Source organism: Tachyglossus aculeatus, chromosome 4 (assembly GCF_015852505.1).
Source record: "Tachyglossus aculeatus isolate mTacAcu1 chromosome 4, mTacAcu1.pri, whole genome shotgun sequence".
In the NCBI taxonomy this organism is placed as follows: Eukaryota; Metazoa; Chordata; class Mammalia; order Monotremata; family Tachyglossidae; genus Tachyglossus; species Tachyglossus aculeatus.
The window spans coordinates 73,942,005-74,014,093 of NC_052069.1; positions in this window are offsets into that span (position 1 = coordinate 73,942,005).

Sequence of the window (72,089 nt, forward strand, 5' to 3'; positions counted from 1 at the left end):
AGAGAACTGGTTTTCCATTTCCCTCTGTTGTAATTTTGTGGGACATTTTGGTTTTAGGGACTTAATGAATTCAGCCTTACACTTTTCTTAACTTATGTTTGCCAGTGTAGTACTGAGTTTCAGAATATTTTCATAAGATTATAGAATCAAGGGTGCTGGATGCATCATCTGGTCCAATCCCCTGCCTCCAGGCAGATGAATAACCCAACCTTCAAGGATGGCAATCCTAGTCTCCAGGATTTCCAATTCCAGTTGGTTTTAAACAATTTAAGGGCCTCATATTTCCCTGCTTGCTCATCTGTGCAGTCTGTGTTTTGTCTGGGGGTTGAAGGGAGGAATCTGTAAGGGAAGCAGGTGCCAGAAAGCATAACAATTCAGTTTGCTGAGCCCAGCTATAAATAAAGGGCTGACAGCAGCCTACTTTGTCCAGCACAGGTTGTCTCATCTCTGGGAGTAGGTGGGGAGGAGCTGTGGCAGACAAACAAGGCCCAGTCTAGGGCAGCACCAGAAGCTGGAACCGAGGTTTAATTGTGTATCCCTACATGATTTGTCCTTCCCCTGCTTCTTATCAGCCTCTCTCTCTCCTTTACAGAGTGGGAAATTTGAAGTGGCCCCTGCACATGCTCATTCATTCAATCGTATTTATTGAGCACTTAGTGTGTGCAAAGCACTGTACTAAGTGCTTCGGAAGTACAGGTTGGCAACATATGGAGATGGTCCCTACCCAACAACGGGCTCACAGTCTAGAATGGGGAGACAGACAACAAAACAAAACATGCAGACAGGTGTCAAGTCATCAGAATGAATAGAAGTGAGGCTAGTTGCACATCATTAACAAAATAAATAGAATAGCAAATATGTACAAGTAAAAATAGAGTAATAAATCTGTACAAACATATATACAGGTGTTGTGGGGAGAGGAAGGAGGTAGGGTTGGGGGGGGGGATGGGGAGAGGGAAAGGAAAGAGGGGGCTCAGTCTGGGAAGGCCTCCAGGAGGAGGTGAGCTCTCAGTAGGGCTTTGAAGGGAGGAAGAGAGCTAGCTCGGCAGATGTGTGGAGGGAGGGCATTCCAGGCCAGGGGGAGGACGTGGGCTGGGGGTCGATGGCAGGACAGGCGAGAACGAGGCACAGTGAGGAGAGTAGTGGCAGAGGAACGGAGGGTGTGGGCTGGGCTGTAGAAGGAAAGAAGGGAGGTGAGGTACGAGGGGGCAAGGTGATGGAGAGCCTTGAAGGCAAGAGTGAGGAGTTTTTGCCTGATGCATAGGTTGACTGGTAGCCACTGAAGATTTTTGAGGAGGAGAGTATCATGCCCAGAACATTTCTGCACAAAGATGATCCGGGCAGCAGCGTGAAGTATAGACTGCAGTGGGGAGAGAAAGGAGGATGGGAGATCAGAGAGGAGGCTGATGCAGTAATCCAGTCGGGATGGGATAAGAGATTGAATGAGCAGGGTAGCGGTTTGGATGGAGAGGAAAGGGCAGATCTTGGTGATACTGAGGAGGTGAGACCGGCAGGTTTTGGTAACGGATTGGATTTGAGGAGTAAACTAGAGAGCAGAGTCGAGGATGACACGAAGTTTGTGGGCTTGCTATACAGGAAGGATGGTAGTGCCGTCTACAGTGATGGGAAAGTCAGGGAGAGGGCAGGGTTTGGGAGGGAAGATAAGGAGTTCAGTCTTGGACATATTCAGTTTTAGATGGTGGACAGACATCCAGATGGAGATGTCCTGAAGGCAGGAGGAGACCCAAGCCTGAAGGGAGGAAGAGCAGGGGCAGAGATGTAGATTGGGGTGTCATCAGCGTAGAGATGATAGTTGAATCCGTGGGAGCAAATGAATTCACCGAGTGAGTGTTGATAGAGAACAGAAGGGGACCAAGAACTGACCCTTGAGGAACTCCTACAATAAGGGGATGGGAGGGGATAGAGGAGCCCACAAAGGAGACTGAGAATGAATGACCAGAGAGATAAGAGGAGAACCAGGAGAGGATGGAGTCTGTGAAGCCAAGGTTGGATAGCGTGTTGAGGAGAAGGGGGTGGTACACAGTGTTGAAGGCAGCTGAGAGGTCGAGGAGGATTAGGATAGAGTAGGAGCCATTGGATTTGGCATGCAGGAGGTCATTGGTGACCTTTGACAGGGCAGTTTCCATCAGAGGGATGTCATCATCTGAGATGTTGGGAAGAAGAGTCCAGTACTAGCGGTACCATAGCTAGTTTTGTGCATACACACCAACAACTGGGAAAGGTCTATTTTGCTACATCTGAAGAGGTGACCTTATTAGTAGGGTCAAAGGACAATGATTGCTTCCGTATCCCATAGGGATGGCAACACTTGAAACCTACCGTCCCTGGGCATTGGCTTTATGAGAACCTATGTTAATCCAGTCCTGTTTGCTCCAAAGATATTTTGAGAAAATGAATAATTTTATGTGATAACCTCTGATCTATGGGCTTGTAATTACTGAAGTCTGATATAAGAAGTTGGCCCCTCCACAATCAGTCTCCAAGAGACTATAAGCTCTTTATAGGCAGGGAATGTATCTATTCATTATTACACTGTACTCTCTCAAGCATTTAGTACCGTGCTCTGCACACAGTAAGCACTCACTAAATTTGATTGACTGACTCCTTGGGGAAGAATTATGTAAATAGACAAAAACTATAAAAGGCCGGATTTTCAGGCAACGTGTGCTCAGGGACTGGGTCCATAGTGCTGGGACTTCCCAGATGGGACTTTGAAATTGATTATTTTTCCTTTTTAACTTGTGTCCCTTGTCCACTGACGTCTCAGTAACTAAGATCATCTGTGTTCTTGCAAGCGACACAGAGTGGAGTCTGGTCACACCTCTATATTGTTGACTGCCAAATCTATTTTCCTAACCCTGAAGTCTGTAGTTGTATAGTTCCTTCTGCCTCCAGGACATCACTATATGAATGTCCTGCCAGCACTTCAAGGTCAGTATGACCCAACCTGAATTTCTCACTTTTCCCTTAGGAAAATTATTAGTTCCTTAATCTAACTTTGTCATTACTGTTGATAGCATCATCCTTTCATCCATTAAATCCTCTACCTTGGCCTTATTTTTGATACCTCCCTAGCTCTCCACCCCTACATTGTGACTAAATCCTGTCAGTTATTTCTTCCCATAATTTCCAGAATCTGCCCATTCCTCTCTACCCAAACTGAACCCATGGTGGTGCAAGCACTTTTCAAACCCAACCTGACTACTGCATAAGCCTACAGTTTCTTTTCTCTCCAGAACGTGCTTCATTCTGCTGCCCTGATCATGTTTTAAAAAAACATTTTTCACATCAGTAAATAATCAGGGTGTTTATTGAGTGCTTACTGTGTGCAGGGCACTGTACTAAACACTTGGGAAAGCACAAAATAACAGAGTTAACAGACATGTTCTCTGCCCACAATGAGCTTCCACTCTAGATGGGGAGACAGACCTTAATACAAATATATAATTCATAGTATACAACTTAAAGATATGTACATAAATGCTGTGGGGTTAAGGGTGGGGCGGATATCAAATGTTCAAAAGTCACAGATCCAAGAACATAGATGATATAGAAGGGAGAGGGAGCTGGGGAGAAGTGGGCTCAATAGTCTCCATATTCCTCAAAAACCTCCATTCCTCTTTGCCTTCAATCAACTCTCCCTCAAGTGTATCTACTTTCTTCTCCCACTACATTACAGTTTTCTTCTTCATGTCTCTTCAAGCTCTTCTAGACTCAAGTTTTCTAGACTGTGAGCCCATTGTTGGGCAGGGACTATCTCTATCTGTTGCCTAATTGTACCTTCCAAGCGCTTAGTACAGTGCTCTGTACATAGCAAGTGCTCAATAAATATGATTGAACGAATGAATGAAGCTCTCATTCACTGTGCCTCTTGCTCATCCTAACTTCAAAGCTCTTTTAAATTTACATCTCTCCAGAATTCCTTTCCCAATTAATTTATAATCTCCCGACTTAATATTCCCCAATTGCCACTTCAGCCCTTCTGCAATGTATAATGAAAATAACTGTGGTATTTTTCAGTAGTTATTATGTGCCAAGCAATGTACTATATATGTTATATGGAGATTGGACAGGCCTTGTCCCATATAGGGTTCATGTTCTAAGTAGGAGGGAGAACAAATATTAAAGCCCTATTTTACAGATGAGGAAACTGAACCACAGAGAAGTTCAGTGACTTGCCCAAAGTCACACAGCACGCAAGTGGCAGATTAGAACCTAGGTCCTTCTGATCCCCAGGCTGATGTTCTTTCAACCTGGCCACACTGCTTCTTTCACTTTAAAGTATTAAGTTTCTTTAATACCTAATGCTTCTCTTACTCAAGTATACAGTATTAACACACTGCTTCCTTTACTCTTAAATGTTCAAGTATTCTTAACACAATACCTCATTTACTCTAAAGGATTTAGTACTCTTACTCAGCACTTAAGTACAGGTCTTTATACACATTAGACTGTGAGGTCCTTTATAGTGTATTCTCCCAAGCACTTATGTACAAATCTGTAATTTATTTACTTACGCATTTATATTAATGTCTGTTTCCCCTTCTAGAATATAAGCTCAATGTGGGCAGGCAATATATCTGTTTGTTATATTGTACTCTCCCAAGTGCTTAGTACAGTGCTTTACATACAGTAAGTGCTCAATAACAATGATAATGGCATTTGTTAAGTGCTTACTATGTATGAAGCACTGCTCTAAGAGCTGGAGGCATACAAGGTGATCAGGTTGTCCCACATGGGGCTCACAGTCTTAATCCTCATTTTACAGATGAGGTAACTGAGGCCCAGAGAAGTTAAGTGACTTACCCAAAGTCACACAGATGACAAGTGGTGGTGCCGGGATTAGAACCCCTGATCTCTGGCTCCCAAGCCAGTGCTCTTTCCACTGAGCCCTGCTGCTTCTCTTCTCATTCAATAAATGACTGAATATGAATACGAACACTTAGTACAGTTCTCTGCACTCAGTAATATACTCTATTATTTCCTCCTATGGGTAATTCAATTGTCTGTCTCCCATGCTAAGTTATAAACTTCTTCTGGGCAAGGAGCTTGAAACCAGATATATATTGTAATTTCCCAAGCACTTAATGTAGTGTTCTGCACACAGTAAGTATTTAAAAAACATGATTGATCCATCAGTACATAAGTGCTAGTGAAATGCCTGTTTTCCAGTATTCCAGAGCTTCATTCTTGGTAACCTTGTCCTGCCATTGGATGTGAAATCAGGTTGTTTATAGGTGGAGGTAGTGAAACTACTCCAGAAGCTGTTTGGATCTCCATGGTGAGTCCAGGCCTTACCGCCTATAGTGACTGGGTGTCACAACTGCATAAAAAACCTTCCATAGGGTACTAACTCAAATGTCTGCTTTCCACTAGATTTAGCCTTTTTATAGCCATGTTTACCTTTTTATTATTTTTTCTATTTCTTTCTCTGTCCATGCATCAGTGGAGAGTGTACACGATCCTTATTTATTGCACAGAAATAGCAATTACAATGAAAGCTATTCACCGCAAATTTAAAATGTATCATTTACTCGATGATGATAGTTTTCCAATAACGCAGTACATCTTTATTTTGTCATGTCCTAAAGACTTAATCACTTAATGTTTATTAGGGAAAAATACTGAGTTCAGATAAGCAAATGCATGTTAAATTACACTTTCAATTTAATGTGTGTGAGTAGATCGAGTTTTCATTTAATTTAGTTCAACAGATCTGGACAATTTAGGCTCAGTAGGAAAGAGCACAGGCTTTGGAGTCAGAGGTCATGGGTTCAAATCCTGGCTCCACCAATTGTCAGCTGTGTGACTTTGGGCAAGTCACTTAACTTCTCCGGGCCTCAGTTCCCTCATCTGGAAAATGGGGATTAAATCTGTGAGCCCCACGAGGGACAACCTGATCACCTTGTAACCTCCCCAGCGCTTAGAACAGTGCTTTGCACATAGTAAGCACTTAATAAATGCCAACATTATTACCCCTTTTAGACTGTGAGCCCCCCTTTTAGACTGTGAGCCCACTGTTGGGTAGGGACTGTCTCTATATGTTGCCAATTTGTACTTCCCAAGCACTTAGTACAGTGCTCTGCACATAGTAAACGCTCAATAAATACGATTGATGATGATGATGATGATAAACAGGATATTTCTACATAAGCGCCATTAAAAAGTGAACTTTCAAACGAAAATGGTCATTCCTGACACCATAAAACCTCTTGAATTACCATATATTCCATATCTGTTTTTTCTTATGACACACTGTGTGGTAAATTGTACAATTTATTGGTGAAAGGAGGAATGGTGAATTATTTAATGACTTGGGTTCTCATATTAATTTTCTGGCATCTTGTAATCAGTTTTCAGGTAAACCATAGCATGACAGATGCAAGAACATTAAATAGTACTTCAAACATGATAATTTTCATTTTCCAACAAAAATATTTTAAAATATTTCAACTCAACCATACCAACTTATAGAATCAATCAATCAATCATATTTATTGAGCACTTACTGTGTGCAGAGCACTGTACTAAGTGCTTGGGAAGTACAAGTTGGCAACATATAGAGACAGTCCCTACCCAACAGTGGGCTCACAGTCTAAAAGGGGGAGACAGAGAACAAAACCAAACATACTAACAAAATAAAATAAATATAATAGATATGTACAAGTAAAATAAATAAATAAATAGAGTAATAAATATGTACAAACATATATACATATATTCTTATAGAAAAGAATATTTCTCTGACACACTTGGAAGAGATAATGCAGAAAGTGTAAAAATATGATTAGTGAGACCATCATACTCCCATAGGTAAAGACCTGTTAGTACTTTCCCTAGAAAATCCCATTTGTAGTAGTTAATGTAAGTCTCCCAAATAGCATTTCAATTCGAACATGGGCATGTGAACTAGCCATCCAAAAACATTCTTAATTCCGCACTTTCAGCTTCATTTACATTTTAAAGCATGTGAACACACTTAACCATAGTTTTAAAATCATCATCTTTCGATTGCCATCATCTTCGGTATTTATTGGATGTCTACAATGGACAGGGCAGCATGGCTACATCATGACCTATTGAAAAGAGCATGGGTTTGGGAGTCAGAAGACCTTGGTTCTAATCCTGACTCTAACATTGGCCTGTCATGTTATCTTAGGCAAGTCACTTAACTCCTCTGTACCTCAATTTCTTCCATAAAATTAAGATTTAATTCCAGTTCTCCCTTCGCCCTACACTATAAGCCCCAGCGCTTGTGTATATTTGTACATATTTATTATTCTATTTACTTTATTAATGATGTATATATATATAATATATCAATTGTGATGTTATTGTTTTGTTTTGTTGTCTGTCTCTCCCTTCTAGACTGTGAGCCCGTTGTTGGGTAGGGATTGTCTCTATCTGTTGCCGAATTGTACTCTCCAAGCGCTTAGTACAGTGCTATGCACACAGTGCACGCTTAAATACGATTGAATGAATGAATGTGAGACAGGAGCTGTGTTCAATCTGCTTATATTCTATCAACCAGTACTTAGTACAGTACTCTGCAAATAGTAAGAGCTTAACAATGCCATTATTACTACCACTAGTACTATTATTATTATTACTATCACTAGTCCTCTTGCGGTTTCCAATGCACATGCAGTATAAACACTGTGGCCTACTGAAAGATCACGGCCCTGGGAGTCACAGAACCTGGGTTCCAATTCTGGCTCCATCACTTCTCTACTATGTGACTTTGGACAAGTCATGCAACTTCTATGCATCATCTGTAAAATGGGGGCTTAAGACTGTGAGACCCGTGTGGGACATGGATTATGTCCAAGCTGATTGTCTTGTATCTATCCCAGCGATTAATATAGTTCCTGGAACATAGTGACTCTCTTTTCCCTGCCAGTCATGCATCCTCTGGGGCACAGAGTGCAATGAGTGGCTAGACCTGAGGGGATTCAGAAAACTGCAAAACAGTCATGTGGCTTTTTTATATGCAGAATACATTTACAGCTGAAGTGGCCACATCAGAGTGCTAATGCTCTGCCTAGAGCCTGCTGAAAGGCAGTTTTCTTTGTTGACATTGTGGTCTTTGTTGCCCTTGTTCTATTTCACAGTATTCCTTCTAGACCTCTCCCAACCTTCAAAGCCTTATTGAAGGCATATCTCCTCCAAGAGGCCTTCCCTAAGTCCTCTTTTCCTATTCTTCCACTCCCTTCTGCATTGCCCTGACTTGCTCCTTTTATTCATCTTCACCCCACCCCACCCCCACAGCACTTATGAACATCTTTGTAATTTATTTAACGCCTATCTCTCCCTCTAGACTGTAAGCTCGTTGAGGGCAGGAAATGTGTCTTTTTCTTTGTATTGTACGCACGCAAGCACTAAGTACAGTGTTCCGCACAGAGTAAGCACTCAATAAATATGATTTACTGATTTGCAGAGCTCCCTAGGTGGTTCTTTGGCCAGAAACCTCCCTACCAATGTGTAGCACCAACAGGCAGAGCCAGAGATAGGTATCCTGATTCCCACAGAAGTGCTCTTACCACTGGACCAACAGCAGGGCTACCTTTTGCACCTAGACAATCGGCAGTGTATACCTTGCAAAGATACAGTGTATAACCCTGATTCATCCTCCTCTCCCAACAAAGGAACCCCTATAATAACCTGACAGCTTGTTCTCTCCCAAAATAAAAGGAAAATGTTTATTACTATTATTACATACTCATATGATTTTAGGCTCCAATGATTTAATATACCACCTCTAGGTCAATAACTTGCAAATCTACCTCCCTAACCCTAAACACTCTCCTTCTGTGCAATCTCTCATTTCTTCCTGCCACCAAAATATCTCTCTATGGATATCGCACCAGCACCTCTTAATCGTATTCATTGAGCGCTCACTGTGTACAGAGCACCGTACTAAGCGCTTGGGAAGTACAACTCAGCAACAGATAGAGACGATCGCTACCCAACAACAGGCTCACAGTCTAGAAGGGGGAGACAGACAACAAAACAAAACATGTAGACAGGTGTCAAAATTGTCAGAACAAATAGAATTATAGCTATGGGCACATCATTAACAAAATAAATACAATAGTAAATATGTACAAGTAAAATAGAGTAATGAATCTGTACAAATATATACAAGAGCTCTGGGGAGGGGAAGGAGGTAGGGCTGGGAGGATGGGGAAGAGGAGAGGAAAACGGGGGCTCAGTCTCAGAAGGCCTCTTTGAAGAGGTGAGCTCTCAGTAGGAATTTGAAGGGAGGAAGAGAGCTACCTTAGCAGATGTGTGGAGGGAGGGCATTCCAGGCCAGGGGAAGGACGTGGGCCAGTGTCGACAACAGGACAGGCGAGAACAAGGCCCAGTGAGGAGGTTAGTGGCAGAGGAGCAGAGGGTGCGGGCTGGGCTGTAGAAGGAGAGAAGGGAGGTGAGGTAGGAGGGGGCGAGGTGATGGAGAGTCTTGAAGCCGAGAGTGAGGAGTTATTTTACCTTCCAATTCCTCTCCCCCACCTAATTTTCCGTCCCAGTTGACAATAGCACTACCCTTTCTGTTTCCTTTGCCCAAATCCTGGGCACTTGATACTTCATTCCTTCTTCTTTTAATTCCCATTTTCTGTCTTTCTCCAAATCCATTTAGTTCTTCTCTCACAACATTTACAGAATCTACTTCTTCCTCTCCATCCAAACTGGTCCAGACATTTCTCTTATCACAACTTGACTGCTTCATCCTCCTCATACACATTCTTGCCTCCAGTCTCTCACTCTGCAGTCTATACTTGTCTTTACTGTCTACAACGTTTCTCTAAAACCTTATTCTGAGTCCACCTCCTCAAAAACCTCCAGTTGCTGCTAATTCCTCTCTACAGCATGGAATAATGCCTCATCATTAGCTTTAAGAGTCAATCAGTTATCTCTCCCTACTTATTCTTTCTCTTCTTCTAATACACTCCAGCTTATACACTTCTCTCCTGAGATCAACCACTTGCATTCACTCTGCCTCTTTTCTGGGAGTCCCTCTATCTTTTCATCTGGAAGACCACCGCTCTCCCCATAGTCAAGGTGCTTGAGGTCACATCAACAATCAGCTTCTTCCAGGAATTTTCCTTAGAATAATCTCTCATCTCTCCACCTCACATTGCCCCATACTGCCACTTTAATACTTCCTAAACTCCTAATCACCTGGAGATTCACAGTTCCCTGAATGTTTATTCATTTTAGTGTCTGTCTTCCGTGCTAGTACTTTATGAACTCCTTCATAACCAAGGAAGGAAAATATTGGGTCAAAGTACCACATAGATATTGCACTATTTAGAAGGAAAGCTCTGTCATAAACACATAGCTATGATTACAGTGCTCAGCACATAGTAAGTGCTCAATAAACATGAGTGGCTGATTAGAACATGTTTGTATTTAGATAAATTATAGTAACAATTTTCCATGTTGTTTTCAATAGTACTAAATTACCTGCAAAAATAAAAATCTGCTCATTTCTAGACATTTAATATATGCGAAACTGAGGATTTCTTACTGAACAATTTTCTAAAGGCCCCTAAAAATAATACATTAGTTTTGTTTTGTGCAGTAACAAACTTGCCTTAGGTTGGAGAATAACTTAATTGAGTAGATTTTACCACCTAAATTTATGACCTCAGCAGGGAAGAATAAAATTCCCAATGGATCTCAGAAGCCTTTTTTTTTGGTATTAGTTAAGCGCTTACTATGTGCCAAGCACTGAGGGGGATACAAGGCAATCAAGGTTGTCCCACGTGGGGCTCAGAGTCTTAATCCTCATTTTACAGATGAGGGAACTGAGGCACAGAGAAATTAAGTGACTTGCTCAAAGTCACACAGCTGACAAGTGGTGGAGCCAGGGAGTCTTTGACTAGTATTCTAATTTTTTTAAATGGTGTTTAAGTGCTTACTATGTGCCAGGTAATGTCATAAGCAGTGGGATACATACAAACCTAATCAGGTTGGACACAGTCCATGTCCCACCTAGGACTCTATCTTCATCCCCATTTTACAGGAGCGGTAACTGAGGTACAGAAAGGTTTAGAGATTTGCCCAAGGTACAGAGAAGTTAAGTGACTTGCCCAAGATTACACAGCGGACAAGTGGCAGAGCCAGAATTAGAATCTAGGTCCTTTGACTCCAAGACTCATGTTCTTCCAGCAGGACACAGTGAAATCACCAGATTGCAGATCTCGCCATCTTCAAATCCCTCCTGAAACACCCCTTTCTCCAGGAGGCTTTATCTTTAATGGCTTCATCTTCCCCCACGCTTTGCATTCAACAGCGCTCAGTAGCATGTATGCCCATTCATCTACCCTTATGATATGTGCACATTTTCCACTGGTACTAATACTGATTTACTCAACTCCTTAACATTCCGTGTTTTGTTGTGAGAAGTTCCAACTATTTATGAAAAACTAGTGTCTGCCTATAAATCTCTTAGGTTAATGCACCTCATGAGCAGGAACTGTATCTCTTATGTGATTGAAATGTCTCAGGATACTAGTTTTCTGACCTCAGTGATATTGGCAGTCACAGTAAGAATGGAACCTACTTTATGGAAAGCTAAACAAGTTTTTGTCAAAAGCGATCAGGACCAAGAAACTATGTAAAGGAACTGATCTTGTGCTACTGTGGTTCACCAAATCCCATATAAATCAATCAATCAGTGGTATTGTTGTGATCAGGTTTGTCTGATCTCCATTTTGTTTTCCCATCCCTTCCTCCCATCCCTTTGTACACCCTTCCTCATGGAAGAAGAATGCCCGCCAAAACTTCCCGCCACAAAACCTGCCTAACAAAGGCCTCCCCCACCCTGACCTGCCTGACAAAAGCCATCCCTGTTGTCCACTAGCGGACTTGACGTGACTGACTCCATTTTGTGTATGCTGACAGGAACCCTCCATTTTGTGCAGGCTGAGAGAACAACTCCTTTTTGTATTGTCTGCAACAGATGCCTTCAAGGCCATTAACAAGTAACACTTATCTATGTAAGGTCGTAGGTCAGATGACATCCTGACAAGACAGTGACAACAGAAGATAACAGAATTTACACACCTATTTATACAAGGCCATAGGGCAGATAACTACAACCTTTACAAGGCAGTAAAAACAGAGAATTTACAGCATCCTGGGGGGTCCTAATTGGATTCCTGAAATTCCTAAATGCTCCCTCCCATGTTGCTGTAACTCAATAAAAGACACAGTGAGAATGGGATCGGTGCTGCTTGATCTGGGTTCCTGGCCCCTTGCAGCCGCGCGCTAATAAAATCCACTTCTAAATTACTACCTGGGTCTCACTCGCTGATTCTCGGCACAACAGTATCATTGAGTGCTTACTCGGTGCAGAGCACTGCACTAAGCACTTGGGAAAGTATACTACAAAAGAATGATTCTGGGGAGCTCAGACCTCATGGTGTTAATTTTCTTAATGCAGTAGATGGCCAGAGCGTTGGGGGCGAGGGACAGGGGCAGGGGGAAGACAGGGGGCCTGAGAAAGGAGTTAAATGTCCAATAAAACTAATGAGGGTGATGGGCATGGGTGTCAATAAGGGAAGAGGAATAGTTTTGCCAGGTAGAGGAGAGGGCAGAGTTAAGGCAAGAAAGGACAAACTTGAAGTGGACAGAGTCGGCCTGATGTTTAGATCTCCACCAGAAGCATTCAGCATCTTGAGCATAAGAATTACATATATGTGAGTGCTGTGGGGCTGAGGGTGGGATAAGTATCAGCTGCTTAAAGGGTATTGATCTAAGTGTATAGGTGATGCAGAAAATAAGTCTTTGAAAGTGGAGAGAGAGTAATAGTTTGGGGTTTTGGACTGAGAGGGAGTAGCAGCCAGAAGCAGGACATGAGCAAGGGGTCAACGATGAGATAGATGAGACTGAAGGACAATGAGCAAGCTAGCACTAGAGGAATGAGGGCAGGTAGGGCTATAGTAGGAGATCAGTGAGGTAAGGTAGGAGGGGGCAAGATGATTGTGGGCTTTCTGTTTTATGCAGAGGTGGATGGATAACCACTGAAGATTACTGAGGAGTGGGGAAATGTGCACTGAACATATTTTTTAAAAAATGATCCCAGGCAGTCAAGTGAGGTGGGTGGGGGCTGTAATGGGGAGAGGCAGGCGACAAGGAGGAGGTTGGTTGATGCATTAATAAAGATGGGATATGATAAGTACTTGGGTCAGCACAGTAACAGTTTGGATGGAGAGGATCGGGTGGATTTTAGTGATATTATGAAGTTAGGTCTGACAGAATTAGGGGACAGATTGAATATGTGAGCTGAGGGAGAGGAATGGGTCAAAGAAAATGTCAAGGTTATGAGTTTGTTATTTAGGGAGGATAGTGGTATTATCTACACTGAAGGGCAAAACATAGGGAAGACAGAGTTTTGGCAGATATTCCAAAGTTCTGTTTTGGATGTGTTTAGTTTGAGGTGTTAACTGGGCTTCCAGGTAGAGATAGCCTGAAAGCAAGAGGAAATGCAAGACTGAAGGGGAGGAGAGAGATTTTGGCTGGAGAGGTAAAGATGGGAGTTGTAGCCATGAAAGTGAATAAGTTCTCCCAGGGAGTGGTTGTAGATGGAGAATTAGAAGCGACCCAGAATCAGTGGCAATTTCTTATAGTCACAAATCCTTGCTGAAATGCATGAAGTCCTCAGCATGCAGCACACTATTAATGCTTATTCCTCTCAATGATGGGACGTTCTGGAGAGGGAATTTCCATGGAGTCGCTATGTATTGGAAATGATTTGATTGCAGTTGAAGAGGATTTGCCTTCTTGAGGGAACAATTATAACATTCTAAGCCATGCCCACCATGACCTAAGCAACATAAAATGCATATTCAAGTTTTTTGCATACGAGAATGCCTTAATTATTCAATTACTCACTTTTGGTCCTGTGGGGCTTAACGTACATTACCTCAGGCCCCCATGACCAGCAACGCACCTTCAGCATCTCTGTTCCAGACAATCACTCTCCTTCTCCCAACACCAGCTCTACTATATGACATTAAGGAAACTCTATCCTTTCCTTCCTTCCATCACCCCAGTGGGAAAGAGAAAAACACTCACAATAGAAAGCTCCACAAAACCCCAGTAAGGCTGGTGGCTGCTGTAGTGAGTGCTGTGCCTGTGGGTATGACTTGGACTACAAGTCACGAGAAGCCTCAATTTATTGTGCTCTACCCACAGCACCCTTCTGATGTTGTTTTCATTTTGTATATTTGCCTGTGTTGTGTTTTATTGTTTCATCATTCCCGACGTGTCAATCTTCAGTCTCTTCTCCCATTTATACTCTTAGATTGTGCCTCCCCTAAGGGAGAGAGACCATGTCTAATTCCTACCTATGTATGCTCACTCAGTACTTAGTACACTGATCTGCGCACAGGAAATGCTTAGTAAATAGCATTATTAAGACTGTCCTTAGGAATCTGGAGATACCAACCCTCCTTGGACTGAAAGACAGTCTTTTGGCCTCCCCAAATCCAGACTTCAATTCTTAGGTTTCCCTAACCAGCCTCTTGCATAAGGATAAAGAAGAGGAACAGATTGTAATAATAATAATAATGATGATGGCATTTATTAAGCACTTACTATATGCAAAGCACTGTTCTAAGTGCTGGGGAGGTTACCAGGTGATCAGGTTGTCTCACAGGGGGCTCACAGTCTTAATCATCATTTTACAGATGAGGCAACTGAAGCACAGAGAAGTTAAGTGACTTGCCCAAAGTCACACAGCTGACAATTGGTGGAGCTGGGATTAGAACCCATGACCTCTTACTCCAAAGCCCATGCTCTTTCCACTGAGCCACGCTGATTCTCTACTATCCACCCTCTTATTCCCTTACAAATCAAGCTCTGTGGAAACCAGTAGGGAATCCCAATAGCCTCAGAATCCCAGTACCAAGCATAAAATCTCTATCTTGGGGAACTTCTGTTTTTTTTTTTTTTAATTTTCTTTAACCAGGGGCCTTTCAGATTCTGTTGGAATCTGAAATTGTAGGGTACCAAGGAATCAGAGGCCACCAAAATTGTAGGATACCAAGGAATCAGAAGCCACCAAAACTCCCCTTCTAACCCTTATCTAAGAACAATCCCTCTCCCCTAGTTGATAAATTACTTGGCAACATCAAACCAACAGCAGAGCTTGGTTTTTTTCATAGAAGAGTGTCCCAGAAAGTACTGAATTGGATTGAGAAGGAGTACTCATTTACTGAAATAATTAATTTGCTTATACAGATTTAAACATCAATGACATTAGCATCAAATTACTATACATTGCTAATAGACACATCTACTTGATTCTAATTGTCATAGATACATATTTTCAACATACCAACCTTAAAGATTACCCACGTTCATTCCATAAGGTATTGAATCAGCCTATGTCCCATAGTTTTGCCGATTTACTACACATATTATCAATAGCCTATACTTGTTCACTGAAGGAATTTCCCATCAGTCTGTGTTAGTTCCATAATTTTGCTTGGTTTTCTTGACTGAGCTGATGTCTGACCCCAGAGAGTTTAATAGAAAGCTGGAATTGATTCTTTCCTTTCTGTACTCAATAAAGTTTTTTATATCTATCATCCGGCCAGCTTCCAATTTAACTATGCTGAACTCACTAATTCCAATTTATAGATCTATTGTTACCTAATTTCCAACAAGAGCCCAATGGGTTTTACAGGGATAACCTAATTTATCCTCACAACTGCCTCGTAGAGTAGGAAGGACACTAATAACATGATCCTAATTTGTAGTCAGAGAATCAAATTCACACAGAAGCTGAGTCACTGGCACTATATCACTCAGCTAATCAGTGACAAGGCTAAATCCGGAGCATTCATCTCTTGATTCACTGTCTTGCGTTTGTTCACTTAGGTTATGATGCTCCCTACACATGATTAAAGTCTATTTCCCTTATCAGCACCCTTACAAAAAAGTGAAAATAAGTGATCAGAATATGGAAGACAATTAAAAACCTAAGCCTTTACCCAGACATTTTTCGATCCAAAGTGTTAATAATCCAGCATGGTGACTGACATAATGAAGTTACTGAAAACCATTAAATGCTCCAAATGTTCTCAATTCTTCATAATTACCAAGACACCTGTGCTAAATAACACTGTAGTAAACAACTTTTGGTAGCTTTTAATAGTTATTAGAATTTCTAATTTATTTCCTGCAGCGATTTGTTTGGTTTAAATTGTGCTGCAATCCAAGGTACAGGCATAGGGATTCCAGAGCCTGCATGGGATTTTTGTTTTGCTTTGAGATTCCAGAAAAAATAACTTCCCTTTAATGGATAAATAGTAGAATCCCACATCAATTTTGTGGAAATTATTTCTTCAAAGTGATTGGATTTGTACACTTTATTCACCCCACCCTCAGCCCCAAAACATATATATATATATATATATATATATATATATATATACACACACAAGATATATACATGTCTCCTATGAATTGGCAACTTACTGTGGCAGGAGAGTTTGCATATGCTGATGAAACTTAGAGCTATGCCAATGAGAGATAATCTCTCGTTAGGGTTACCCATAATGGAAAGATCTAAATCAAAGAGTTAATCAATTCATCTCTGCTGGAAATAGCAGTATGGGAAAGAGTCAAAGGTGGATGATAAAGTGACTGAAACGTTTATCAAAAACGATGGCACAGACTCAAGTTTTTACTGCACAGAAGGCAGCAATGGTAAAGCAGTTCTGTATTTTTACCAAGAAAACTCTTTTCTAGTCTTATGCTTTCGAGTCATCTCCAACCCGTTGCAACTTTACAGATACATCTCTCCCAGAACATTCCACCTCCATCTGCAATCGCTCTGGTAGTGTATCCATGGAGTTTTCTTGGTAAAAATATTCAAGCGGTTTACCACACCACACATTAAACTTGAATCTCTGCCCTCAACTCCTTCCCATGCCACTGCTGCCCAGCACAGGTGAGTTTTGACTTGTAGTAGATTGCCTTCCACTTGCTAGCCACTGCCCAAGCTAAAAATGAAATAAGTATGCCCCTTCTTGACTCTACTTCCTGTAGTCCAAGACTGTTAGAGTACTGGAAACTCTCTGGGTGTGATCCTGAGAAGGGTATGGACACACATACCAGAATGACTTTATGGCAGAAAATGGGGCATTCTGGAGAGGATGTGTAAATTGAGTCGACAGCATTTGAAAGAGATGTATAGATATATCTAATATCTAATATGTCCAGTATTACAAATTCTGCATACTCATCCATATGTGAATGTCACTATCAGTGACATCTTCCAGTGTGAAGGACAGCTCTATTGTATGTCTGTCTGTCTGTCTGTGCATGTGTGTGTATTGTTGACAAAGTGAACCAAGCTGTCTTGTGGATATCCAAAGTCACCTGACCATGTACAGGAAGCAAAACAACTTCATTTTTTTCTGGGGGAAAAAAATAAACATTTCTGCATTCTTAAACTTTGGTTAGAGCAGACATGTTAAACTATTTCACATGGATATGTGGATTATGTGGTCATGAATTCATAGTATGGTCTTGGGGTCAAAAACCTGGTTTATAGAAGCTGGAGAAGCAGTGTGGCTTAGTGGAAAGAGCACGGGCTTGGGAGTCAGAGGTCATGGGTTCTAATCCCGGCTCCGCCACATGTCAGCTGTGTGATTTTGGGCAAGTCTCTTAACTTCTCTGGGCCTCAGTTACCTCATCTGTAAAATGGGGATTAAGACTGTGAGCCCCACATGGGACAACCTGATGACCTTGTTTCTACCATAGTGCATAGAACAGTGCTTGGCACATAGTAAGCACTCAACAAATACCAACCTACCTCTGCCATTATCCTTGCCTACTGACTGACCTTGGCCAAGTGGCTTAATAACTCTGTTCCTCAGTTTCTCATCAAAATGAGGATAAGAATACCTGAATCTCTCTTAAAGGGATGTTGTGATGATAAGATGAATTCACTGATGTTAAAGCACTTGGAAGAGATGAAAGAACTCTAAAAATGGAAGATGCCATTATTATAACTGGGGCTGTACTTCTGCAAAATGGCAAAATAAAAATAATTTGTAAAATGAGTAACAACTTAAAACATTATAAGTACAACATAGGATATGGAATTCAGGACTAGAACCATCTTTATTAATTTTTCACAGATACGGTATTATTGGCAGCAAGGCTTAGTGGAAAGAGCATAGGCCTAGGAATCAGAGGATCTGGGTTCTAATCCCAGCTCCACCACATACTTGTTTTGTGACCCTAGGCAAGTCACTTAACTTCTTTGTACCTCCAGTCTCTCATTTCCAAAATGGGGATTCAATACCTGTTCTCCTTCCTGACTCCCTCTCAAGACTGTAAGCTTCTCATGGGCAGGAAATGTGTGTCTACCAGCTCTGTTATATGGTTGATTGACTAATTTATTACTTAGACTGTGAGCCCCATGTGGGACCTGATTATGTTGTATCTACCCCAGGTCTTGTGATTATGTTGTATCTACCCCAATAAATATCAACCAATCATATTTATTGAGCACTTACTGTGGGCAGAGCACTATATGAAGCGCTTGAGAGAATATTATATAACAGAGCTGGTAGACACACATTTCCTGCTCATGAGAAGCTTACTTCCTTGAGTACAGTGCTTGATACACTGTAGATGCTTAAGAAATATCATTATCCTTATTATTATTGTTGTTGTTATCATCATTATCTTAACTATTTCATGATGGTGGAGATAGTGGTCTGAGATATGAAACTTTTAGACTGTGAGCCCACTTTTGGGTAGGGACTATCTCTATATGTTGCCAATTTGTACTTCCCAAGGGCTTAGTACAGTGCTCTGCACACAGTAAGCGCTCAATAAATATGATTGATGATGATATGAGGAGAGCCAGAGTCAGGAAAAGGAAAGGTAGTGGTGGATAGGGACATGCTATTCACATACCTACCCCACAAACATGCATACTCTCTCTCACACACCACGCAGTGTGTCTCTCTGAATCTCTCTTTCTCACTCAGATTATATGTTTCTTAGATAAGTGGCTGCAGCAGAAAAGAGCTCTCCCTTCCCTTTGTCTGCTGGTAGCCTGGCTCTTTGCTCTGGACTGGAAAGATGACAACTTTGTTGACCATTGCTGCAGGGAGGTGCTGTTTTATGGAGTCTTTGGATGTGGTGGTCTCCTGAAACCCAGCATTCTGAGAGCAGGTCCTTAACAGCAGCAGCCTCTCCTGCTGGAGAAAGGAGCCCAAGTGCTAACACAACATTCCCAGACCATAAAATCAATCAATCAATCAATCAATCAACTGTATTTATTGAGCACTTACTCTATGCATGGCACTGTACTAAGCACTTGGAAGAGCACAACACAACAACATAACAGACGAATTCCTTGCAATAGCATTACTGATTCAGGCCCAGTATCCATCCATCCTAGTGTTCTGCCTCAGTGATATTTGGAGGAACGATGTGAGATTCAAAAACAAGCTAAATAATTTCAAACAGTTAAGTTTGTGCCCCAACTATACAGAATGTTCTGCTAGGTGAATCATCTTGAGGCCCCAGTCTGCTTTGGGCCTTAATGAATAATGGGTGAATGAAAGAACTAATTAATAATTTCATGACACTGTAAGTCACTCCACTGGAGCTTAAATTTGGAATGCCAACAGCAGTGAACAAGTGATTAATATTCACCACCTAAGGTCAGTGAAATTAATTTTTAATATTTGGGAAACTAGTTCTATTTTTTGTGAGCAGAAGAGGAAGGTAAATCTGGATAAAGAAGTTCTTTGAGAAATGGTGAACCAACAGAATAGAATTCATGCACTCAAAGGGGATGTTGGGTATTGATCTTATTATGCAGGCCAGCATGATCTTTGGGATTTGGCAGAAGAATCTGGGGACAAAGATTGAACATGAATATATTGAACATGAACTAACACTGAAGTTTATGAAGTAGTTATAATGCCCAACCTTCTGTACAATGACGAGATTTATATTTACCACCAGTGTTGGGTATGACAAGTGAGGAGGATGATGATGGTATTTGTTAAGTGCTTACTATGTACCAACCACTGTTCTAAGCACTGGGGGGGAATACAAGGTGATCAGGTTGTCCCATGTGGGGCTCACAGTCTTAATCCCCATTTACAGGTGAGATAACTGAAGCACAGAGAAGTTAAGTGACTTACCCAAAGTCACACAGCTGACAAGTGGCATACTGAAGATTAGAACCCTTGACCTCTGACTTCCAAGCTGGCTATTTCCAATAAGCCACGCTGCTTCTCTGAGGAGATTGGACAAAAACAAATACTCAGCAGCTAGAGAAGCAGCAAAAAGAGGGGACTTGGGAGTCAAGACCTGGAATCTAATCCTGACTGTCTGTAAATTGGATATTCAGTATCTGCTATCCTGCCCACTTTGACTAGGAGGGGTAATGTGAAATAGAATGATCACAGAGGAGGAGGACAGCAGAAATTTCATAAAGACAAAAAGAAACAAAACTTCAAATGATATGGGCTAAAAGGGGACTTTCCCAAGGGTTTACTTAGTTCATTGCTCTGCACATGGTATGTTCTCAATGAATACCACTGATTGATGGAGAAGCAGAAGATAGGTCAGGTTAATCTGCAACAATCAAAAATGTGGTAGGCCATCTCAGATCAAAGGCTTTGAAAAGACCTTAGTTTCAAGAGGAAGGAAAAAAAAATAGCAATGGGCACTGCGGGTAATTAATGCAGCAGTATACCAAGGGCCAATCTTTGTGTGAACATCGGGAGAAGCATCGTGGCTTAGTGGAAAGAGCACGGGCTTTGGACTCAGAGGTCGTGGGTTCAAATCCTAGCCCCGCCAATTGTCAGCTGTGTGACTTTGGGCAAGTCACTTAACTTCTCTGTGCGTAGTTTCCTCATCTGTAAAATGGGGATGAAGGCTGTGAGCCCCACGTGGGAAAACCTGATCACCTTGTAACTTCCCCAGTGCTTAGAACAGTGCTTTGCACATAGGAAGCGCTTAATAAATGCTATTATTATTATCATTTGAAAAGGAAGGTTAATTGCACTTTGTCCTGTTAGCCACACCCACAACTAGAAATTATACCTTATCTTGAAATCCAAAGAATAGTCTAAATTCATGTGCACTCTAACACTTGCTCTATTCCCCTCTCTCTTCCTCCTTTCTTCTCTCTGTCTTCACACCACTTGCCCCACTTTCAAAGCCTTATTAAGGTCTCATTTCCTGCAAAGAGTCTTTCCCCGATTAAGTGCTTTTTATCCCAACTCCCTCTCCATTCTGCATCATCTATGCACTTGGAACTGTACCCTTTGGGCATTTGGTATTCAACCCACCCTCAGCCCCACAGCACTTATGTATATAACTGTAAACTATGTATTTATATTAATGTCTGTCTCCCCTTCTAGACTGTGAGCTTCTTGTGGGCAGAGAACTTGTCTACCAACTTTGCTATGTTTTACTCTCCCAAGCCCTTAGTATAGTGCTGTACACCCAGTAAGTGCTCAATAAGTACCAATGATTGCCCTCTCTCTCTCCATTTATATATATATATATATATACACACACACACATGCTCATCCATAAACCACCAACATTAATTTTATAATGGCTTCATTCCAAACTTCTATTACATGATGTGGAGTGACTACTATAAGAAGTAGGATTGCAAATTCCCTTACAGGTAATAGGAAAATGGAGTTGTCATAGTCTTCTGCAGGGAATTTTATTGGAAAATTTCAGTAGTGACTTGATCAGTTCCTCTACACTAATTATGTAAAACAATATGAGCTCAAGTAACCTTCTTTTAAAGGTTACAGGGTTACTGAGTTATCAGAGTTCAATTTTCTACTGTCTAATGAGGTTCTACTCCTCACCACAGCTTCATCTCCATGCATAATTTTCCACTTTAATATTTTGTAAAATAGACCTTTAGAAACAGCTTTTTTGGACTCTGAGTAAATTATACGTGCCAGGGTACCTTGATTTCATGCCCTATTCTGTTTCTTCATGCTGGAAAATCTTTATTTCCTTCTCAGAACCCCTTGGCAGCACTGATTAAATCTTGCCTGAATCTGGGATGATTATAATTAAGGAGAACATTATTGGAACAGACATTAACACTGTAAGTGGTCAATACTCAACTTAATCTGCTCTGTAGGAGTCACAGAATCTATTAGTAAATACCTAAAAGGCATCGAGACTTGTGGCGTTTGTCTCCTCTTTTTTCCCTTTTTTAAAAAAAAATGATAAATTTTCTCTTTAGCAAGTGGTTCGTATTCCAAATAATGATCATATTAAATGCTTATACAAATGCTAATAGAATTGGTAACAAATTTAACAAGACACCAGTGATGCACAAAATGGTTATACCCTTCTGAAGTTGAAGAAACCATTTTGGATCAACTCAGAAACCTCCGCTGGAGACATTCATGAATTGAAAAATAGCAGGAGTTATAGGAAATATGGGTGAAGACATGGATAAAGTTTACAGGCTATACAAGGAAAAGGGTCAAGCTGCAGGGCTCCCAATCCACTGGCTGACCAAGCCACATGCCGGATAGCCCATGCCTTCGTCCTTCGGGTATCTTGGAGCCTCAATCCTGACTGCCTTGTTCCATCCCTGCAGGAGGGACAGAAAGCAGTGGCAGTATAGAGAGCGTCTGCAAAACGTAGAATACTGGGAAGAATAATTATAGGATAGGGCTTCATTACGGTTGACGCCTGAGAAGCCAGAAACCCTGCCCTTCCAGCCATAGTACCCTGCGGCTCTTATTTTCTGTTTTGCATTTTATTCCTGGTCTCATCTTTTATATTTTCTGTGTTCTTATTTTTCTATTTTTTCCTTTGCATTCTCACCTTTCCTCCTTTATTCCTAGATCTTACTTTTAATTCTTTCCCAACACTTAGTACACTGCTTTGTACTTGATAAGTCTCGTTACTTGTAATACAACCCTGCCAAATCTATCCACTGGAGAAATCCAGTAACATGACCATGTCCTCCACTGCTACTGTTATCAAATCCATGCTGCGCCTCCGCCCCTTCTTGTCTGCTGTGAGAGCCACGGGTAGACAATTGGGGCAGGCAAGAAAGGTGGGAGCAGTGGCCATCTAAAAGTTTGCTCTAAACAGGAGCTACTTTTTAGACAATCTGAAGTCACCAACTTCCTGAAACCTCTCATGCCTTTTGATGTCATTTGGATGTATCTGGATACTAGCTTTATTTTTTCAAGGCACTTTCGCATTGCTTTACATAACATCGCACTTTAGTCTCATCATATCCCTATAGAGAGAAGGAGGCAGGTAATATCATCCTCATTTTACAAAGGAGGAAATTGAAGCTAATAGGAGAGCTGGAATTGGATTTCGGACCCCAGCTCTTCCATTAGACCTCCATAGTTCACTTTGTGCTAGGAAGCCTGTCTTAAATTCTAGTTGATGAAAATGATTCATGATGATATTCTAGAAAATGTAGCCCGAACGGCCCAAGGAATCTGCTCAATTGCCCCTCCAATACTGTGCAAAAATTGGAATGTACTTTAAATATCTTAGCTGCAAGCAAATACTGGGATATCAAATTCAAAGGGTAAAAGGACAAAGGGGGTATGGAAAAAAAAAAACAGTTCAGAGCACAATGAATTTAAAAATCTTTCGGACTGACAACTCTTTCCTGATAGATTGGCTTAGCAAGTGCTCAAATCTCCAGAGCATAAAAATGGAAATTTTAACCTCTAGTAAAAATATCAATCTGTGATTTGATATTTTTAAATATTGAAAAAACCCTTTGGATTGAACCCGTAACCTAGTTTATGTATATGGTGTTGGTTTAAGGCTGAGCAAACACATAATGACATCGATCCCAAATAGGAGTAATATTTTCATATTTTCTATTTAGGACCCAGTAGCCAGAACTTGTGAAAACTTAGGTTGGGAGAAAAATGTGTGAGAGGGTCACTGACCGGACAAGATTACCTACAAGGCGCCATTCAGCACGGGCCAAGAAATCTCTAGAGTGTAAATTTATCTAGGAAGTTTAACCAGGTGAGTCCTCCAGGGTGAAGATATCAGACCTTAAATATGGTGTTTGAAGTAAGTGGGATAATGTGCTCATGATTTCCGTTGGAAAGGTACTATGTTTCTCTCTTCTCTCTCCTTGTGCACTCCTTCCCACCTTGCTGTACCACATACAAACATAAAGTCAACTTATCCTGAACATAAAGCTATGCTTCTTTATACACTGTATTGAAACTGTGTAACTTTGGAAACCTTTGAAAATGTAAACCAATTATGGCAACTTTAGTAAGCCATCAGTTCTCTTATGCTGTCCTTCAGGCCCCTGAGTTAAAAACAAAAACAAAAAAAATACTCAAGTTGTAATAGTCACCCTTGTTTTTTTAATGGCATTTGTTCAATGCTCATTATGTGCCAGGCACTGTTCAAAGTGCTGGGTCAATACAAAATAATCAGGTTGGTCACAGTCCATGCCCCACGTGAGGCTCACAGTCCTAATATCCATTTTACAGATGGGGTAACTGAGGCACGGAGAAGTTAAATGACTTTACAAGTACACAGCATATAAGTGGAAGAGCCGGGATTAGAACCCAGGTCCTTCTGACTCCCAGATTCATGCTCTATTCACTAGGCCGTGCTGATTCTGTCTTGTGTGATTACACAGGCCACTGTTCAGTTGTTTTTTTCAACACTCTGCTTTCTCCTAACAGGTCCACTTTGCCCAAAAAATTCTCTTATTGCCTTCACAGCATTCTAGCCAAAATGTGTCATGAAAACATACAGTCTGATTGACCCTCTCAAATGGGAAAACCGAGCATTCATTTTTTCCCATGAAACCCTCCAGCACAATGTAAGCCTGGTTTCTACCCCTCTGACAACAGCCTCTCTGTGCCTCTCCCCTCTGACTGATACAATCCCTCTCGTAGCACCCCCTTTGCTTCCTCTGTATCTCTCTTCAGAGTGGCAGACATGGCAGCACCATGACCCCCCTGGAGCCCGCTGTGCCTCATCTCTGTACTCTGTACTCTGTAGGGGTGGTGGTAGCAGCAACAGCAGTTCTCCGTACCTGGCCAGGTGCAAATGAGAGTGATGGGCAATAGTGCTGGGGACAGAGAAAGAGACTGATTCTGAAGTTTCAGAAACATGCCCTCTGTCTCTCTCTCAGTCTCACTGTAATGTCACCTCGTTAGAAAATTGGCAGATCTTCCAATCAATCAAATCTTGTCTGCAGGAACCAATTAGAGGACATGTCTCACCGGTGTATCATAAATCAACCCCTTCAGCTGAAGAAGGATGATCAGATATTAGAGCCCAGGGATAGCTGTAGCCAATCAAATGTAACTTAGGCAATTTGCCCATCATCAATCACTGGTATTTACTAAATGCTTGCTATATGCAAAACACTGAATTCTTGGGAGAGTACAACAGAATTAGTGGACGTTATGCACCCCTTGTAAATACCCCAGCAGTTACTATAGTGCTTAGCATCTACTAAGTGCTTAACAATTATACTATGTATTCATTCATTCAGTCGTATTTATTGAGCATATACGGTGTTCAGAGCACTGTGCTAAGCACTTGGGAGAGTACAGTGCAACAATAAACAGACACATTCCCTGTGTACCGTGAGCTTATTATTATTATTTTGGTATTGTTATTATTGTTTTTCTTGTTATTACTATCATAGTTGCCATTATCATTTTGATGTTCATTCGTTCATTCATTCAATTATATTTATTGAGCTATTACTGTGTGCAGAACACTGTACTAAGCACTTGGAAAGTACAATTCAGCAATTAAGAGAGAAAATCCCTGCCCACAATGGGCTCGCGGTCTAGAGGCGGGGAGACAGACATCAAAAAAGGACACAGGCATAAATAGCAGTACTAAAAATAAATAGAATTATAGATAATCACATCAAAACAAGTAAATAGGCATTAATATATATACATAGAATAATAAATATGTACATATATGCACAAGTGCTGTGGGGCAGGGAGAGGGGTAGAGCAAAAGGAGTAAATCGGGGTGATCGGGATGGGAGGGGGAGCTGAGGAAGTGGTTGGCTTAGTCTGGGTAGGCCTCTTGGAAGAGGTGAGCCTTCAGTAGGGCTTTGAAGCAGGTGAAGTTGTGATGGTTTGGCAGATTTGAGGAGGGAGGGTATTCTAGGCCAGAGGTAGGACGTGGGACAAGGGTCGACAGCAGGACAGGAGAGAAGAGGCACAGAGAGAAGGTTAGCACAAGAAGGGCAGAGAGTGCAGACTGGGCTGTAGAAGGAGAGAAGGGAGGTGAGGTAGGATGGGGCAAGGTGATGGAGCTTTGAAGCCAATAGTGACGAGTTTTTGCTTGTTACTGAGGTTGATAGGCAAACCCTGGAGATTTTTGAGGAGGGGGGTGACATGCCCCAAACTTTACTGTAGAAAGATAATCTGGGCAGCTGAGTGAAGTACAGACTGAAATGGGGAGAGACAGGACGTTGGGAGATCAGAAAAGATGCTGATGCATTAATCCAGTGGGATATGATGAGTGATTGTACTAACGTTGTAGCAGTTTGGATGGAGAGGAAAGGGTGGATCTTGGCGAAGCTGTGAAGATGAGACCGGCAGGTTTTGGTGCCGGATTGGATATTGGATGTTTGGCCTGAGGTTACTGAGAAGGCAGTGGGTGGAGAAGGGGATCTCACCAAGTCCTCTAATGAATGAGTGACAGTCTACTGTTAAATACTAGAGCCAACTGCCATGAGTGATGCTGATTGTTAATAAATGTTTAGGCAAATTATCTTTCCCTCAAAGCTTCCTTCTATATTTAGTTTTCATGAGCTTGAGTTTGTCACTAAACTGGCATGCCATTTGCATAACTGGGTACCTGGTCAGTCTGCTAATAAACGGTGCAAATTCTCATGAATCAGAAAAAAACCCCACCATTTTCAAATGATGAAGATAGAACATGTCTGAATTTCAGTATATGGCATAAACCTTGGAGCAACAGAATTGAAATAGTTTGCCTACCTTCCATAAACAAAAAACAATTCAGAATGTTTCATGTAAATACATTTCCCACCATTTCCAATATGTAATCAAAACTGGAAATGCAATATAATAAAATGAGTTAATCCCACATCTAGGAAAGGATTTATGGAAGTGTTTCTCTCACCAACAAGGTTTCAGCTGGCTTTGTTTCTCTCTCCATTCTGCTTTGTTGTGTAGAGATGAGGACACGCTATGAGAAGCAGAGTGGCTTAGTGGAAATAGCACAGGTTTGGGAGTCAGACAGAGGTCATGGGTTCTAATTCAAGCTGCACCACTTTGGGCAAGTCATTTAACTTCTCTGTGCCTCAGTTCCCTCGTCTGTAAAATGGGGATTAAGACTGAGCCCCATGTGGGACAACCTGATTACCTTGTATCTACCCCAATGCTTAGAACAGTTCTTGGCACATAGTAAGAGCTTAACAAATACCATATATTATTATTAAAAATGGATTAATGCATTTCAGAGGATTTTCAGACTTGGTTTCTGATTTTATGTCTAAAGAAAGTTGTTTAATGAGACATTTAACCCATGAGATTGTGAACTCCTGAATGCAGGGAACATATGCCTGGCTTCCCTTCATCACCATATAGTAGGTGTGAAAAAAGTAACACTGAAGTTAGGTAATGGAAAGATTAAGCTTAATTACTTATCACTAATTGGCAAATGCCAAAATGCTCTCTTGAAAAGAAACCTTAGGGACATTCTAGGGGTGGTTTAATGAGAAGCTACTCAGTCCAGGGATTTGGGTTATCAAGGGAAAAGAAGAAGTTGTGCATGAAAGTCTTTCTTAACTTTTACATCCAATATCTGTCAAGTTGCCAAAGATTCAGGATTCATATTAGGAACTTCCCCCCTTCTTTAAATGTTTTCAGAGGTTAAAAACAGTAAATGAAAGTGAGATCTTAAGGGATCCTAGTGAAGAAATGCATCACTAGCATAATGTATTATTGTAAGGGTTGATTATGGCAATAAAATGTGAACACTTCAGGTATACCAATTATCATTAAATCAAGATTTCCCAAGGGCATTTTTCACATAAATTTCTTAATTGCATTAGGGAGATATTAACACCAAAATTCAACTCATGTACAATGCTTTTTGGTTATTCTAACTCACAATAGTTGATTATGCTTAGCTCTTATTTGCAATTATGTTTATATTTGTGATCTGTATTACTGATATCATGATTGGAGATCTAAGCATTATGCTACAACCTTGGAAATAGCAAATTTCATTGACACACAAGAGGCTTAGATTTCAGAATAATTTCTGGAATTTTGCTTCTGGGCTAGGCAAGCTACATGTAAGTAAATATGGAGATATGACTTTAGCCCCATATCTTAAGGTAATTCACGGACTCTACAGCATAAAAAATGGAAAAGTATCCATTTCTGTGGTCATTATCACACTATTCTATAAGTGCAGAAGTCTCCATTACTCTCTCATTCACCCCTCACATCCAATCCATCACCAAACCTGCCGGTCTCACCTCCGCAACATCGCCAAGATCCGCCCTTTCCTCTCCATCCAAACTGCTACCCTGCTGGTTCAATCTCTCATCCTATCCCGACTGGATTACTGCATCAGCCTCCTCTTTGATCTCCCATCCTCCTCTCTCTCCCCACTTCAATCTATACTTCATGCTGCTGCCCGGATCATCTTTGTGCAGAAACGCTCTGGGCATGTTACTCCCCTCCTCAAAAATCTCCAGTGGCTACCAACCTACACATCAGACAAAAACTCCTCGCTCTCGGCTTCAAGGCTGTCCATCAGCTCGCCCCCTCCTATCTAACCTCCCTTCTTTCCTTCTACAGGCCAGTCCACACCCTCCTCTCTTCTGCTGCTAACCTCCTCAATGTGCCTTGTTCTCGTCTGTCCCGCCGTCGATCCCCAGCCCACATCCTCCCCCTGTCCTGGAATGCCCTCCCTCTGTATATCCACCAAGCTAGCTCTCTTCCTCCCTTCAAAGCCCTACTGAGAGCTCACCTCCTCCAGGAGGCCTTCCCAGACTGAGCCCCCTCCTTCCTCTCCCTCTCCTCCCCCTCCCCATCCCCCTGCCCCATCTTCTTCCCCTCCCCACAGCACCTGTCCATATGTTTGTACATATTTATTACTCTATTTTACTTGTACATATTTACTATTCTATTTTATTATGTTAATATGTTTTGTTTTGTTGTCTGTCCCCCACTTCTAGACTGTGAGCCCGCTGTTGGGTAGGGACCATCTCTATATGTTGCCAACTTGTACTTCCCAAGTGCTTAGTACAGTGCTCTGCACACAGTAAGCGCTCAATAAATACGATTGAATGGAACATTGAGAAGATGTAAGAAGTCTTCAAGTTACCAATATAATCACCAAGAAGAATGCTAACTGAAAACTCAGGGGGAATCACTCTGCTTTCCAGTATGGGCAATATGCTGGCTTTCTGAACAGAGTCCTGAAAAGCATAGGGGAGAGAGAATTGAGGGCATACTTTGAAGCCAGTGGTGAGGTGTTTCATTTACTAATGGACAGGCAGATGTTGGAGGTTTCTGATTAGTGAAAAGACGTAAGATGCCATCAACAAAATAGAACTTAAAACTGTCACTAAATCTCTTCAATAGACAGTACGCTGTATAACAAAGTACAGATAGATACAAAGATAGAAAACAGAATGAAAATGTCAGCATAGCTTTTGGCAGGCTGCAAAACAGTGGACAAATTGAAGCTGTTCCAATTGAAGCCTCTGACATGCCTGTGAGTTACGGACCTACTAAAGAAAACATATGAAGCTTCTAGAGCAATTTCACCAGCACCACCTGCCAACCAGGCTAAAAATCAAATGCCAAAACAAGTTTACCAACAAAGAGGCCATGGAACCCAGTCAGTTCACTGGCTTCGAAGCATTGCTCATAGTAACACAATTCCTGTGAGGTAGATGAGAAGAATGGACAATATTATGTTACCTAACCTGCTGTATGTGATCTGAAAGAGAATGCCTGTAAACCCAGGGACAGAACATGTTACATGAACACCGAATAAGGCATATTCTCAATCAAAATGAAATAGCATGGGCTGTTGTGAGACCACTGCAGTGAAGAAGGCCTGCCTGGACAGCAGCAATTGAGTGAGAGGTTGCTTTCCTTGAGGAAAAATCAGGATGCCACGAGGCAACTAAGAAGCAGAAACAGGCCCAATATGGCTCAATCCATGAATGCAGCAAATATCTGTCCTAAGTGTGTGTGTTTGTCAGGCATCAGACTTTTTCATCCATTTTGGCACAAGTGACTAGGGATCTTACCATAAGAAGCATCATCTTAAAAATCAGAGACTAAACATAACATATTCTATTATTATATTGGCTATTCCTTAATATATTACCATTAATGTATCATACAAAATATTATACATTTTGTAATCTATTACATTGTTATGAGTCTTTATCATGCTTTCATTTCCTTGTTAAATTTCTCTACCATTTAACAAAGTACAACTATTTCTTTGAATTACCATTCCTTTTTCCAAAACCTAATTATATCAGTACAACCTATTTAAACCCAGTCTTAAAACTATCAATCTTTGCATTTCAAATAAATGTACCATTCTACCTATCATTTTATACTAAAATGCATGATTCATTGTAGCTAGCTGGGGTATTCCTTTTTTTGACTGTAAAGAAGGAGAACATAATTTTGTGATGTTGATTTTCAGTATTTATCAGTGAAAACCCTTCATATGCTTTAGGCTGTTTGCCTCTTACACATAATGGCTTCCTTGACCTGTAGTATGAAGTGAAGAAAATGGAATAAAGAAGGCCAGGATATCCAATTCTCCTAGAACGTGAGGGCTGCATTATTGCAAAATACCATGTCATAGTACATAATGTTTCCATTACTGCATAAAAATTTCTTCCAACAGCGTGTTGTTCATCTAAACAGGATCACTTTGTTGAAAAAAAATTACCTAAATCTCTAACAGTGCTCTAGCCAAAATATATAGTGAAAACACTCTATGAAATAATTGAGGGCATATTCTTTGAGAGGCTGTCATAGTGTGTGTGGTGGAAACAGGACTGCAGACTCAAGCCAAAATGCAATCTACACAGATGCAGTGCTGGTCATCCTTCTCAATCACTGGAAATGCTAGACTTTCCACAAAGATCACATCTGATTCTTCAGTTGCACCATCTGCTCTTCACCTTCATACCAAATGAAAAACAGGGTCACAAGCGAACAAGTCCTATAATGAAATCTACTAACAGTTTGAAGCAGCATGGCCTAGTGAGAAGACCCTGAACCTGATGTGAGTTCCAATACCAGATCAGCCACTTGCCTACTGTTGTTACCTTGGACAAGTCACTTAACTTCCCTATGTCTCAATTTCTTTATATGTTAAGTGGAGATTCAGTCCCTCCTGTGGGACAGGGACTGTTTCTGATCTTGTTATCTTGTCCCTCCCTCAGAGCTTAGTACAGTGCTAGGCACACAGTAAGCACTTAACAAATACCACATTTTTTATTAGCATTTAATCTATCCTCATTTCAGTACAACTTTGCTGGGTTGGATAAATGCAAAGTATCACTGTTTGTAAAATAGTCACACAGCAGTTATACTATCAGTGAAATGGAGAGCCCAAGAACTAGAGAGACACAGAAGCACTTGAAAAGCTATGGTCTCAAACAATGCAGCAACACAGTTGAATGTTGGAAGACAACTGCAACAAACTATCAGTCAATCAATGGTATTGACTGAGTACTTACTGTGAGTAGAGCACTCTACTGAGCACTTGGGAAAGTACAATATGATAACACTGGTAGATGCAATCCCTACCCAACAAGAAGCTTACACCCAGAGGGAGACATAGATATAAAAATAATTTACAACTAAGGGAAATGTCACAGTATAACGATATATTATTATGGCATTTGGTAAATTCTTACTACGTCATATAGAGTGTGGTGGCAAACACTATTTTAAGCTTCAGGGTAGATGGATACAAGGTAATTAGATTGAACACAGCCCCTGTTTTGCATGGGGCTCATAGTCTAAGTAAGGATATGAATATAAGTGCTTTAGCTGAGGGTGGAGCGTTGTTAAGTGCTCTTAAGAGGTACACACTGAAGTTGTCTTGGTGATGCAGAAAAGAGGAGGAATTGGGGAAATGAAGGTTTACTCAGGAAAGGCCTCTTTCAGGATGTGTGAAGTTAGGTGGGTTTTAAAGATGGGGAGACCAATGGTCTGTTAGCTACGAAGGGAGAGGGAGTTTTAGACAAGAGGAAGGACGTGGGAAAGATGTTGGTGGGAAGACTAATGAGATTGCAGTACAGTGAGTAGGTTGGCAATAGGCAAGCCAAACACGTGGATTGGGATGTAATAGGAGATTACTAATCAAGGTGAGGTACAAGAGGAAGAGCTGATTGAGTGCCTTAAAGCCAATGATAAGGAGTTTCTATTTTATGAAGAAGTGGATGGGCAACGACTGAAGGTTTGTGAGGAACTGGGAGGTATAGTTGGAACTCTTCTTTCCAAGAGCTTAGTACAGTGCTCTGCACACAGTAAGGGCTCAATAAATACGATTGAATATAGATAGAACATTTATTCAGAAAAATGATCTAGACTGCAGACAGTTTGTCTGCGTTGGTGACAGTTTGCAATGGGTTGAATGAGAGAGATGAGTCATGGACTGTGTGAAACTTACAGACTTGTAAAACAGTGAAGTTGGTGGTGTTGTAAAAAGTGATGGGAAAGATAGGGGCAGTACAGGTATGGGATGAGAAGGTGAGGGGTTTGTCTAGTTCATTCCACTCTGTAAAAGAGTACTTAGTCTTGAGCAAGAACCTCAAGAAAATTGGGATTTGAAGACATAAATCAACACAGTATTGAGTCCTGAAAAAAGTAAACACATCTTATCAGGCTTGATTACGCTGGACCTGTATTTTCAGCTACAGTTCATCTATGGATAAACTTACTGTACAAGATATCATGTAATAATAATAATATTATTTCCCTATATGTGTGTCTATGTGCATTGTGTGTGTTTGTGTGTGTACTGGGGAGAACCATAAGCTTGCTGTGGGCAGGTAATGTGTCTGTTTATTGTGGTATTGTACTCTCCCAAGCATTTAGTATAATGCTCTGCACACAGAATGTGCTAAATACGGTTGAATGAATTCCTTGACTAAACCATCAGTTCTCTTCTTTCCCCTCTCTTCTGTGTTCCTATGCACTTAGGACTAGACCCATTAAGCACTTTGATTTTCATCCCACCCCACAGCACTCAGATCCACATCCATTTGTGATTTATTTTAATGCTTGTCTCTCCCTCCACACTGTTTGCTCTTTGTAGTCAGGGATTATGTCAACCTACTCTATTGTACTCTCTTGTCCCAAATGCTTAGTACAGTACTTTGCACACAGTAAGAGCTCAATAACTACCTTCGGTTGATTTGTTGAGAGGAGGTGTGTCCCAGCAGCCATTCAGAAGCTGTCATGTTAAAATATGGGAAGGGTGCTACATATCACAGGCCATTGTTTATGTATATATGTATATATGTTTGTACATATTTATTACTCTATTTATTTATTTATTTTACTTTTACCTATCCTATTCATTTTATTTTGTTAGTATGTTTGGTTTTGTTCTCTGTCTCCCCCTTCTAGACTGTGAGCCCACTGTTGGGTAGGGACTGTCTCTATATGTTGCCAGCTTGTACATCCCAAGCACTTAGTACAGTGCTCTGCACACAGTAAGCGCTCAATAAATACTATTGATTGATTGATTGCTTAGAGGCATTTTTGCCTATTCCACAGACATGGCAGTGTGGAAGAATTGCAGGCACTTATCATTGGGAACTTTGACCTGCTTATCTTGCTGGCACTCGGCCTTTACCAAATCAACTCTTCTGTTCAGTTGGCAAGTGGGAGAAGAAGGACTCTCACCCCCCAAAAGCCATCCTTTTTCTCCTGTTCACATTCTCATCGTGGATAGTTGACCTTGTTTATTATCACAACCCACAGATACCATTCTCCTCATCTGTTTACCCTCAACTAGAATGGGAACCTGATGTGGGACAAGCACTGTGCCTGAAGTGTTACATAGGAATATACCCCTGGACTTAGCACAATGCTTGGCAAAAAGTAAGCACATAGTAAACATGATAAGTATGTGTATTAAGCATGCATGACAACATTTCCAGAAGATGGAGGACTCGATGTTCCCTTTCACTGAAAACATGTAGAACAAGTTCTGGCTGGAAATGCCAGTTTTTGCTGAATTATTCTTTTGTAAACTATTAGGGACAGCTCGATAAAATTGGAGTAAAATGGTTGATTTCCTTTGCTGATGATAAATGGAATGTCATGGAGAAATCTCCTTTCCATTTGAGTGGAATGCTTGCCAAAGTCGTTTCAGGCTCTTGGGTGCTTTTTGAACTGGTGGGAATAGAGCTGACAGAATGGAAATCACTGAAATCATTTATGGGTGATAGTTATAGGCAATTACTTGTCATAAAAATTGTTCTGCCTTTGTGAGCTTTATAAAATGATAAAACTTCACCAAGTAGTAAGCACTGATGCAAAGATTGTCACTTGTGTGAAGGACTTTAATTCATATGCATGAGTGCTACCCATATGCATGAGTGAAACAACGAATCCATTGGAAAATATGGAACTAGAAAGCTATCATTGTTATGGTCTTTTCATGTTCCTATCATAATCTCTTTAGAGTAGATCATTTATATAAACCCAAGATAAGGTCAGTGATCCTTGAACACATAAAAATTACTTCTGGGACCCCTGCTACAAAATAGCTGTGCACCATCTACCTGGAAAATCATTTTAGACTATTTGTCTGACTTCAGGTAGTTTTATCGGCAATTTTAAAATCCATATTTAACATGGTATTTTGTGCAAACGGATTAAAACTAGAGCCAAGTTGAGAAATATTGTGGCCTGGGATCCAGTACGCTGTTGGGTAGGGAGCGTCTCTATATGTTGCCAACTTGTACTTCCCAAGTGCTTAGTACAGTGCTCTGCACACAGTAAGCACTCAATAAATAGGATTGAATGAATGAATACGATTGAATGAATGAATGAATGAATAGGATGTGGGTCTAATCCTGGCTCTGCCACTGGCCTGATGTGCAATCTAGGGCAAGTAACTTCTCTGCACCTCAGTTAACTCATATAATAATAATAATAATAATGACATTTATTAAGCACTTACTATGTGCAAAGCACTGTTCTAAGCACTGGGGGGGAATACAAGGTGATCAGGTTGTCCCATGCGGGGCTCACAATCTTAATCCCCATTTTAGAGATGAGGTAACTGAGGCTCAGAGAAGTTAAGTGACTTGCCCAAGGTCACACAGCAGACATGTGGCAGAGCCGGGATTCGAACCCATGACCTCTGGCTCCAAAGCCCGTGCTCTTTCCAGTGAGCCATGCTGCTTCTCTCTGGCCATGCTGCTTCTCTCTAGCCATGCTGCTTCTCTCTGTAAACTCATATGTAAAATGCTGGTTCAGGACCTGTTGTCCCTCCCACTCAGGCTGTGGCCCCCAGGGCAGACAGGGACAGCATTCCTTCATTCATTCAATTGTATTTAAGCTATTTAAAGTCCTGTATTTAACACCCTTTCCTCTCTAACCAAACCACTACCTTGCTGGAGCAATCTCTCATCCTATCCCGACTGGATTACTGCATCAGCCTCCTCTCTGATCTCCCATCCTCCTGTCTCTCCGCACTTCAGTCTATACTTCATGTCGCTGCCCGGATCATCTTTGTGCAGAAATGCCCTGGGCATGTTACTCCCCTCCTTAAAAATCTCCAGTGGCTACCAGTCAACCTACACATCAGGCAAAAACTCCTCACTCTCAACTTCAAGGCTGTCCATCACCTCGCCCCCTCCTACCTCACCTCCCTTCTTTCCTTCTACAGCCCAGCCCGCACCCTCTGCCAGTAACCTCCTCACTGTGCCTCGTTCTCACCTATCTCACCGTCGACCCCCGGCCCACGTCCTCCTCCTGGCCTGGAATGCCCTCCCTCCGCACATCCCTCAAGCTAGCTCTCCTCCTCCCCTTAAAGCCCTACTGAGAGCTCACCTCCTCCAGAAGGTCTTCCCAGACTGAGCCCCCTCCTTCCTCTCCCCCTCCCCACCCCCCTGCCCTACCTCCTTCCCCTCCCTACAGCGCCTGCATATATGTTTGTACAGATTTATTACTCTATTTATTTTACTTGTACATATTTACTATTCTATTTACTTTATTTTGTTGTCTGTCTCCCCTTCTAGACTGTGAGCCCTTTGTTGAGTAGGGACCGTCTCTATATGTTGCCAACTTGTACTTCCCAAGCGCTTAGTACAGTGCTCTGCACACAGTAAGCGTTCAATATGATTGAATGAATGAATGAATTTATTGTACTCTTACTGTGAGAAGAGCACTGTACTAGTGCTTGGGAGAGTACAATTTAACATTAGACACATTCCCTGACCACAAGGAGCTTACAGTGTAGAGGGGGATTATCTTGTTATCAACCCCAATGCTTAGTACAAGTACCTAATACAAGTAGTTAAAACATAATTATTATCAATTTTAAGTTTGATATTACTCAAATGAACTTCAAGGTAGAACAGGCTGAGCAGATCATCAAACGATCCAGAGGAATAGGAAGGAGTTTTGGGGAGACATCATTCAGAAAGCATACCTTGCCATAGGATGAAATAAGCTATTCTGCTTGCCTGCTGATGCTTCAGAACAGCAACTACCCCACAAAGACAGGAATCCATATGTGTGCATGCAGAATCAGTTAGTGTGCACAAACTATAACATGAGTTTCCCTTAATTCAGGATTGGTCAGGAATGTAATCCTCATGGTGTAGGAAAACTGATCATGCATAATTGGGAATACAGGCAAAACCATTAAAAAGTACACAATCCACAAAAAAAGAGACCATTGTACACCTGGCAATTTTAGTGCAACAAAGGAAAAAGGGCCATTATGCCATCATTTATTGAGCTCAGTTCCAGAGGATCAAGTCTCCACCCACAAATCTTAATTGAACTGAAAAGGGGAACTTCATGCTACACGTCAGGGATCCCATACTTCTCAAGTCAGCCATTTGCACTAGCTCTCCCGTCATGATATCCAGCTGCTCATGTCACAGCTGAATATAACCTATGTATCGATGACTTTCTGTCATCTTGAACTTGATAGAAAATGCCACGATGCTGTCTTTTAGTCAACAGAGCAAGTCAGTTGGTATAACTGGATCTTGATCCATTTCTGTATCTATTTCTGGATACGATGTACCAGAAATGATTAAAAAAACATCCAAGTAGATGGTGCGTGGGGATAACAACATGTGCAAATCTTGACCTTTCTAGGTATCCTCTAATGACACATTTTTAAACCGAAGACTAGAATCTATTACTCACTGTAACATTTAAATATTCCCCAGTGTCACACAGTTTTTGGTGTTTTTAAAATAACCATTTATTCATGAATGTTTACATTACTGTGAAGAGTGGTAAACTCAAAATTGCCTTGAGACTTAGCAGGTGAGCACGGATGAAATGGAGGAAATAGGAAAGCAAGAAGTCAAGAAAACCTACGCAGTGTGAGGCTGTCTATTGAGGCTGAGGATAGCCAGGTCTTAATTAAGAAGGTGAGGGAAGGAATTGGAGAGTTTTGAAGAGAAAAATGACTTGGCTAGCGAGATAGTTCAGTTGTCAGTCAATTCTAGTAGGATTTTAAGGGATTGGAGTTGTAGGCAGCAATCTAACCAAGAGATCAGAGACGGTTGGTAAGACATACTGTTTCTCTATCAAGAGGCAGTGTGATATTTATGACTATGGATTCTCACAGCAACCCAACCTGGCTGAATTCATTCATTCATTCAATCGTATTTATTGAGCACTTACTGTGTGCAGAGCACTGTACTAAGCACTTGGGAAGTACAAGTTGGCAACATATAGAAATGGTCCCTACCCAACAACGGGCTCACAGTCTAGAAGGGGGAGACAGACAACAAAACATATTAACAAAATAAAATAAATAGAATAAATATGTTCAAGTAAAATAGAGTAATAAATACGTACAAACATATATACATATATACAGGACATATATATATATATATATACACACACACACATATACACACACACACACACACACATATATATATATACAGGGCTGAATGGTATGTATGAGTAGATACCCAGTAGATAAATCAGGATACCCAAACAACTGCTGTACAGTGAACTCCAAGAAGGCATTTCAAAGACAGGAGGGCAGAATTTATAAAGAAGCAGCATGGCTTTGTGCATAGACCATGGGCCTTGGAGTCAGAAGGTCATGGGTTCTAATCCTAGCTCTGCCACATGTCTGATGTGTGACCAGAAGCAGCATGGCTCAGTGGAAAGAGCACGGGCTTTGGAGTCAGAGGTCATGGGTTTGAATCCCAGCTCCGCCCCATGTCTGCTGTGTGACATTGGGCAAATAACTTAACTTCTCTGAGCCTAGTTCCCTCATTTGCAAAATGGGGATTAAGACTGTGAGCCCCACGTGGGACAACCTGATCACCTTGTATTCCCCCAGTGCTTAGAACAGTGCTTTGCACATACTAAGCGCTTAACAAATGCCATCATCATCATTATTATTATTATTATTCTCTGTTCCTCAGTTACCTCATCTATAAAATGGGGTTTGAGACTATGAATCCCATGTGGGACAGGAACTGTATCCAACCTGATTTGCTTGTATCCATTTCAGCGTCTAGTACAGAGTAAGTGCTTAACAAATACCACTATTAGTAGTAGTAGTAGTGCTAAAGAAATGGTGAAGCACAGTCTCAAACAAGGCACCATGGCACTGGACTGTTGAGAGAACACTGCTGTAAACACACCAGCCAACAGCTGACCATTAGGAGAGGGGTTGTTCTCCTTCAAGGGAGGCTTCTTAAAAATCAAGATACCAAAAAAGGCAGGTTTACAAACACACAGGGACCTTGACCTGACCATACACACATTAGCATAGCAAAGAGTCGCCCCTCCAGGTTGATTGTAAGCTCATCCTCTAGATTGTAAGCTTGCTGTGGGCAGCAAACTTGTCTGCTTATTGTTGTATTGTACTATCCCAAGAGCTTATTCATTCATTCAATCATATTTATTCAACACAATGTGTGCAGAGCACTGTACTGAGCGCTTGGAAAGTCCAATTCAGCAATAATCCCTTTCCGACAATGGGCTCACAGTCTAGAAGTGGAGAGACAGACAAAGAAGCAGCGTGGCTCAGTGGAAAGAGCCTGGGCTTGGGAGTCAGAGGTCATGGGTTCTAATCCCAATTCCATCACTTGTCAGCTGTGTGACTTTGGGCAAGTTACTTAACTTCTCTGTGCCTTGTTACCTCATCTGTAAAATGGGGATTAAGACCGTGAGTCCCACGTGGGACAATCCAATAGCCTTGTATCCTCCCCAGCGCTTAGAACAGTGATTCACAAATAGTAACCACTTAACAAATACTGTCATTATTATTATTAGACAGGCATCAATATCAATAAATAGAACTATATATACACATCATTAATAAAAAAATAGCATAATAATAATAGTACACGGTGCTCTGCACACAGTAAGAGCTCAATAAATATGATTGACTGACTGAGGCTGGCTAGGTTATGACTCACCACAACAAATGATTGCTTCCAGGTGACTTTGTAGGTCAGAGTCCACCAGTTAAGGCATTGCTTTATGAGCTGCCCTTCTCTGATTGGTTTTCTAGAACAGGTTGTGATTATGACCAAATTTACAATCTGCCTGTTAAGATGTACACCCTGGATGTGATGCAAGAAGGTGGGGGGCAGCAGCCGGGCAGAGGGTAGGGCAAGATGGGGCAAGGGAAACTGCCATAGCCACTCAAGATGGACATCAGGACTACTGCTTCTTTCTGAGATTTTGCCTTTGATTTTCTGGGTAACGAAGAGCTGGACATCAGGACTACTGCTTCTTTCTGAGATTTTGCCTTTGATTTTCTGGGTAACTTTGGGGAATGGACTAGAACCCGGGACTCAGGACACCCAATTCTTATTTAATCTTTCTTTCAATCTCTGGTTCTCTTTCTCTCACTCTCTCCTCCCCAACCACAGGTACACATATACACACACACACATGCATCTTTCTGCCAAAATTCCCACACTTGGAGGTAATTTAACCATTAGATCATCATCTTCAGAAATGAAGGATGATCACAAGTCTATCTTTACTTATCTATATATCTTAGCCAACTAACTAGATGACTCTACCTAGAGAGATCAATCTCTCACTATATCTACACCTCATCATCTCTGTTGATAGATGGACTGATTGATGCACTGATGGATCTGTATACTTACACAGATATAGTTAACAGCATTATCCATATTGAATCAAAAAGAGTATTTAAAATGAAATTTCCACTGTTTTCATCTGGTGTGTAACCATTAACAGAGTAGATGAGAAAGGAAACGTTCATTAATAGAATTAGTAAATTAAGAATTATAGTTGGATAATTCATAAGAAAAATCCAAAACAAAATGACAATATAATCTGTGCGGCTTGTCGTTGAAACAACATTGCTCAATTGATGATACTTATGGAGCACTTATCTTGTAAAGAGCACTATATTAAGGAGCTTGAGAGCATAAAGTACAATTGGTAGATACGATCTCTGCCCTCAAGAAGTTCACAGTCAGTTGGAATTCTTCCCTGTGCTTCTCTTATCCTTCAGAAAGGCCACAGGACACTCACCCAGAGACCAAAATCAGACTCAATTTGCAAACTGTGATGACAAAATAAATGTGAAATTATTATCCCCATAGATAAACAGGTGTTCCATTTTTCAAATGAAGAAATTCCTACTGGCGTTACTTCACTCATCATTAGTGTTTGATTTCCAATATATTCACTATTAAAGTCAGTAATGGAAAGCCAGAAAAAATGGTATTCTGTAGCTTAAGTTTCAGATGGCATTTTTTAAATGAAAAGATGGAACCACCAAAATAAGGAGAGGCAGGTAGGTGTGTTAGCAATATCTGTTCCACAGTTCCCTGGGAAGAAAACCATTATCTAATAGCATAGAGTAGCCATGAGCAAAGAGAGGTTAAAGGCCCTTGCAGAGGCCAACTATTTCAGCTCTTTGTATCCATGCAGGATTGAAATCTGAATCCCCAATCACTTCACATTTCCGTCAATCCTATTCTCAAAGATCTCCAGAGAAGCAGATTTCAGGATCCCTTTCAGTATTTTGTTTCAGTGTTTAAAAAGCTATTTCTGACCTGCTGTCAAACCTAAACTCTCTCATGGTAATTGAAGAAAATTTTTTTCTATTCTCTATGAAGTGCAGATGGAGAACAGCCATTACAATTCATTCTACATGGGGGTCTTAATATAACTTTTCATGAACTTGAGCCAAAAGACAGCCTTATTTTATGAAGGATGAATAATTACAACTCTTACACACAGGTTCTGCATTACATACCATTGAAAGTTTGGAATATTTTCTTCAAGAAATTGGGAAATAGAACTACATTATGTGCCATTCAAATCAATGACCGGTAATTAGTTGCATGAAGCAAACTATTGTCACATAAAAAGTCACAGCAATTTATTGGCACTGCTTGATGATAACAATCTTGGTCAATAGGTATGAGAAAAGATTTGGAGGAAGACATGGTAAAAGAGCAGACTCAAAAGGAGTAGGGCAGGTAGAGAGTTAAGCAAAAAAAGAGAAGCAACATGGAGAGGAGGGGGAGTTTGTGTTGTTGGTCACTCTAGTCCTGTCTTTGTGAGATTATGTGTTTGCTCTCTATATTAAGGAAGAGAAAATGTAGCATAGAAGCAGTGCCACCAGAAGAAGGACTAGTAGGCATGGATTTTAGTCTTATAATTCCCTTAAATGCAGGAGAGGTACAGGGTAAGAAAGATGCAAATTGGGAGAGGGGCAGGTGAACTGTGTGTGGAAACACAGTATGTTTACTTGTTTAGGGTCCCTCCTAGGAGTAATGGTAGAAAAATGCTGTACTAAATGCTGGAGAAATACAGTGAAGAATGAGACATGAGGAAATGCCTGCAGGGACTTTGCATTCTAATAGGGGAGCTAGGAATAGAATCATATTAGAAGTAGATACCACTGAAGGTGTTCTAGTGGATAGGGGCATGGGCCTTAGAGTCAAAAGATCCTGGGTTCTAATCCCAGCTCTGTTGCATAACTGCTGAATGACCTTGGACAAGTCACTTAACTTCCTGTGCTTCAGTTACCTTATCTGTAACGTGGGGATTAAGACTATGAGCCCCATGTGGAACATGGACTGTATACAACCTGATCAGCTTGTATCTACCACAGCGTTTAGTACAGTCTCTGGCACACAGGAAGTGTTTAACAAAAATCATTAAAAATAAATCACCTAGCTGTTTGTGTATGTTTGAAGAGGTCAAATCGGGGACCTCCCTTGGCCATATTTTGGACCCAAGAAGAATGTCCTGTGTTGTGTTGTCATGTTTGATGTTTGCGGAACTGGGCACTGTTTACAGTTTTGTCTTCTTGACTTTTGTTTCTCACAAAGCTTTTGTTCCAATAGAGAGATTCCTTTCTTAGTAACATGCTATGCTAGTTTACCCTTGGCAATTGACTTACAAATTTTATCTGGATTGCCGCACCATATGTGGTTTTTGTTTTTACCGAACTCTTAAAATACTTCCTCTGCTGTCCTTGCTTTTGGATCCCAATTTCAGCCATCCATACAGGAGCTGCTTAGGAATCCTGCTGTTGCTCACACTCTCCATATGTCCCTCCCATTTAAGTGAGCATGGGCTTCGATGCTGGGAGACTGACTATATTTCAGAACTTGTGATTTCATATCTAGACTGTTAGCCCGTTGTTGGGTAGGGACCGTCTCTATATGTTGCCAACTTGTACTTCCCAAGCGCTTAGTACAGTGCTCTGCACACAGTAAGCACTCCATAGATATGATTGAATGAATGAATGAATATTTACCATTTACTATTGAATATGGCCCATACAGGACACTGATGAAATGGTTCAAGGAGTTGTCTTAGCAGCTGTGTGAAGTCATTCATTAATTCAATTCAATCGTATTCATTGAGTGCTTATTTTGTGCAGACCACTGTACTAAGAGCTTGGAAAAATACAATACAGCAACAAAGAGAGACAATCCCTGCTCACAGTGGGTTCACAGTCTAAAGGGGGCAGACAGACATTGAAATAAATAGATAAAATTACAGATATATACATAAGTGCTATGGGGTGGCAGGGGAGAGAGCAAAGGGAGCAAGTCAGGGTGATGTGGAAGAAAATGGTCTCTTTCCAGTTTTCACAAATGGAAAGAAGTTTGCGTAGCACTGTAGATCTTCAGTTTTGTCTACAGCCTGATTCCTTGCTACCGTCCCACTTGTTAGGCAGTTTCCCAAAGCGTAGGCTTACATTCGTGATTTAGTTCTTTATATCCTCATCTGTCTCTTGGCAGTGTAACAAAATTATGGGACACCAGTTAACTCACTGTTGCCTCCATCAATTTTTCCCCTTCTCTTCCCTTTATTTTGTTTGTAGTATTGGTTAAGTGCTTACTATGTGTCAACACTGGTCTAAGCCCTGGGGTAGGTACTGGTTAATTAGATCGGATGCAGCCCTTGTCCCACATGGAACGCACAGTCTTTGTAAAAGGGAGAACAAGTACGTAATCCCTATTATACAGTTGAGGAAGCTGAGGCACAGAGAAGTTAAGCAACTTGCCCAAAGTCCCATAGCAAGCAACTGTCAGGGATGGGATTAGAACCCGGGTCTCCTGATTTACAGACCTGTGGTCTTTCTTCTCGGTCATGATGCTTCCCTTCTTCTTCCCCTCTTCTTTTCTTTCCTTTCTTCTCTACTCTTCCATATTGCTTTCCCAATCTCCTTTTTTCTCTTTTTCTTTCTCTCCTCTCCCCTCTCTCTCTTCTTATATTCCCCACTTCTGCTCTTCTCTTATTCCCTTTTTACTCCTCCCTGTTTCCTCCTTCTTATAATCACCACATCTATGACCTCAGCTAAGGGGACCACATTTTAGTGATCTTACAACTGACCTCTCTCTCTGTCCCCTTCATTCTCGGCTCCACTTTCTCCCTCTATTTTTTTGGCTTCCTTGCTTGCTTGCTTTTTCCTCTGTTGGCTGGTCAGTAGTATTTATTGAGTGCCTACTTCAAGGGGTACAGTAGAAGCAAAAGGAAAATGGAAACAGCATTGTCTAATGGGAAGAATATGGGCCAGGCAGCCTGAGAGCCTGTGTTCTAATACCAACACTGACACTTGTCTGCTGAGTGACCTTGAGCAAGTCACTCAACTTCTCTGGGCCCCAGTTATCTCATCTGCAAAATGGGGACTAAATCCTCCTCCCTCCAATTTAGACTGTGAGTTCCATGTGGGACAGGGACTGCGTCCAACCTTAATTGTATGGTATCTACTCCAGGGCTTAGTACAGTGCCTGGAACCTAGTAGGTGCTTTAACAAATAGCTCTTAAAAAAGAAAAGAAAAATACAGATTCTGCCCTCAAAGAACTTACAATTTTATGAGGGAGAAAGATACATGCAAATTATACCATCTAAGTATCAATATACACATGAGTGCTAACGATGTGATTAGATGCATAATTGAAAGTCGTGTGTTTAGTAAATAGAGCAACGATCTGGAAGTCAGAAGGTCATGGGTTCATATCCTTTTTCCACCACTTGTCTGCTGTGTGGCTTTGGGCAACTCACTTTACTTTTCTGGGCCTCAGTTATCTCATCTGCAAAATGGGGATTGAGACTGTGAGCCCCGTGTGGAAGAGGGGCTGTGTCCAACCAGTTTGCTTGTATTTACTCCAGCTCTTAGTACAGCACCTGGCACATAGTAACAAATACCATAATTATTATTATTACTACTATATTGTACTTCCGCAAGTGCTTAATACAGTGTCCTGTGCACATTAAGCACCCAATAAATATGTTTGATTTAACAAACGTAAAAAAATTGCCTAATAGTGTTCAAAATAATGATCATATATTATTAAATGCTTTAGATACGATGAAGCATTATGTTCTGTGGTTAGATATAAGGTAATAATAATAATGTCATTTATTAAGTGCTTACTGTGTGCAAAGCACTGTTCTAAGCGCTGGGGAAGTTACAAGATGATCAGTTGTCCCACAGGTGGCTCACAGTCTTAATCCCCATTTTACAGATGAGGTAACTGAGGCACAGAGAAGTTTAGTCACTTGCCTAAAGTTACAAAGCTGACAATTGGCAGAGCCGGGATTTGAACCCATGACCTCTGATTCCAAAGTCCGTGCTCTTTTCCACTGAGCCACGCTGCTTCTCTGACTAGGTAATCTAACTAGACTGTAAGCTCACTGTGGTCAGGGAATGTGTCTGTTATAGTGTTGTATTACTCTCTCAAGCACTTAGTGCAGTGATCTGTACACAGTAACTGCTCAATAAATATGATTGAAGGATGGACTGATAATCAAAGCTGACACAGTCCTTCTCTCACACAATTCTTTCAGTCTACAAGATGGAGAGCAGTTAGTTATTACCACTTTGCAGTCTTGAAAGCTGAGAAATCAAGTGACTTTTCCAAGGTTACATTCATTCATTCACTCATTCAAATGTATTTAATTGAGCGCTTACTGTGTGCAGAGCACTGTACTAAGTGCTTGGAAAGTACAATTTGGCAACAGATAGAGATAATCCCCACCCAACAATGGGTTTACAATCTAGAAGGGGGAGACAGACAACAAAACAAGTAGACAGGCATCAATAGCATCAAAATAGATAAATATAATTATAGATGAATGCACATCATTAATAAAATTAATAGAATAATGAGTAGGTACAAATATACACAAGTGCTGTGGGGAGGAGAAGGGGTAGAGCAGAGGGAGGGAGTAGGGGTGATGAGGAGGGGAGGAGGAGCAGAGGAAAAGGGGGACTCAGTCTGGGAAGGCCTCCTGGAGGTGGTAAGCTCTCAGTAGGGCTTTGAAGGGGGGATGTGAGCTAGTTTGGTGGATGTGAGGAGGGAAGGCATTCCAGGCCAGAGGTGGGCCAGGGGTCAATGGCGGGACAGGCAACAATGAGGTGCAGTGAGGAGATTAGCGGCAGAGGAGCATAGTGTGTTGGCTGGGCTGTAGAAGGAGAGAAGGGAGGTGAGGTAGGAGGGGGCAAAGTGATGGAGACCTTAAGTCAATCATGAGGAGTTTTTGCTTCATGCGAAGGTTGATAGGCAACCACTAGAGATTTATGAGGAGGGGAGTGACATGCCCAGAACATTTCTGTAGAAAGATAATCCAGGCAGCAGAGTGAAGTTTAGACTGAAGCAAGGAGAGGCAGGAGGACGGGAGATGAGAAAGGAGGCTGATGCAGTAATCCAGTCGGGATATGATGAGAGATTGTACCAGCAAGATAGAAGTTTGGATGGAGAGGAAAGGGTGGATCTTGGTGACATTATGAAGTTGAGATCGGCAGGTTTTGGTGACAGATGGATATGTGGGGTGAATGAGAGAATGGCATAAAGGATGACACCAAGGTTGCAGGCTTGTGAGAAGGGAAGGATGGTAGTGCCATCCACAGTGATGGGAAAGTCAGGGTGAGCACAGGGTTTGGGAGGGAAGATAAGGAGCTCAGACTTGGACATGTTGAGTTTTAGGTGCCAGGAGGACATCCAGGTGGAGATGTCCTAAAAGCAGGAGGAGATACGAGCCTGAAGGGAGGGAAAGAGAACTGGGGAGGAGATGTAGATTTGGATGTCATCTGCGTAGATGATAGTTGAAGCTGTGGGAGCAAATGAGTTCACCAAGGAACTGAGTATAGATGGAGAACAGAAGGGGACCAAGAACTGACCCTTGAGGAACCCCTACAGTAAGGGGATGGGAGGGGGAGGAGGAGCCTGTGAAGGAGCCTGAGAATGAATGGTCAGAGAGATAAGAAGAGAACCAGGAGAGGTCAGAGTCCGTGAAGCCAAGATTGGATAATACATTGAGAAGGGGGTGGTCGGTAGTTTCAAAGGCAGCTGAGAGGTCGAGAAGGATTAGGATAGAGTAGGAGCCATTGGATTTGGCAAGAAGGAGTTCACTGGTGTCCTTTGAGAGGGCAGTCTTGGAGTGGAGGGGATAGAAGTCAGATTCGAGGGGGTCCAGGAGAGAGTTGGAGATGAGGAATGTGAAGCAGTGAGTGTAGACAACTCGTTCTAGGAGTTTGGAAAGGAAGGGTAGGAGGGAGATAGGGTGATAACTGGAGGGGGCAGTGGGGTCAAGAGAGGGCTTTTTTAGGATGGGGGAATGTGGGCATGTTTGAAAGCAGAGGGGAAGAAGCTGTTGGAGAGTGAGTGGTTGAAGGTGAAAGTTAAGGAGGGGAGGAGGGCAGTGGTGAGAGTTCTTTTATAAGAGAGGGAATGGAGTCAGTCTATTGGCAGAGCTGGGGATATGAAGCTATGCCCTTTGACCTGTGCTGGGCTCTCGCCTCTGGACGACAGTGACTCCTCATTAGAGGTAAAAGACAGCATCATTTGAGAGTAGGCAGTTGATGGCCGGTAAGTAGCAGAGTAGAGGAGTTGTAACCCTGATTTGTTTTGATATGTTTTAATTAGAAATACTAATCCATTTCATTAACATCTAAATGAAGAATCAAGCGGTTCTTTTAATACTTCTGCAACTTTTGTTCGCATACTGTGCTATATATCAATGTTGGTGAACGAAAACTAAACTGAAGGCAAGAAATAATTTTCTGTTGGTTCTATTACTGCTGTTTATCCTCAATGAATCATTAGATATCAATTTACCAGGTCAGGGAGAAATGTGTAGAATCAAAAAGAACCCTGGTATCCTATACAGTATGTATTTAAATTAAAAACAAAGTGACATCTCCTCAGAGGAACTAAAAAAAAAATATTGCAACTACCAAAATGGTGGGCATGCATTAATTCCAGCTCTTTTTTTGTGCTTAAAAAGCAGCATAAATATGGAAAGAATACAAGCACTATTAAAAATAATGTTACCATCCTCTAACACTGGTAAATGAAAGAAAATTATCCTCTCCCCCACATAAATTTTAAGAAATCTTTAGAAAGTGCATAATTCTTAGAAGACTGATATTTTCAAAAAAGGAAGTCAAAGTTTTCCTGAGAAGCATAAGTTTGTTTGTACTTCATGCATAACATATATTTACTTTTTCCAATCTTTCTACACATAACATGAAATATTCTTCTTTTCTCCGCAGGGGAATAGCCTACCTATACTCTATCTAGTTCTCAAAAGGGACAAAAACTAGGGTATAGCTTCTTTTTTTCCAGAAAGACAACCTGTGTTCTGTCTCCATGAAAATCAGTGCCAAAGCATATTTTGGAGTGGTCAACTGTTCTTTGAGCTTTTTAAAGAACTCAGCTTTCTCTGAGGAATGACTGTCACAATAAAGAACAATGAATGCTGATACCTCTACCTTTTATGGTGTTAGAAGAATTCATTAATCACATCTGCTTCCATTTGTACATGAAAGAAGAAAAACATTTTAGGTTCCCAGTAGCAGAGAGAGATGAAATGCAGAGGCTATTGGAAAAGTTCATAAAATTTTAAAGTTCCTCTGTGTCATTCAAATTTAAAAATTACGAGACTGTTAGGGGATAATAATAATAATTATGGCATTTGTTAAGCACTTACTATGTGCCAAGCTCTCTGCCAAGTTCTGGATTAGATACAATACAGCCAGAGCACTTATGTACATATCCCTAATTGATTTTAATGTCTATTTCCCTCTCTAGACTGTAAGTTCCTGTGGTCAGGGAATGCTCTACCTAATCTTTTATTGTGTACTCTCCCAAGTGCTCAATATAGTGCTCTGAATACAGTGAGCACTCAATAAACATGATTGATTGATTGACTGACTGATCAGACACAGTGCTTGTATCCCATGAGGGTCACAGTCTAAGGGAGAGTTAGAAACGTTTAATCCCTTTTTTTTTTTTTAGAGTTGAGGAAACTGAGGCCCAGAGAAATTAACTTATTTAATTTATTTAACTGCCCAAGATTACTTAGCAGACAAGTGGAAGTGCTGCTTTACAACCCAGATCTCCTGACTCTCAAGCCCATGTTTCTTTGGCTTCTCCAATAGACTATACTGCAAATGGTTCTTGCCTCTAAGACACAGAGAAACTTTTGTTTCACAGACATAATGTTTTCCATTTACTCTACCAGTAAGTGACCGTAATTATCTAGCAAGTTAGTGGAAAGACCAAAATTAAACTCCAAAGTTTCGAATTTACAATTGGATAAACATTTATTGATCCATTCTCTCCTTTAGAACACACCCAGAGGGTGTCTTTTTAAAAATAAAAAATGTGTGGATAAATGGTTGCGTGTAATTAGTTCATCCTATTTCCTCCCACCTCTCTTTCGCAGTCCCACAGAGTCAATTTCCAATTAGCTCTTACTTGTAAAAAAAAACAGTTAGCAGCTGATAAAATGTTGTAGAATTCAATCAAGTGGCTGACAAATTAAAGAGATGCAAGTTATAAAACACTTGACACGGTTAATTAATAAAACTTCGGGTAACTGCAGTTTCTATGATCTGTTTGAATATGGGTATGTATCACAGCTCCATTTTAACTTTCATAGGAAAAGAAGCAAGTGACTTTGAAGGATCCCATAGATTGGCTCTCTGTATACATTGGCGGACCCAGGCCTTTGGTTTGGGAGGGGGAGATGGTGATTTCTGATCATAAAAGAAAGTCAGGTTGGGACTAGGATCAGGAAGAGACCTAGCCTGAGCCCACTACAGCTCCAGCCCAGAGCTACTAGTCAGAGAGGAATTCTGAGTCTTCTTTCTGACTCAGAAAATCTCAGAGGGAGTCAGGGGAAGGGGAAGCACAACAGCTTCAGGTCCCCCTTTCCTTGGACCCTCCACCAAATTTCAAAACCTATGGGCTGTAACTGTGTGACAAAGAAGCAGCATAGCTAATAGAAGCAGTGTGTCAGCGAAAAGAGCACAGGCTTGGGAGTCAGAGGTGGTGGGTTTTAATCCTATCTCTGCCACTTACCAGCTGTGTGATTTGGGGCAAGTCATTTAACTTCTCTGTGCCTCAGTTACTTCATCCATAAAATGGGGATTAAAACTGTGAGCCCCACTTGGGACAACCTGATTCGTGGCTTAGTGGAAAGAGCACAAGCTTGGGAATCAGAGGTTGTGGATACTACTACTACTAATAATAATGATGTTTTTTGCTAAGCACTTACTATGTGCCAAGCACTGTTCTAAGTGCTGGGGTAGATACAAGGAAATCAGGTTGTCCCACGTGGAGCTCACAGTCTTCATACCCATTTTACAGATGAGGGAACTGAGGTGCAGAGAAGTGAAGTGACTTTCCCGAAGTCCCACAGCTGACAAGTGGCAGAGGTGGGATTAGAACCCTCGACCTCTGACTCCTAAACCTGGGCTCTTTCCACTAAGCCATGCTGCTCCTCTAATAATAATGATGGCATTTATTAAGCACTTGCTATGTGCAAAGCACTGTTCTAAACTCTAGGGAGGTTACAAGGTGATCAGGTTTTCCCACGGGAGGCTCCAAGTCTTAATCCCCATATTATAGGTGAGGGACCTGAGGCACAGAGAAGTGAAGTGACTTGCCCAAAGTCACACAGCTGACAAGTGGTGGAGGGGATTTGAACCCACGACCTCTGACTCCACAGACTGGGCTCTGTCCACTGAGCCACGCTGCTTCTTAAAAGAATAACAATGGGATTTGTTAAGTGCTTACTATGTGCCAGGTACTGTTCTATGTGCTGGGGTAGATACAAGGTAGTCAGGTTGTCCCACATGGGGCTGACAGTCTTAATCCCCATTTTACAGATGAGGGAACTGAGGCACAGAGAAGTGAAGTGACTTGCCCAAAGTCACACAGCTGACAGGTGGTGGAGCCGGGATTTGAACCCATGATCTCTGACTCTGAGCTAAAATTCCGACTCTGCCACTTATCAGCTGTGTGACTTTGGGCAAGTCACTTAACTTTTCTGTACCTCAATTACTTCATCTGTAAAATGGGTATTAAGACTCTGAGCCCCATGTAGTACAACCTCATTACCTTGCATTTACCCCAGCGCTTGGACCAGTGCTTGTCACATAGTAAGCGTTTAACAAATACCATTATTATTATTGTTATTACCTCGTATAAACCCCAGCACTTAGAATAGTGCTTGGAGCATAGTAAGCACTTAACAAATACCATTATTATTATTATTGTTCCCTTCCTCCACTCTACCTCTAGCAACAGACTCTTGACACCTCCTCAGAATATTCCATCAGTTACTCCTGTTCCTGGCTAGCTTTGACAAAGTCACTGGCCTCTTGACTGCTCCTTCCTTCGCAATGAGAAGAGGTGTGAAGTGAGATTCTGTGCTCTTTTTTCACTTTGGCCATATGTTTTGGACTAGATACTGTTCACCACTTTGACATTTTGAAGGGTGTCATCCTGGAAATGGGGAATCCTAAAAGCCCAATTTATGCAGGACTTTGAAGATGGGAAGAGTGGTGGTCTATCAGCTATGGAAGGGGAAGAAGTTCCAGGGAGGAGGAAGGATATAAACAAAATACAAGAAGCAAGAGAAATGAGATTGAGGTGCAGAAAATAGGCTGGTGTTAGAAGAACAAAGTTTATGAGTTGGATTGTAGTGGGAGGGGAATGAGGATTGGTAGGATGGAGACAGTTGATTACGGGGAGAAGCTTCAGTTTAATGTCATGATGGATGGACAACGATTGGAAATTTTTGATGCACGGGGAAGCATGCATAGAATGATTTTTTTAGAAAAATGATTCTGACAGCAGATTGAAGTATGGATGTGGACTGAAGAGGGTTAAAGAGATGGAATGCTTAATTAATGCCATATTCTTATTCAATCAATCATATTTATTGAGCACTTACTGTGCAGAGCACTGATCTCAAGTTTCTCCTACACACTGATTCCACTGTTTGTATAGATTTTTATTCTGATCCCTTAATCAAGTGCAAGCTTCTTCAAGGCAGGAAACCAGTCTTCATTTTTATTTTCTTTTATGGTGTTTGTTAAGCACTTACTGTGTGCCAGGCACTACTGTACTAAGTACTGGAGTAGACACAATATAATCAGGGTGGACACAGTCCCACTTGGGGATCACAGTCTTAATTCCCATTATACAGATGAGGCAACAGGCACAGAGAAGTTAAGTGACTTGTCCCAGGTCATGCAACAGTCAAATTGTGGAGGTGGGATTAGAACCCAGATCCTTCTGCCTCCTTCTAACTCCAAGCCCATGCTATATCCACAAGGCCAGGCTGCTTCTCTTATTCACTTATTGTCTTGTACAGCAACGGGTACAAGACTATGGAGTATGTGGAAAAAGGGGTCGGTGGCGAGATAAAAAAGTGGGATACAGTAGGCAAACTGGTGCTAGAGGTGAGACAGGCATGTCAAGGCTGTAGGTATACCCAAGGTAAGTTTTGATTGCAAGCTTTAGCCTTCCCATCTATTGGATAGAATTAGGCTCCATTTAAGCCTTGTTTCCTGTCTCATTTCCAGATCCATTCAGTGCTAATCACTCAATAATCTACGCCTGTAAATTGAACAGTTTGGGTCAACTCAGGTGATGTAACTGACGGACTGCTTAGTGTACCCTGATTGGGGGGAACACAAGGCTCTAGGATCTCTATGCACCCATTATGAAACATAATGGAAGAACACCAATAAATGCTTCTACCATCTTATCTATTTCCTACTACAAGATGAATTTCAATGTTACCCAGGGCCCTGTTACAAGCTTTAATTTTTGCAGTTCCAAACTGCTATAAAACTAAAATAAAAGAAAATTAGGATGATCATCACTGTCCTGGGGTGCTGTGAGGAAGCTGCTGGGTTTTAGTAGGGCTTTTTGGTTTCCGTCACTGCTTCTGGTGGTGGCTGTTAAGATTTTAACTCCAGTAATATGATTTTATTGGCCTTATTCCCAGACACTTTTAAGTGAAGACCGCAGTTTTGGAAATTGGAAAAAAAAAATCTATTCCCTACTTGTGGACTGCTAATACCAATGCTTTGTAGCTCTTTTTCACTGCCTCCATCTTCCCGTTTCTCTTCTTATCTCTCTGGCCATTCATTCTCAGTCTCCTTTGCAGGCTCCTCCTTCCCCTCCCATCCCCTTACTGTAGGGGTTCCTCAGGGGTCAGTTTTTGGTCCCCTTTGTTTCTCCAGCTATACTCACTCCCTTGGTGAACGCATTCATTCACTCATTCATTCAATCATATTTATTGAGCACTGTGTGCAGAGCACTGTACTAAGCGCTTGGAAAGTACAATTCAGCAAAAAATAGAGACAATCCCTACCCAACAGCAGGCTCAGCTTCAACTATCATCTCTACACAAATGATACCCAAATCTACATCTCCTCCCCTCTTCTCTCTCCATCCCTCCAGGTTCGCATCTCCTTCTGCCTTAAAAAATCTCCACCTGCATGTCCTCCCACCACCTAAAATGCAACATGTCCAAAACAGAGCTCCTTATCTTCCTTCCCAAGCCCTATCCTCTCCCTGACCTTCCCATCACTGTGAATGGTACTACCATCCTTCCCGTCTCACAAGCCCACAACCTTGGTGTCATCCTTGACGCCGCTCTCTCATTCACCCCACACATCCAATCCATTACCAAACCTTGTTGGTCTCACCTTCACAACATCACCAAGATCCACCCTTTCCTCTCCATCCAAACTGCTATCACCTTAGTACAATCTCTCATCATATCCCAACTGAATTATTGCATCAGCATCCAGCATCTGATCTCCCATCCTCCTGTCTCTCCCCACTTAAGTCTATACTTCACTCTACTGCCCGGATTGTCTTTCTACACAAACGTTCTGGGCATATCACCCACCCTTCTCATAAATCTCCAGTGGTTGCCTATCAACCTCCATATCAAGCAAAAACTCCTATTGGATTCAAAGCTCTCCATAACCTTGCCCCTTCTTACCTCATCATCTTTTTTCTCCTTCTACATCCCAGCCCGCACACTCCACTCCTCTGGTACTAACCTAGTCATTGTTCCTCGTTCTCACCTGTCCTGCCATTGACCCCTGGCCCACGTCCCATCTCTGGCCTGTAATGCCCTCCCTCCTCCTCAAATCCACCAAACTAGCACACTTCCTCCCTTCAAAGCCCTATTATAAGCTCAACTCCTCCAGGAGGCCTTCCTAGACTAAGCCCCCTTTTCCTCTTCTTCCCTTCCCCATCACTCTGACTCACTGTCTTTGCTCTACCTCTATCCTAGGCCCACAACACTTTTGTATATATGTACATATTTATAATTATAACTCTATTTTATTAATGATGTGTAGATATCTATAGTTCTATTTATTTATAATGATTCTCCTGATGCCTGTTTACTTGTTTTGATGTCTGTCTCTCCCCTTCTAGATTGTGAGCCCATTGTGAGCAGGGATTGTCTGTACTTGTTGAAGAATTGTAATTCCCAAGTGCTTAGTACAGTGCTCTGCACACAGTAAGAATTTGATAAATATGATTGAATGAATACCTTTTCCATTGTGCAAATCTCTATTTTGAACCAAAAAACTGGACAGATACCATCATCATCAATATTTATTGTTTTCTGTAAATTACTGTCCTTAGCACTTGGGAGAGTGCAATACAACAGAATTGGTAGAAACATTCCCTACCCACAGTGAGCTTACAGTCCAGATAGTGTTTTACCTGGATACTGATAAGGAATACTTGGAAACAGGCCAGTAGGAAGGAGAGCTCCCTTCAACCGACTCACCCAGCTTCTCCTGTCAAAACACCTACTCTTTCTATTTTCATTAGCACATGATAGCTTGGTTTGCCCAAGTGCTTTGTACAGTGAGCACTCAATCAATACCATGGATTAATTAATTAGTGCATTCACTCTTGCCTTCTCTAGCAATTGCCAACCCCCCACATCTCCCAGTGTTGGCTAGCCAAAAGCCCCAATAGCATCCCATCATTTCTTATTCACAGCTGGCTAACTTCACCCTTTTACCTTGTATGTTCCAACCTATAAGTCAGTCAGTCAGTCATATTTATTGAGCACTTACTGTGTGCAATGCATGGGAAAGTACAATATTACAGCAATGAGCTTACAGTCACGAGGGGGAGACAGAAGTAAATGTGAATAACTAAAATTACAGATATGTACATAAGTACTGTGGGGCTGGGGGGAATGAATAAAGGAAGCAAGTCAGGGCAATGCAGAACAGAGTAGAAGAAAAGGAACTGGGGGCTTAGTCATGGAAGGCCTCTTGGAGGAGATGTGCCTTTAATAAGGCTTTCATTCAATTCATTCATTCAATTGTATTTATTGAGTGCTTACTGTGTGCAGAGCACTGTACTAAGCACTTGGGAAGTACAAGGTGGCAACATATAGAGACGGTCCCTACCCAACAGTGGGCTCACAGTCTAGAAGGGGGAGACAGACAACAAAACAAAACATATTAACAAAATAAAATAAATAGAATAAATATGTACAAATAAAATAGAGTAATAAATATGTACAAACATGTATACATACATAAAGTGCGGTGGGGAGGGGAAGGAGGTAACGTGGTGGGGATAGGGAGGGGGAGGAGGGGTAGAGGAAGGAGGGGGCTCAGTCTGGGAAGGCCTCCTGGAGGAGGTGAGCTCTCAGTAGGGCTTTGAAGGGAGGATACAGTAATTGTCTGTCAGATGTGAAGAGGGAAGGCACTCCAGGCCAGAGGCAGGATGAGGGTGAGAGGACGAAATAGGAGAGAAAAGTGAATAACTTAGCATCAGGGGAGTGAAGTGTGCGGGCTGGGTTGTAGTAGAAGAGTAGCGAGGTGAGAAAGGAGGGAGCAAGGTGATTGAATGCTTGAAATCCAACAGTAAGGAGTTTTTGTTTAATGCAGAAGTGGAAGGGCAACCACTGGAAGTTCTTGAGAAATGGGGAAACATGGCCTGAATGATTCTGTAGAAAAATGGAGAGCAGAGTGAAGTATGGCCTGGAGTGGTAAAAGACAGACGGCAGGGAGGTAAGCAAGGAGGCTGATACAGTAATCAAGGGGGGGATAGGATAAGTGCCCGGATTAATAATAATAATAATAATAATAATAATAATAATAATAATAATAATAATAATGGTATTTGTTAAGCACTTACTATGTGCAAAGCACTGTTCTAAGTGCTGGAGGGATACAATGTTATCAGGTTGTCCCATGTGGGGCTCACAGTCTTAACCCCCATTTTACAGATGAGGGAACTGAGGAACAGAGAAATTAAGTGACTTGCCCAAAGTCACACAGCTGAGAATTGGCAGAGCTGGGATTTGAACCCATGACCTCTGACTCCAAAGCCCATGCTCTTTCCACTGAGTCACGCTGTTTCTCATTAATGTAATAGTAGTTTGGATGGAGAGGAAAGGGCAGATAATAGCAATGTTGTGAAGTTTGAATTGACAGGATTTACTGATGGATTGAATATGTAGTTAGAATGAAAGAGAGGAGTTAAGGATAACACCAAGCTTATGTGCTTGTCTGAAAGGAAGAATTGTGGTGCCATCTACAGTGATGGGAAAGACAGAGTGAAAAGATAAGGATTTCTGTTTCAGACATGTTAAATTTGAGGTGACTGTGGGACATCCAGATAGAGATATCTAGAAGGTAGGAGGAAATATGAGATTGCAGAGAGTGAGAGAGATCAGGGCTGGAGATGTAGATTTGGGAATGATCTGCCAGAGATGGTAGCTGAAGTTATGCAAGTGAATGAGTTCTCCAGAAGAGTGGGTGTAGATGGAGAATAGAAGGGGACCCAGAACTGAACCTTAAAGTGTGCCCACAGTTAGGGGGTAGGAGGCAGAAGAGGAGCCCATTGAAGAGAGTGAGAATGAATGGCAGAGAGATAGGAGGACAACCAGGAGAGGACAGTGTCAGTGAAGCCGAGATTGGATAATGTTTCCATGAGAAGGGGATGGTCAATAGTGTCTAAGACAGCTAAGAGGCCAAAGAGGACTAGGATGGATATGGAAACAAGATCATCTGCTTTCTGTGCAGTAAAGGAGACAGAAGCCAGTTTGGAGGGGATTGAGGAAATAATTAGTAGAGAGGAACTTGAGACAGCAAGTGTAGACAATTCACTCAAAGAATTTGGAGAGGAATGGTAGGAGAGAGATGAGGCAATAACTGGAGGGAGCCATGGGTGGGGTCAAGGGAGGGTATTTTTAGAATAGGGGAGACATATGCATGTTTGAAAGCAGTGAAGAAGCCATTGGAGAGCAAAGAGTTGAAGATGGCAGTTAGGGAAGGAAGAAAAGAGGAGGCAAGTTTTTGCAAAAGGATGGGGTCTGATGCACAGGAGGATGGCATGGATTTTGAGAAAAGACAGGAGATCTCTTGAGATACTGCTGGAAAAGTGGGAAAGTTAAAGGAGGAGCAGGAGATGGTAGGGTTTGGGCAGGGCCAGGGGAGACGTTAGGGAAATCATGCCTTATGGTTTCAATTTTCTCAATAAAATAGGTGGCCAGGCATTTGGGATAAGGGATGAGGTTGGGGGGGGGGGGGCAGGGAGTTAGGGATCACTGTGAAGTGATCTAACTACACTACGTGGGAAGCAGCATGGCTCAGTGGAAAGAGCTCGGGCTTGGGAGTCAGAGGTCATGGGTTCTAATCCTGACTCCGCCACAGGTCTGCTGTGTGACCTTGGGCAAGTCACTTCACTTCTCTGAGCCTCAGTTCCCTCATCTGTGAAATGGGGATTAAGACTGTGAGCCCCACGTGGGACAACCTGATCACCTTGCATTCCCCCCAGCACTTTGAACAGTGCTTTGCACACAGTAAGCACTTAACAAATGCCATCATTATTATTATTATTACCCCATCAATCTTAGATGAATCAAAATGGATCCTGTCATTAAAGATGCCTTACAAAGGTGAATCTGTAATCCTTATTCCCAGCCTACATAGTCCAGAGTACAACTGAATCTGCACACTGCAGTTCAATATTAATGATGACCTTTATTAAGATCCATGCCCTGAACAATCATTTGCTTGTCTTTTTTTATGGTATTTAAATGCTTAGTATGTGCTAGGCGTTGTATTAAGCTCTGGGGTAGATACAGGCTAATCAGGTTGGACACAGTCCATGTCCCACATGGGGCTCCCAGTCAATCATTTTCAAAAAATGAGGTAACAGGCACAGAAGTGAAGTGGCTTTCCCAAGGTCACACAGCAGACAAATTGAGGTTTGTGGATTAGAATCAGGTCCCCCTGATTCCCAGGCCTCTGCTCTATTTATTTTATTTTGTTAGTATGTTTGGTTTTGTTCTGTCTCCCCCTTTCAGACTGTGAGCCCACTGTTGGGTAGAGACTGTCTCTATATGTTGCCAATTTGTACTTCCCAAGCGCTTAGTATAGTGCTCTGCACATAGTAAGTGCTCAATAAATACGATTGATGATGATGATGATGCTCTATCCACTAAACTATGCTGCTTCCCGCGCTGCTTGTCTTTTTGGGTACATGCTTCATTCACATGGGGCAACTCTTGAATGACTACTCTAACATTCTGGATTCATTCAATCATATTTATTGAGTGCCTCCTGTGTGCACAGCACTGTACTATGCACAGAGTACTGTACTATGTGCTTGACAGAGTTCAATACAACAATAAGCAAACATTTCCTGCTCACAGTGAGTTCTACAGTGTTTTTTAGGAAGTTTCCGGAGAATTAGAAACTTAGCTTAATGCCCGTGTTCCTATCCCTTGGGGCATCTTGCTTGCAACTGGGCTACTCTGAATACATTGAACAGAACTGGACATACTACACATCCCACCTTCATGCAATTGACATTAAGGGATGCAACAAAAAACACACCCCCAGCTCTGATATAACCAGCAATGCCGTCAAGTAGTCTCAGAACCCCGGTGAACTTCTCAAGCAGCCAAACTTTCTAAGGGATTGCCAGAGCCTGAGTGGACCTGGTGACACCAGGTGCTTTTGTAAGCTCAATGAAAGGCCGAAAGCAAGCTCAGTGCTGCTTCCTTCATTACTTCTGAATTTTACGTACTGTGAAAATCATATCTTCTGCTCCATGCTGTGTGGGAAATGAAATCCTTAGTGAATGGTAGAGAAGGATTCAGGCTAAGAACTTACCAGCAAGTGAGAAGTCACAGTAGTTAACACAATCTGATCTTTCACCTTTCTTCTTCAATGTGATGATGATTGGTGTATCTACAAGGGTCAGAGGCATTCTCCTCAGTCTTTATAAGGAACTTTTGTAGTCCTACAAAATCAATCGCATCAGTGGTGTTTACCGAGCTCTTACTGTGTGCTGAGCACTAAACAAAGCAAATGGGAGAAGACGATATGGAGAAGTACAGATGGAGAAGTGGGCTGCTACTATTTCCTTACCCATCCTCTCCTCTGCAACACCTATGTACTTGGCTGTGAACACCCTAAGCGCTTTGATACTCACCCCAGTCCTACTGCACTAGTGGACATATCCTTATACTCTACTACTTCCTCTCTGTAATTTATTTTAACATCTGCCTCCCCCTGTAGAGTGTACAGTCCTTGTGGACATGAATTGTTGCTACCAACTCTGATCATACTTTCACATGTGTTTACTAAAGTGCTCTGTACACAGTAAACACTCAATAAATACCATTCATAGATAAATTAAAATCCAGTGTAGTTAGTAGACATATTCCCTGCCTTCAAGGAATTTACAGTGTAGAGGACTTACAGAAAAACTTATGGGAAGCAACACGGTGTATTGGATAGAGCATGGGCCTGGGAGTAGTTTCTAATCCCGGCGCTTCCACTTGTCTGCTGTGTAACCTTGGGCAAGTCATTTCACTTCTCTGTGCCTCAGTTACCTCATCTGTAATATGGGGATTGAGAGTGTGAGCCCCATGTGGGACAGGGACTGTGTTCAACCCAATTTACTTGTACCCACCCCAGCCCTTAATACAGTGCCTGGCACATACAAAGCATTTAACAAACACCATAATTTATTATTATTATTAAATGGTAATTCCTCCCAAGCTCATAGTGCTCAGTGGGCATGTCATCAGGTCCAAGTGCTTTGCCATTTCTATAACCCTGACTTCTGTTGTGTCTTCCTCAATAATCAGTGCAAGTGCTATGTCATCCCATATTGGTGGGTGTCTATGTTTTTCAGATCCCACTAAAATGTGAGCAGGTGAATACTAATCAATTAATCCATCATTAGTATTACTGAGTGCTTACTCTGTGCAGAGAACTGTACTAAGTGCTTGGGAGAATACAACAGAGGTAGTAGACACTTTCCCCTGCCCACATGAGCTTAGGTGAGTATAAGGTATGTTCAGGGAAAAACATTACTCTTTCCAGTTGCCATTTAGTGCACTGGTGCATATTTTGGGGGTATACTCTTCTACCTCTCTCATGGTCGCACAGGGAGAGTTTCCAGTACTATACCAGTCTCAACTTTGGGAGGTAGAGTCAAGCAGAGGCATACCCATTCCATTCCTAGCTTGGGCAGTGGCTAGTGAGTGGAGAGCAATCTGCTACAAGTCAAAACTCACTTATGCTGCAGAGGCAATGGTAAATCACTTCCATATTTTTACCAAGAAAACTCTACAGATACACTACCGGAACGATTGCTGATGGATGTGGGGTGTCCTGGGGAGACATGTGTCTACGGCATAGCTATGGGTCAGAGGCAACTCGATGGCATCTTTTAGGATTTGACAGGATTAGTGCTGCTCCTAATGTGTCTAACAGGATCAAGGGGAGTTAGTATAGATGGAATCTGCTTGTATCCACCCCAGCACTTAGTACGGTGCCTGGCACATAGTAAATGCTTAACGAATGTCACAATTATTATTATTGTTATGGAAGAATTGGGCTCATTAGTAACATTATTTTCCAGTGTCTTGATCCCTGTATTTTAGGCAAACTGCCTCCTAGTTGCATTCAATTGAAGAACAGACAAGTCAGAGAAGAGAGCAAGAGAAAACAATTTACAATACAGGTCAGACAAGTTCATAAGTGCGAAAGAAGACAGATAAAGACATTTTCATCTGGCTTATTGTCAACTCACAATGGAGACTCTGGAGGTGATCGGGGAAAAGAAATCCTGGCTTTCTTTCTACATTTTTATTGCTACATAATTGTATTCACTCTTCTTTCTCTTCACCATCATAGGGTGTAGGTGAACCAGACCCAGTGGCGTGTGAGACATATTACTAGCCCTCTACTATGGAAGACAACCAGGTTGATCTTTAAATTGGTATTCCCCAGGGGAGGATGCAGCACAGAAAGTCCTCTCCAAAGAAACCAGACACCTGTAACTGAGGTTAGAAAGGAAAGTTCCACAAAACTTGTTAAATATTCCTTCTTCAGCTTCACGAAGCAGAGCGACAGAGAAATAGAACAATACTGACAAATGACAGGAAAACCGAGATAAAGAATAAAGACAGAGTTCTGGCTGGTTAGGGACATTATCAGTATGCTAGAAATGCCCCAGATCTGCTGGGCCATGATATTTCATAACAAGTGGTGATTTGGATGTTCCTTTACCTGCATTCAAATGAAACATTAAGTAATAATAATAATAAAAAGCAAACACAAGTTTCAGTTGCTGAGAAGCACCCTGCTCTGCCAAAATATATTTTGTGACTGTATGACCTATATTCTCTATTCTGGTGAGATAATTCACTAAATATATTTACTTTCCATCAGACGGTCACTTTATTCACAAGAATGAGTCTACCAGTTGTAGCAAATATTGGTCCTAAACAATGCCTGTTTTTCCACCTTGATCAGCTCTACACTTCTACAGTGGATCAACAATGATATTTATTGAACACCCTGTGTGTGGAGAGCACTATAATAGTCATTTGGGAGAGAAAAACAAAATAATAGGCATGGAACCTCTTCTCTGGATTTAGCAGTCTGACAAGGGAGACTCCTAAGAGCAGGAGTTTAGTAGCACATATTGATGAAGAAATGTGTCAATTTATGCAAACTGAAAACAACTATAAGTGTGGAGGGAAGGAATGTAAATGCAGGCACTCAGGGTGGTGATTGTGTTATGTTTTAACGTTACATCATTCCTGTCCAGTCCCTTTTCTGCAGTTATATTCTTAGGTTCTGAGTTCCCAGAGAAAAAAGGACAAGGTCTAATTACCACCTGTCACTTTTCCCCCAGCGCTTAGTCCAGTTCTTTGCACACAGTGTACACTTAATAAATGGGATTACTGCTATGAGTACTACTACTACCATGAAATGATCTGGGAAAGTACCCACCCTCCTAAAAACTTGTTTTTATGATCTTCCCAAAGTTTTGGAAAAATGTCTGAAAGCATCCAGGTCTCTGGTTGGTAGAGAAACAGTTTTATTTTTCTATAGTACATTTTGTCAAGCTCAGCAAAAATACAGCACGACCTGAAAATTTTAAATTACTTATCTTGAAAACAACTGTGCTGTTGTTGCATTTCAAATGTCACTTTGAGAATAAAATTATGTGCAGAGAGCAGAGAGCTTTATTAAGTAAAATGTCCATTTTGTTCTTTGGCCAAATGATGCTAAAGAACAACCTCAGATCAGACAATGATTTATTTTCCAACCATTGATAAGACTCCCATAAAGTTTATCGTTTCATTCCTTCATAATTCTTGAAGACGATACAATCCAACCATTCCAAATTGCATCAAGTATTATATATAACCACAGACTCTCTCCACAGACTGCACACCAAACACTTCCTAAGTATGGCTGTTTTAAAAAGTGTTTTGTAAGGAATGGGCTTGGAGGGAAAGATAAGGATCCTAATGGTACAGAAATGATGCTTTGCACTCCAGAATGAAATATTTCCTACTTTCTTTTTTGAATAGGACTTGTTAAAGGCTCAAACAACTTACGACACCAAAGAACAATTTTTTTGTCAATTGAAGTGTGCAAGGATGCTATCTTTTGAATTCAAAATAAACCCACTGAATAGAAAGTGTCTGGTTCTCCCTAAGGGGAAAGTGCTCCAGATTGAACAAAGTAAAAGGGTGAAAACCCTGAGCAATATTCAAGCCAAAGTGATTCTGGGGTCAGCCTGGCTTCTTTTCTAATTGGAAAAAATTCACAGCCTTGTTCTAAAGGCTCACTCATCCCTTATTTTGTTTTGACTTGGCTTGGAAGACAAGGAGCCAAGGCTGGATTAGGTTCTCTGAAGAAGTGCAGCAGTGAAAGAACTCACACATTGGCAGAGTTTGAGCAGAGAAATAAAGAATTGCCATTAAAGAATCCCATTTGGGAAAACTACTCTAATCGTCCGACAAAACATTTAAAATTCAGATTATACACAAAATTTGTAAGCAGTCTTTGTAAAAGATTCAGATAGATCACACCCACCTCTGCATCAGACAGAAATTCCTTTCCATGTGTTTTAAAGCAATCAGTCACCTTGGCCCTGCTCCTTGCCTCACTACCTTCCTACTAGAACCCAGCCTGCACTCTTTGCTCCTCTAATACCAACCTACTCACTGTACCTTGATCTCATCTATCACAGCACCGACCTATCTCCCATGTACTACCTCTATCCTGGAATGCCCTCCCTTTTCATATCCTAGAGGCAATTCCTCTCCCCACCTTCAAAGCCTTATTGAAGGCACATCTCCTCCGAGAGGTCTTCCCTTAGCTCTCCTTTCCTCTTTTTCCACTCCCTTCTACATTGCCCTGACCTGCTCCCTTTGTTCATCCCTCTTCCCAGCCCCAGAGCACTTAAGTACAAATCCATAATTTATGTTAATATCTGTCTCCCCCTCTAGCCTGTAAACTTGTTGTGTGCAGGGAATGTGTCTGCTGTATTGTTCATTCATTCATTCAATCGTATTTATTGAGTGCTTACTGTGTGCAGAGCACTGTACTAAGCTCTTGGGAAGTACAAGTTGGCAACATATAGAGACGGTCCCTACCCAACAGTGGGCTCTGTTGTACTCTTCCAAGCTCTTAGTATAGTGCCCTGCAAATGGTAAGGGCTCAATAAATACAACTGAATGATTGATTTGATTGAACATAATTTAAATACATTTGTTATGTTGCCAAATATAAAATTACCCTTACCCAAGACAAGAGTTTCCCCCCAAAAACCAAGCTGGCTGGGAACACTCTCTACCAGGCAAAGGTAGTATAAGAGGAGAGGAACTTTTCTCTTGGAACTCATTTATTCACTGCCACAAGAGAGTGCATTTAAACAAACAAACAAAAAAATGCTCTACAACAGGGTGGCAATGTTTTAGCTAGGGCACATTATTCAGGAGAAATCCTTCAAGATGATATATAGGAGAGTGGTCTCATAGGTCTTCAGGACAATTGGTCTCCCATATTGAACTCAATCAATCGTATTTATTTATTTATTGAGCGCTTACTGTGTGCAGAGCGCTTGGGAAGTACAAGTTGGCAACATATAGAGACAGTCCCTACCCAACATTGGGCTCACAGTCTAAAAGGGGGAGACAGAGAACAAAACCAAACATACTAACAAAATAAAATAGAATAGATATGTACAAGTAAAATAAATAAGTAAATAAATAGAGTAATAAATATGTACAAGCATATATACATATATACAGGTGCTGTGGGGAAGGGAAGGAGGTAAGATGGGGGGATGGAGAGGGGGACGAGGGGGAGAGGAAGAAAGGGGCTCAGTCTGGGAAGGCCTCCTGGAGGAGGTGAGCTCTCAGTAGGGCCTTGAAGGGAGGAAGAGAGCTAGCTTGGCAGATGGGCAGAGGGAACTCATTTATTCACTTGGGTGAACTATGAGGTCACCCAATTTGGTGAGTAGGGAGAGGAGACAGGGAAGAGGAAGGTGGGACTTTCCTTGGAGCTGGAGAGGAAGGAACCCAGGCCGACCATGGGAGAAAGTGTGGTTTCCTCTGAAACCAAAGCATGTTTGGTAAACTGAGCTCAGACATCCGAGACTGAGGGGACTCTAGTCTGGGCCACAACAGCCCGGCTGGCGGGAAGGTTGGGGGAGGGAGTTGGAGAGCTGCTGTTAATGCTGTCCTTAAATCAAAAACTAAATCCCTGGACCAGAGACTCTCCCACCTGTGGATATGACTGGGTTGGGGGAGGAGGCAGAGGGCATTTTTCCCTGGCACTGATGAGCCCAGCTTCTAAACAGTGCTGTGCCCTTAAGAGTCAGGATAGCTGCAGGTAGCCCCAGTTCCAGGGGGGAATTTGGTGAACCCATCTTCTACACACCCTGACCCCACTCCTCCCCTTCTCTATCTGCTCCTTGGCTCTGTGCCGGAAGGAGCCAAGATGACTATGTGTGGTCCCAGTTCCAGTGGGACATTTGTTAAGCCCTGCTTTCCCCACCCACCTACCCCCATTTCTGCCTCCTCCATGTCCCCCTCTGCAGCTCTGTGCCCTGAGGAGCTGAGGTGGCTGCAAGAGTGGAAAAATGGCAGCTCCGGCTCCAAACCCATCCCATAGCAGGGGCAGTGGGGCTGGGGACAGGTTTTGATTTTTTACTAAATATTCTCTCCATCTCTCAATATCTGCGTCCCACTTTGATCTCACTATTACTTGGGAAAAGGGGAATTTTAATGAAATGGTGGCACCAGCTCCAATCCTTTCCCACAGCAGGGATAATGGAGCTGGGAATGGAGAAGGCTATGCATTATCTCCACCTCTAATGATGTTTTAATAAAGTTGCAGATCTTTTTGGCAAGGACCAATTAAAGAGCACAGCTCATGCCAAGGGTAACCAATCTGAAATGGTGTTTTATAACCTTGCCAGAAATTAAACCCTTCAAATGAGTGAAGGAAGATCAGATAAGCATGGCTTTGTGGCAAGAGCATGGGCTCGGTAGTCAGAGTTCTTGGGTTCTAATCCCGGTTCCATCAGTTATCAGCTGTGTGACTTTGGGTAAGTAATTTAACTTCTCTGTGCCTCAGTTTCCTCATCTATAAAATGGAGATTAAAGCTGTGAGCCCCACGTGGGACAACCTGATTACCTTGTATCTATCCCAGCACTTAGAATAGTGCTTGGCATATAGTAAATGCTTAACAAATACCATTATTATTATTATTATTATTATAATTATTATTATTATATGGGCACCAGGAATGCCAATAATCCAATCAGATGTAGTTTTAGCAGTCCACACCCCTGTGAATTATCATCAAAAAATGTTCACTGATATTTGGGATGGGAGGAACAGGATTTCACCTCTCAGGTTGTTACTTATCAATCAATCAATCATATTTATTGAGCGCATACTGTGTGCAGAGCACTGTACTAAGCACTTGGGAAGTACAAGTTCTTATGTACCCTGACAATCATTACTGACAAGTTACTCTTGGTACCTGGAATGGATGATGATGCAGGATTAGACTGTGAGCCCACTGTTGGGTAGGGACTGTCTCTATATGTTGCCAACTTGTACTTCCCAAGCGCTTAGTACAGTGCTCTGCACACAGTAAGCAGTCAATAAATATGATTGATTGATTGATTGATTAAGACTGTGAGTCTCTGTGGGAAAGGGACTGTGTCTAACCCAATTACCTTTTATCTACCCCAGTGCCTAGTTTAGTGGGTGGCACACAGTAAGCACTTAACAGATCCCAGAATTGCCATTATTATTATACTACTGACAGTCGCTGTTGGAACCCTGATATTTACTAATGAGCAGTTACACTGTGCTTTAGGAATAATTAGGTGATGGCTGTATTCAGATATTTAATTGTATTTATTGAGCACTTACTGTGTGCAGAGCACTGTACTAAGCACTTGGAAAGTACAATTCGTTATGATGGCATTATGAAATGTAAAAGCCTGAGCCACAACTAAAAAGAGAAACAAGTTTCTGAGAGTCCCTACTTATATCATAGAACCCAAATTGGCAACAGTAGTGAAAAAAAGAGATTAAGTCAAAGTGATCCGCTGAAGGGGGAGAAAAGATGAAGAAAAAAAAATCAACTAGGCCTCAGGGCAAAGCCTTGAGAATTTAGCCTGCAAATGTTATACACAACAACTACATCATGATGTGTTGACAATCTCTCTTTAATATAGAACTTTTGTTATCAAGTGCTCAAAATGGAAAATGTGTGGGAGAGGCTATCCAATCCTCTAGAAAATAAAGAGCTCTTACTCTTACTGCAAAGAGGATTCCCTACTGGTTCTTTTGGGCAAGAAATGTGTCAACCATCTCTGCTATATTCTACTCTCCCAAGTGCTTGCTTAATACAGTGCTCTAAACTCAGTAAGTGCTCAATAATATTATTATTTGATTTGGATTCTGTTTATTCAACCATAGACACAGAGAGATTTGGGGAAAAGATTGGGGGACAACTTGTTCTCTCCCTACACCGGACCTTGTTTTTTCTTTGCAGCTTTGATTGGCCTCTCTCTGCCAGCCGATTCCTGCATATTCAACCCATTTTACATACGAGGAAACTGAGGCTTGGAGAAGTTAAGTGATTTGCCTAAGGTCACACAGCAGGCAAGTGGCAGAACCTGTGCTTGAATGCAGATCCCCTGACCCCCTGGCCTGTCCCTTTTCCTATAGGGAGCTCTGCTTCTCTGGAACTTTTCTTAGGCCAGATTTGAGGACACGAATTTGGCCCATGCAGACAACAACAACTCTGATAGACCGAAGCTGAATTGGGGTGCGGGGGGGTATGGGGGAAGGCTCTGGATTTCTTGTATTTGCTTGAAATATGAATATAAAATTAAAATAGAATCACATTGTAAAATACTGTAGAAGCAATAAATCACAGTTTTTGAAATGATAGAATATAATGGATATTTATCAATCTAGTTAGTAAATTGTTTCTTCACTACACTAAATGTGGACTTAATTATAAAGAGTTAATTTACCCCACAAAAGGTCTAATATATACCCAAAAAACATCTCACCCATGAAGATCTCCTTCATTATAGGAGTCCCTGTGGATCATTAAACATTGAACACAATTTAAACAATGCAAATTTCATTTTTCAGTCAGCATGACATCGTCCTGGCTATTCCTCCCAGAAAGTGATAGTATTAGCCATAGAAATAACTCACAGCACTGTTGCCCTTAAAGAAAAACAGTCTGTGTAACTGGGTGGAAAAGTACCAGCAATGAGACCTCGTTCCAATTAAGAAGATATAGAACTTACAATGTCAGCAATATTCACAACAAGAACATTTCAAGGCCTCCTTGTGTGCTGATCACTATAGGCCATAATTTTAAAATCTTAACAGGGACCAAAAAGTGTTTTAATTTCCATATATAGTCACACAGAGAAATGCAACTGAGCCTTTGGCTAATGTTAAAAATTGTTGCCAGGAGAAGTCGATTTTGGACCAAGTTCTCCTGAGAGATTCTCAATATTGTTTTACTTTATTGTTATTCTGTGTCAATCATTGAAATAAAAAGACATAGCTTTGGATTTTGAAATGAAATGAGTATGGAGTTTCTGAGTAGCCGAATGAATCAGGTTAAAAAAAATCACTCGTGATTCATGAGACATCATGATCAACCCCGTAAGCCACTCTTTAGTCCTATAATACCTTCCGTAATCTTCTGACAGGACAAGACAGTTGAAGAGGTGCCTTATTTTTTAAACTTCAAACCTTATTAACCTAATACTTGATAAACTGGGCAGCCTCGCCCAAAACTTTTACCAGGACTACTGATTACAACCAGTCTTGGATTCTGAAGTCTTCTATGCTACTGCTTTGGCTTTTTTTTTTTTTTTTTTACATCTGCTATTTTTGAGGATGTAGTATTAATCTGTACCCACTTGCAGCAATTTGCTGTACAGAACATGGTAAATTGTAAACAAAGCAATATGTTCCATGCCCACAAGGAGCTTACATTTTAATGGGGAAGACAGACATAACAATATTAAGAATATTAGAATCAAGGTAAACATTCAATGTAAAACTGTATAAACTACTTACAAAAGTGCTGAAAAGGTACATAAATAAGCTTGGGAGCCAGGGGTCATGGGTTTTAATCCCAGCTCCACCACTTGTCAGCTGTGTGACTTTGGGCAAGTCACAACTTCTCTGTGCCTCAGTTACCTCATCTGTAAAATGGGGATGAAGACTGTGAGCCCCACATGGGACAACCTGATCACCTTGTATCCTCCCCAACACTTAGAACAGTGCTTTGCAAATAGTAAGCGCTTAACAAATGCCATCATTATTATTATTATATGTGCTCAAGATGGCTGATGGATTTATGCAATTTTGGGTTTTGAGAGTTAATTGGGGAAGGCTTATTGGAGGAGATGGAATTTTAGGAATTTCAGCGCTTAGAACAGTGCTTTGCCATAGTAAGCGCTTAATAAATGCCATTATTATTATTATTAGGAAGGTTTTGACAGCTCTGGTTTGTCAGATATGGGGAGGAAGGAAGTTCCAAGCCAGGGCAATAGTATGAGCAGAGGGACAGAAGCAGGAGGGACAAGCACAAGGTATAATTAGAAGGATTTCCTAGGACAAAATGTAGAGTGAGTTGGGGATTGGTAGATCATGAGTATAAAGATGAAATGAGGTGAGTTGGTGGATGTCCTTGATGTCAACTTGAGGACTTTTTTTATTTGTTGCAGAGGGACCCATGAAGTCAATGAAAGGTTTTGAGGAGAGGGAAGTTGTGAGCCAAGAAATACTTCAAGAATAGGATCGTATGCATATATCTACAAGTTATTTATTTACACTAATATCTGTCTTCCTCTCTAGAATGTAAACTCACTGGGGGCAGGGCACATTTCTATCAATCCTGCTATACTATACGTTCCCAGGCACTTAGTACAGTTCTCTGAACATATAAGTGCTCAATAAGTACTGTTGATTGCAGCAATGTGTAGTATTGATTAGAGATGATGAGTAGCTGGAGGCAAGAAGACCAGTTAGGAGGCGAGTACATGAATTTAGCCACAATAGGACCAGAGCTTGCACCAGGAGGGTAACATTTTGAGTAGAGAAGGAAGACAGGATTTGACAGATGTAGTATAAGAAGAATCTGCAAGATTTCATAGCAGATTGAATGAGAGAGGAAATAGTATTTGTTAAGTGGTAATTGTGTGCACAGCACTCTACTAAGGGCTGGGGAAGAATGAACAGGTAGGAATTGGAAACAATCACTGATGACCTGAGGTTGCTGCCTTCAGTTTGACACAGGGAAGGAGATAGTCTGATCATAGGAGATGTGATCCTGAAGTCCTAAAAGCATAATTTTCTCCTGACTGTGGGATCAAATTGAGAGTAGACCAACTGATTGGGATAGTGTTGTATTAAGTACCAAGGATAATTTGAAAATGCTTTATGTCCCCATAAAGTAATATAAATATTCAGCTTAAAGAGAAAGAAAGAGAAGTGAGCAGCAAACATTGGTTTCATTTTGTAGGAGACGGAATTTCTATCCCCCAGAGTCTGTCATTCTCCCACAACCCCAAAGTGAGTATAATTTTGTCATTATTATAATGACAAAAAATCCAACCTGCCCTCAAGCCCTGGTTGTTCTCAGAATGTTATATGACAGGCCTTCCCAGACTGAGCCCGCTCTTTCCTCTCCCCCTACTCCCCCTCCTCATCCCCCCGCCTTACCTCCTACCCCTCCCCACAGCACCTGTATATATGTATATGTTTGTACATATTTATTACTCTATTTTACTTGTACATATTTATTCTATTTATTTTATTTGGTTTATATGTTTTGTTGTCTGTCTCCCCCTTCTAGACTGTGAGCCCGCTGTTGGGTAGGGACCATCTCTATATGTTGCCAACTTGTACTTCCCAAGTGCTTAGTACGGTGCTCTGCACACAGTAAGCACTCAAGAAATAAGATTGAATGAATGAATGAACGAAAAAAAGCTTTTAGTGATTCCCTTAGACTAATCATTCTTTGTAATTTTTTTCCTGGGTTTTGAACATTTTATTTGATATGAGTATGTTTGGGGAGACAGCACCCAGGCAATGTATGAAATAAAACAAGCTTATCTTTGACATCTAGTGCAAATAGTGCCAATTGAAAAGCAGCAAGGCCAACCGAATAGAGCACAGGCCTGCGAATCAGAACTGAGTTCTAATCTCTGCTCCACCACTTATCTTTTGTGTGACCTTGAGTAAGTCACTTCACTTCTCTGTGCCTCAGTTACCTCACCTGGGACGTGGCCTGTGACCGGCCTGATTAGCTTGAATATACCCCAGTGCTTAGTAAAGTGTGTGGCAGAAAGTAAGGGTTTCAAAAATGCCATAAAAAAGGAGGTACATCACCTACTCCATCCCTTTGACTCTGGTTTATTGATCATAGCCCTGGAAAAGGGTAGACAATGAGTGTGTTCCTCAGGACTTCATTCATTCATTCACTCATATTTATTGAGCTCTTACTGTGTGCCGAGCACTGTACTAAGTGCTTGGAAAATACAATTCAGCAACAGATAGAGACAATCCCTACCCAACAATGGGCTCACAGTCTAGAAGGGGAAGACAGACAACAATAGCATCAATAGCATCAAAATAGACAAATAGAATTATAGATATATACACATCATTAATAAAATTAATAGGATAATAAATATGTACAAATATTCACAAGTGCTGTGGGGCAGGGAAAGGGGTAGAGCAGAGGGAGGGAGTAGGGGTGATGGGGAGGGGAGAAAGAGCAGAGAAAAAAGGGGGCTCAGTCTGGGAAGGCCTCCTGGAGGGGGCAGACTTTCAGTAGGGCTTTGAAGGGAGGAAGAGAGCTAGTCTGGTGGATGTGAGGAGGGAGGGCATTCCAGACCAGAGGTAGGACGTGGGCCGGGGGTCAACGGCGGGACAGGCGAGAGCGAGGTGCAATGAGGAAGTTAGTGGCACAGAAGCGGAGGGTGCGGGATGGGCTGTAGAAGGAGAGAAGGGAGTTGAGGTAGGAGAGGGGGAGGTGATGGACAGCCTTGAAGCCAAGAGCGAGGAGTTTTTGCTTGATTCTTAGGTTGACAGGCAAGCACTGGAGATTTTTGAGGAGGGG